The sequence below is a fragment of the Acomys minous genome (genome assembly GCF_964271855.1).
Source record: "Acomys minous genome assembly, chromosome: 5".
In the NCBI taxonomy this organism is placed as follows: domain Eukaryota; kingdom Metazoa; phylum Chordata; class Mammalia; order Rodentia; family Muridae; genus Acomys; species Acomys minous.
Genome location: NC_140494.1, coordinates 106419804 through 106491892, shown reverse-complemented (window position 1 = coordinate 106491892; position 72089 = coordinate 106419804). Strand labels below are relative to the sequence as shown.

At 47.1% G+C, this 72089-nt stretch overlaps 1 long non-coding RNA gene across 2 annotated transcripts; it reads right to left on the bottom strand.

Moving 5' to 3' along the window:
• Positions 1 to 39648: 39648 nt before the first annotated feature.
• On the bottom strand, positions 39649 to 71884 carry LOC311597976. Of its 2 annotated transcripts, none has more exons than XR_014779418.1 (3): positions 71798 to 71884; positions 39811 to 39912; positions 39649 to 39718 (listed from the first exon to the last, which is right to left on the bottom strand). It is a non-coding gene; the product is annotated as an uncharacterized lncRNA (long non-coding RNA). The 2 variants fall into 2 exon arrangements; XR_014779419.1 differs by lacking the exon at positions 71798 to 71884 and adding an exon at positions 40848 to 40902 and having other exon boundaries at positions 39675 to 39718; positions 39829 to 39912.
• Positions 71885 to 72089: the final 205 nt, after the last annotated feature.

Here is a 72089-nt window from a genome sequence, read left to right as displayed (position 1 = left end):
GTGGGTATGCGCAAGACAGAGTGAGGCCTCCGGAAAGGTGTCCAGTTAGGAAGCCACGCTATGCATCCGAGTGGAGAGAGTTATAAACAAGCTAGTCTTGCAGTGCAAATTCTGCAGGAGTGGAGGAGGCCGAGGCTGCAGAAATTGAACGTAGACTCCCTTCTGAGTTCAAGCTGATGCAACAGAGGGGCGCTTTTGTGGCTTTGTCATTGTTTTGCCTTGAAGGGGAGGGGATAAGAGTAGAGACCACTTTGGAGACAGTGGCAGAGGCCCGGGGACAGAGAAGGACACTAATCTCCCTTCTTTCATCTAGCTCTAGCAAGAGGAGCAACTCCTCCGCTCCCTTGTTCCAGGGTCCCGCCCTCACCCTCCGTGTGCCGGGTACAGCTATGGAGCCTCTGTGATGGGCCCTAGTCTAAGACTCCCGTTCTGACTTGGTCAGCTTGTACCGCAGTCCAGTCTCTGTGTTAGGTAAATCCTTAAGCATTGTCTTCCTGGGGCCCTTCTTACCCACGATGTAGCTCATCGTGTTGAAAACAGCAACTGGACAGTGGTATGGCCAGCAGGGAGCTTGCAGACCAGTACAGCAGGCCAATCAGGCGCAAGAACACCACAATTCAAGGTCAGGTGTGACTCACAATCTTTTTAGAGTTCTCTGACTAAAAGCTACAGCTGTCGCAGTAAAAAGTGGCCGGAGAACCCTTCATAGCTTTCCATTTCTTCAGCCGATACTGCCATCTCCGTCGCGTCACCTATCGGAAGGGTCAGCGCATGGGGACAGTCAGCGTAGCTCCCCGACCTGTCTATAGAACCTCTGCATGCTTCACGTCTCTGCATGCCGCAGATACTTAGGCTGGCTCTGCCTGACTGACGTCATAGCCTTCATCCCACCCATCCATCTAGGCGTACTTTTCTCCTGCTATGATTTGCAAGCCACAGTAGAATCAGGGGGATGGGAAGCCTCTATTAATAAAACTAAATAAAAATACTATACACCATTAAAAGAAACCTGTTTGCCAAGCGTTTGTCTCTGATTGCAGCCTGAGTGTTTAACAAAATATTGACTTGGGCAGGCCTAGCCTGCCTGGGCCTCCAGGCCATAGTCTCTCGTGTCATTCCAAGTTTTCCTTCTGTAAATACTTAAGAGACGCTGGGATTTCTCTGCACAAAGGTTAGGCCTGGCCCTGCTTCCAGATACGTGGGATCCTCACAGTACATTCTGAACCTGTCCTGCATCTGAATGTGGGTCCTCAGCTACACTCAGTGGACTACACTCACTCCTCTGACAGCTCTCATGCTGCTGGGTGGGACAGCATGCCTGGAGTCATGATCTCCGCCTAAGTCCCACCCCAGACTTCCCTGTGCCAACTCCATTCAAGTTGGTTCCAGTCTGGAATCCAAATCTCCTCACAACCTCCTGACACTAGGATGTAACATCCGCTACTTGAGAACCATACAACTGAGTTTCAAAAACAGGAGGGAAAAAAAATCACACGATGTTTTAAGTATGTTTATGATTTTGCATTGGGCCCCATTCATAGCTATCCTGGGATACATATAGCCTGCAAGCTGTGACATGTCTGGTTTTGATATTAAATGCATCACACACACACACACACACACACACACACACACACACACACACGGTCTTGTGTCTAAACCTTGGTACTTTAATTGGTGGTGCTACTGAAAACTGGCAGAACATTCGGATTTGGAGCGTAATGGAAGACAGTTAGGGCATGAAGGTATTCCCTTGAAGAAGATGTTGAGGCAGCTCTCACTCCTCTCACCTCCTACCCACCAGGAGGTAAACAGGCTCCCTCCATCACATACTTCATCATAATGAACTATGACCCGCCACGGCCCAAAGTAACAGCCCCTTGAAGCCCTCCCACGCCATAAGCCAAAGTAATTCTCTTCCTCTGGGTTGACTTTCTCCGGCATTTTGTCATAGAAGTGGAAAGCTGATTGACACGAAGATCCTCTTGATGGAACATAGACATTCTCTCACTTACCCTTTCATTCCGTACGCTTCGTTTGCTGAGCGGCCTAGATGTATTCTCTTCCTGGGAAAGCTCGGCTTCTGGACCCCTTGTTCTTCCGCACCTCAGCTTCCTGGGGGCCTTGAGTATGACAAGTGGCTCAATCATTTTACTGTCTTCCAAGTATCAGAAACACGCAGCTCGTCTCTTTCTGCTCAGAAACGCCACTTCGCTTCTCAGTCCCAGCCTCCAGCCCCCGTGGGCAGGCAGTAGAAGAGCCTCGTGTAAAGCAGCAAGTTGACAGTGGCAATGGGCACCATCACTATCTGCTCAGTCTCAAGCCTTTCCCCTCCCTGGTCCAGATTTCATAACTCAGTGTGAGAAAGAGACCCTGTACGATGCCTTACTACTCACCTGCTTTCCCAGCCTCATCTCCTGCACACCCCAAGCATATATCTGCTCTCTAAACAGTTGAGCTGGAGTTTCCCAAATGGACTCCGCCTCTCCCCTCCCCTGCCCCACCAATGTAAAGAAGGCCTAGTCAACCTCCAGGTGTAACATGGCCTCCACCAGAAAACCCTTGGGTAGACTCCTAAGACAATGGCAGCTCGTGACTCGCTGTGGGTCCCACAGCACCGCACTCGAACATGTACGGCCAGACAATGCTACTTCTATGACACATGTTGTCTTCCAAGGTCTTCAACTGTGGCCAAGAGCTCAACACAGAGGCTGACAGGGCAAGAATCAAAATCCAGCTCCCTCACTTGTCTGCCGGGAGCCCTTTGGCAAGAACAGACCTCAGACTCCGCCTCTTTCGGTGTGAAGTGATAATGATAATGAGACCCAGCCCTACAGCTGCTACAAGGATTAAACAAGTTAGCACGTATAAATCGCACTGCCTGGCTATACGGTAAGCAGCCATAGGCTGTTGGCTCGCTCTGTTTTTCCACTCTGGGACCCTAAGTTCTTACCACATAGGAATAACAACTACATTTAGTTGCTTGTATCAGTTCCTTTAATGTTCTTAACTATGTGAAGTGCTGTTGCATTATGTCCGTTGTGCAGATTGAAAAAAAAAATAGCCTAACCAGCTTGTTTAAATTCATACAGCAAGTGAGGAGCAGATCCAAAACCAGCGAGTCTGACTCCGGAGACTTCTAATGACTACACCCCAGTTGGCTCCTTACACATGCAATCAATCCGTTCAACCTCGTAGCCTTAGCAAAGCGTTGGGAGATGCTTTGCATGGACTCAACGGAATGAGTTCTCATAAGCGGGAGTTGCCTAATGAAGAGCAAAAGACTCCAAGTGCCAAGAATCAGCCCGTCTCCATTATCAGTTCTCCCCACTTCTCCTTGTGCTCTGATGAGTCCTGACTCTCGAGCCCCAAGGAGGATGGACGTCCATCACCCTAAGTTTTCAGTCCTATGATAAATGAGTACAGTAAATAAAGCCAGTTTCCCACTTGCTGAGGAAGGAGAAGAAAGCCCCTCATCAGCCCACATGGTCCCAGTCTCTGCTCTTCCCCACACAACCCCTGATATTTGCAATAGTTCGAGCAGAGGGAAGACAGAAAGAGAGGGAACTTTGGCCAAGGGAAGAGAGAAATAGAGAGAGAGAGAGACAGAGAGAGAGACAGAGAGAGAGAGAGAGAGAGAGAGAGAGAGAGAGAGAGAGAGAACATTTGACTCATTAGCTGCATATTAAATCCTGACGTTTGAACCTGACGGGATCTGAGTGGGGCTGGAGTAATGAATTAATCCCAGGGAGGAAGACAGGTCTGCAGCGACTCAGCTATTAGCAGCCAGCTGAGAAGGAAACCCTGCAGAGCTGACATGTGCCACAGAGTTTGTTCCCCGCCACCTGGCTCCTCTAGGAAGCGCCCACACAACCTCCAGCAAGACCAGACCGACAGCACGGTCAATACATGTTTGCCCGTGAAGACTCAGAAGAGCGGGGAACTTCCCCTGCAGTTCTTGAAGTAGGACCAAGCCTCCTATGACATGTGCCCCAGCTGACAGGCCCCACATCTAAGAGGGGACATTTAGTCCACACCTCTGCCTGCGGCTACTCTGGAATCTCAGATCAGAGTATTTTCTGATAATGGATCATAAAAGGAAATCAAGCATCTGTCTCCCTGATGTTACCCTCACTCACTCACTCACTCACTCACATGCATACATAAACACACATACCCCCCAAATCCTTCAGACTTTCTGACTCCCCACATTTTAATGACACTGGATCCCAGGATAGTCACAGCATAGGTTGGCATGCATCTCCTTACAAAAATAAAGGCAAGAGAGACGGTCTCCCCAGAGCAGCATCCTGCACCGCCTGCTCTCTCCTCTGGGCTGGGCCGTTGCTAACCCCCATGCCACGGAATTCATCGCTCACTCTGATTCAGTGGGACAGTTATTTTATATTATTAAAATAAGAGATTATCACCACCACCAATCTCCATCTCCTTTCCAATCTCATCTGAAAAGCAAGCATCGCCTCCTGCTCCCAGACCCCCTAATTCTCTCTGCCTCGGCTGTTAAATCATTTAACCTGGCAAAGTGTCGGGAGATGCATTTTACATGAGAGACACAAGGCAGGATAAATCTGGACTGACTGCAGTGTCTAAAAAGAAATGTCTGAGGTGTGGCCAGGGTCAAAGGAAGCTTGGATGGGATGCAAAGTTGGGAAGAGGAAAAGTCTCCCTTCTCTCTATCTCTCTCTCCCTCCTGAGGATGCTAGAGAGCTAAAGCCTGGTCCCTACGTACCAAAAAAACCCCTGAATCCTAAGGCTGACTTGCAGCCTAGGAGACAATGAACAAACACCATATAGTCAGACCTTCCCCAGGACTTCTGAGCTCACTGTGCCACGTGCCATGTGCCATGTGGTCCCAAAGTCCATGGGACTCTGCATGTCCCAAGAGACATCATTCAACTAGACCGACTGAAATCTGGCTATAGAGACTGGCACCGACAGGGTGCTGCAGCATGTCTTGGCTGTAGGTGCTGAAACATGATCTTCTGAACTTAGTGATGAGGAAATTGGAAGGAGAGGGACTTAGTCAAAGACATTGTGATCTTAACTAAAGCCGGAACTTGCGTCTAGGTTTGAGCCCAACGATGGGGGGGGGGGGGGAGGGCCCTGGTTCAAGACTGGTTTTGCTTCTGGCCAATTCACTTCACCTTTTGAAGTTTCTAAGTGACAACTCCGGATATTTGGGGTACTGGGTGAGAATACAGGAAAGGTTTGCTTGCTCATAAACTTGAAAAAAATTCCAGATGTGTGTGTGTGCGCGCGCGCGCGTGTGTGTGTGTGTGTGTGTGTGTGTGTGTGTGTGTGTGTGTGTTTGTGTGTTTGTGAGGTAAATGAATCAGGTGCTGTTGAGACCACAAAAGGGCATCAGACACCCTGGAGTTGGGGTTACAGCTGCTGTGAGACTCCTCAACAAGGGAGCTGAGAAAGAAACCTAGTCCTCTGCAGGGTCAGTATGTGCCTTTCAACCACTGAGTGAGCATTTCAGCCCTAATAAACTCATTTTTAAAAACTTCTGTTCAGGGTCGGCCGTGCGCTAGCCTTGGCTGGGTTCTGAGGGTGAAATCGTAGCCTAAACACAGCCACGCTCTCGTGGTTAGCAATTAGACACCCACATCAGGGTAAATGGAGGTGCTTCCCAACACAACTCTGAGTTCCAGGCAAAGCACCCATCTGATACAAACAACGTCAGCCACATTCTCAGGATCACCGGCCAAGAATGTAGGGGTGTTAGTTAGTTAGTTAGTTAGTTAGTTAGTTAGTTAGTTAGTTAGTTTAAATTTTTATTTATTTGTTATTATATATACAGTGCTCTGTCTGCATGCCCACCTGCAGGCCAGAAGAGGGCATCAGGTCACATTATAGATGGTTGTGAGCCACCATGTGGTTGCTGGGAATTGAACTCAGGACCCTGGAAGAGCAGTCAGTGCTCTTAACCACTGAGCCATCTCTCCAGCCCTGTTTTGTTGTTGTTGGTGGTGGTGGTGGTTTTTAGTGGAACTAATCAATCAAAAAAATTTTTTCACTCAACAGCATGGGGATTCCATGAATGTTCACATGCCCTAGAGATCAGGTTGGTTCAACATTGGCAGTACCAGGACAGATGCAAAAGGTGACTCGGGTTTCCTCTGGACAGCTGGCCGGAAGCAAATTGGCTAGAGTCAAAACCAATCTTTTTTTTTTTTTTTAAGATTTTACTTATTTACTTTATGTATATGAGTGCTCTATTTGCATGTACACCTGCATACTGGTAAAGGGTATTAGGTCACATTATAGATGGTCGTGAGCCACCGTGTGATTTCTGGGAATTGAACTCAGGACCTCTAGAAGAGAAGACAGTGGTCTTAACCTCTGAGCCATCTCTCTAGCCTCTGTCAAAACCAATCTTAACCCTACTGGACCAAGAGCCAAGGTTCCTAGGCTCAAACCTAGGTGCAAGTTCTGGTTTTTGCTGGCATCTCACATCCTTGGCTAAGGACCTAGGAGTCTTGCCCAAGCTATGATATCATGCTCCTGAATTCTGCCTTCTATACTAAGAGTGGCCCAGACACTTCAGCCAGGGTCACCAGACTGAAAAACTAACAATACAGAGCGCCCAGTTAAATTTAAATTTCACAGAAACAACCAATAAAGTGATTTTGTAATATCAGTCTGTCCCAGATAGTGTGCCAGACACAGGCTGATGGAAAATTATTGTTTGTCTCAAATTCAAAATCAAGTGAGCAACCTGTGTTTTGTTTGAGAATGGGTGGGGGGGGGAGAGAAAGAACTGCTTAGAAACTGGGCAGACAAGACTAGAATGAGAGAACAGGGGCTTAGGAGCCAGAGAAAGTGCCAGAAGCCCAGTGGGTGTCCCTCAGATCCCAGGGGAGCCTGGCTCTCCCTCCAGCACAACCTCTTCCAACCCAACAGCAACTGAGCAGTGTCTTGCAGCTGTGCTAACTAGAATGCTTTTCCACAAACAACAGATTAATTGATTTAAAACTTTTAATGCCAGATGCTTGGTGGAAGCATTTTAATAATCCTCGAGTCAGAATTAATCACGTCTCCTGATCTTTAAGGAGGGCAGTTATTAAATCCTGCAGAGGCAGGGGACGGGGTGGACAGGGGGGGGCAGGTGGAGGAGGACGCTGGGCAAGGGGAGGAGGGTGCCCGTTTTGCCTGAGTCCTAGTCACAGCCCTGTTATAATTAAGAGCCTGGGGGAGGGGGGCGGTACTACCTAGGGATGTGGGTAGAGAGCCTGGGCAAGGACATCTATGGGTATGGTATGTCTAGGGTGGCCCCTGAGACAGGAGGTTGCTTAATCTAGCCTCAATTCATCAAAGCTCAAGGCCAAGGCTCATCCAAGAGTTACCCCACAGGCCAGGCCAGAGGCCCAGCTGACACATGGACTACAGACCCAGGACTCATTCCCTCATTCCCAGGTCAGGACTCCACTGGGAATGAGATGCCGACTGGTGAATTCCTCTCATCCGCTTCCTTTGCACTGCCTTGGACCTTGAGACAAATTTTTGCATAAGGAAAGCAGAGAAAGGTCTCCTCTCATAAAACCAGGAAGCTCTTCTTTACATTCCCATGCTGTCACTGTCTGGCCTCTCTACTTCCCCCTCCTCTGCCTCTGCAGGAGTGGGTCAGCTCAGTCCCAGGGACCTTCCTGCTCTTCAGTTCCCACTGAAGCAGTGCACGGCCCTCCCTAGGAGCTGGGCCGATGCCAAAGCTGTGTTCTTGGACTACCTAACCTCCAAGTAAAACAGCTCACACTTCTTTCCGGTTTTTTTGTGGTATGTGTATGTATTGTGTATATGTGGACCATGTACGTGCAGCTCCTGTGGCTATGTACACATGTGCATGCAGGCCAACATTCACATGTGTGCTCATGCATCTAGAGGTCAGAGGTCAACATGGAGTGTCTTCCATGCCTTCGCTGGTCAGTGAGATGCAGAGAGCTGTCTGTCTCTCTCCCACTCTGGCCCATGCAGCACTGGGGTTACAGTCACATCTGGCTAATTATCAACAATACTGGGATCTGAACTTTGCTCCTCATCTTATACAATAGGCATTTTATTGACTTAACTATCCCATCCTGGGCCCCTAAACAACTTTCTTCTTCCTCTTCTTCCTCTTCTTCTTCTCCTCCTCCTCCTCCTCCTCCTTCTCCCTCTCCTCCTCCTCCTTTCCTTCTCATTCTTATTCTTTAGTAAATTGCCCAGTCTCAAGGATTCTGTCATAGCAACATAAAACAAAAAACCATGTCCCCTCTAGTCTCCAGTCTCTTCCTTTTCTTTATCATAAGCTACCTACATTCTTTCTCTGTCTCTAAACCCCACCCCACTTGTCAATTCTGTCTCTGCTGCTTTCCAAGGAACCTCCTGCTTTGTAATGTGCCTGGCTCTCTACCAGCATGAGCTCTGACCCTTTCGGGCCCCCTACTCAGCTTGGTTTTACAGAGGGTTAAGTGGAGGCTCAGTTATGCTCCATGACCGCATTGTACCAGCTCCAAGCACCACATCCTAGCTTCCTAGTTCCCACCAGTTCCTTCTGGTTTCCTTGCTTCAGAATGATCCAAAAGAGCATGTTTTGCATGTGATAATAACAAGTGCTTTGCTCTATTTAAAGCTCCTGGAGCTGACAAGATGATAAGGGAGCCTGCCGCCAAGCCTGATACCTGAGTTAAATACCCAGGACCCACCTAGTAGAGGGGGAGAACTGACATCTACAAGTTGACCTCTAACCTTCACATGCTGGTTGTATACATACACACAGACACACAGACACACAGACACACACACACACACACACACACACACACACTAAACAAATGTCAAAATCCAAGCACTCCTAAAGGTCATGTCCTCTCTAGCTCCTCCCTCTACTGTTTAACTCCAGGAAGTGTATCAGACCACCTGGAAATAGCTCATTGACAACAGGAAGGTCATGGCTACGATGAACCTTCCTGATAATGGAGCTTATGAGCCCCACTTCCTTTGAAGGTCACTCTTACTGCTGTGGTGAGGACAACACCCTTCTGGTGACAGATACCTCACATGTCCCTCCGCTCTGTCACACCAGCCCCAAGTAGGCAGGGGCCTGCTGATGATTCCCACCACCCATGAAGCCCAACTCAAAAGCAATTGACAGTCCAGAACTGCCTAAGGGGCACACTGTGGCCCCCATTAATTCTGAATACCCAGGGCTCCCCTGGTCCCCAGATGTCCCACTGTCAAGCTAAATCGATACTCTCTTTTTTCTCCGCAAGACCGTCTCAGTAATCCTAATTGGTCACTATGGCAACCTCAGCTGCAGCTTCTCGTGGCCTCAATGAAGAGACCAAAGGATGAGAGGGGGTGAGATGGAGGTTAAGCCTACTTATTGTATAATGCTCTGCCTTTGATATCACCTAGATCCACATGCTAAGTACCTGGAAAGAAACAAAATCCCGTGTAAATTAGAATGATACCATCCAATCCCCTGCTTATACCCTCACTAGCAGCAGCCGATAAGGCCATTGTCTGCAGACGCAGGGCCTGACCTCTTCTGTCTTGGCAGCTGATGAGGTTTCACTGGTAGGTCACATTCATCAGGGAGGCTGGGCTGAGAATCCTGAAGGGCCAGCTGGCTGTGCAGGGCCACTGTCTGCAATCCTCTCCACCCCCCCATAAGGAGTGCATCTCAGGGAAGGGGGCAGGTAAGAAAGACCACAGCTTCTTCCTTAGCAGAATGAGGGAGCTGACACCCCCATGCCCTCAGCGGGTGTGCCCCTTCCCACTTAGCTGAGATGCTGTCTTGCTCTCTTTTCTGTGGCTGGAACAGAGTGACACATACTAGGTAATTTGCAAATGATACAAGTTTTGGCTCACAGCTCTGGAGGCTGAAAGGCTAAGGTGAAGAGACTGCACCTGCCGGTGACCTTTGATGATGCGACATCACAAAGAGCAAAGTGAGGTGCAGCTCATCTCTGTTATTGGTTGCCCACTCCAGCAATAACTAATTTGCTTCCCTCCACCTTGACATGAGCTCTGGAGACTCGACTCAGGTTTTCGGCTTTGTATGGCACTGAGCTCTCTCATCAGCTCTTATAGAGACTAATTTTATGTCACCCTGGCTGGGCTAAGGCATGCCCCTGATAGCGGGAAAGCATTATTCTGAATATCCCTGGGAGGATAGCATTGGAGCCAGTAGACTAAGCAGAAGTCACCTTGCCCAGTGTGGGTGGGCATCATCCAATGCCGTGGGGGCCTGGAGAAGGAGAATGAGGAGGAAGGGCAACACAGCATCAACCACCCAACTCTCTGACCTTCAGGAATGGGATCTCAGGCTTGGCTATGCTTATAGCCTGCCAGCTGCAAGGAGGTCCTCCTGCCTTTGATCCTGTTCCCTCTCACTGAGGACCAATCTCTTGTCTCTTGCCAGGCTACAGCCGTGTACATTCTTGCTTCTTTCCCAGCTTACACCGGAGTGGGTGACTATGGATAGAGAACACAGAGGTAGGGTCCTTCCTGTCACTTCTAGTTTAAGTCAGGAAACACCCTAGACCACGTTATCATAGCACTTGTCCACCTTCCAACGCTGTGACCTTTAATATAGTTCCTCATGTTGTTGTGACCCCCCCCTCACCACCACCACAGAATTATTTTCCTTGATATTTCATAACTGTAATTTTGCTACTGTTATGAATCGTAATGTAAATATCTGTGTTTCCCAATGGTCTTAGGTGACCCCCCCCACAAAGGGGTTGTGACCCACAGGTTGAGAATCTTCTCTGTTATTATATAATCTGGTGGCCACATCTTCCTCTCTGTAACCTGAGCACACCTGGCTAAGAACATGAGGCTGCCTCTCCTCTTTAGGTAGGTTTGTTTGTTTGTTTGTTTGTTTGTCTGTATTCAATAAGAACTATAATTTCAGGCATATTTCAGATTCATTCCTTGAGCCCCCCCCCTCCCAAACAACTGAGATGCAAATAAGGCATCATGCCAGTGGGGAAACTGAGGGAAGGAAATGGTTGCCTTTTCCAAAGCCAGGGAGCTAGTGAGTTACAGATCTGTGTCCTTGAGTTCCAAAGTACAGCATCTGGGCTCTCTACCATGGTGCTACAGCTGCCCGTCTCCTGGAAGCTACTCCCTGGGCCCCACTCATCTGCTGTTCTGGCAGGGTAAACACTTGAAGAATGCCCTGTGCTCAGAGGCCATGTTGAGTGGAATATCAGGTCAGGGTTCATCTGCATTTCTGGCGACAGGAGGCCGAGGAGATAATAGGAGCCCCTTTGTGCTCTGTGGGGCTGGATGGAAGCAAACGGGTGTCTGAAGGAGATTACAAGCAGTTATGGGTATTGCTTGTCATGCCACCATCAGCAGACGCCTTTTTCAATTGACTAGTTGCTTGTATTTCCAGAATAGGGAATGCCAGATGTATTTACTGCAGTGAAAGAGAGTGTTGAAGGCCCTTGGAAAGACATCCAGCTGTCTAAGTATCTAAGCATCCATGAAGGCCAGGGTAGTTTAACTCTTTGTGGCCTGGTAATCAGCACTCATAGGAGCCAAGGACAAACAGACAAGGTGGCACACACCTGACAAATGACTCAAGATTTGACATCCCTTTCTAAGTTGCTCTCTGACATTCAGAACTGACTTCCCCATGTGAACAAAGCAACCAGAACTGACATATGTTGAGTCCTTGCTGTGTGCTAGACAGAATCAAGACACTGCACCATCTTTATTAGTATTATTATTACAATCTCATAACAAACTTACATATGGATGCGTCAAGTAATGGCTGCTTGTTCAGCCAGCAGTAACCCTTTCCTCTTAGGTACCTAGTCAATGACCAATCTTTCTTCCCTATATTGGTGTGAGCATGTGACAATGGTGGATGTAGGTGGAACTCATTTACACTAGTTCCTAAACTGAGCCAATCCTCCAAGCTCTCTTTCCCCATCAGCTGCATGCTGCACACAGAGGATGCAGTGCAAAGTCCCTGAACGCTGTAGAAACACCCCACTAGGAAGGACCCAGGGAGCCCGGACAACTGTATAGATCCCTTCACTGGTCCATACTGAGTCATTGCACTAGCCACTGAGGTTTGAAGGGTTTTAACACTGAAGTGCCACATACCCTAATTAGTTCACTAAATATCAGCGCATATCAACCACTCCCATTATATGAGTGAGGAAACAGAGCCTCAAAGAGGTTGTCACCCTGATGAGCCCATGCTATATAGCAAGCAAGCAATAGAGCCAAATCTAAAGTCCATGTCAGGTTCCAAAGTCCACTGGCTTCCTAGACTCCCTGTAACAAATTGTGTCCAGCCACAAATTCCATTGTACCGATGAATTCTTCAAGGAGCTCTTCAATTACTCTTAGCCACTGCTCATGGGAGTTTCTAGAGAACAGTGATTGAGTTTCCAAGCCTAACTCCAAACAGAGAACAGAACACACCCTGTCTGTCACTCCTATCTCACACTCAGCAGTTTGATTCACATGTCTAGATCTAAGTAAAAGATGTTTCTGGAGATGTAAAGGATTCATGGTCAGCTTTTCCCTAAAGACTGACTAGAGATTAAAATAGCTACCCCTGTGGAAGTGAGTCCAAAGTTGGACCTTCTCTGGGCTCTCATTGCTAGGGTAGATTACTGGTAGGTTGGGATTTTGCATGACAAAGAAAGTTGGCTCTGTGTTTTAGCATGTGCCCTAGTTGGTGTTAATTATCAACTGAGCACAGTCTAGAGTTATCTGAAAGGAAAATCTTCATCTAGAAATTGCCTAGATCAGATTAGCCTGTAGGTATGTATGCGAAACGGTTGTTGGTTGTTAGTGATGTAAGAGGGCCCATCTCACTCCTGGCAAGTAGTCCTAGGCTGTATAAGAAAGGCAGATAATCAAGACCTCTGCACAGACCAGCAAGCAATGGGTCTCTATGGCATCTTCTTCAGGTTGCTGCTTGAGTTCTTGCCCTGACTCCCCTCCGTGATGGACTGTGACCTATAAGTGGAAATAAACCCTCTCATCCCTCAAGCTGCCTTTGGTCAGGATGTCCTATCTCAGCCACAGAAACGAAGCTCAAGCAGGGTATTCCTGTATTGATCCTGAAGGCATGGTGACCATTTCTGTAAGCCTGAGACTCCAACGCATGGTCTAACTAGTTGAGGTACATGTGCAGTGACAAGGGGAAAGAATAGCTGAAATTGCCAGTGACCTGGAAACTCTGGAATCTCTGATTGCTGCAGGCAGAGGAAAGCTCATGGTTCTTTCCTGAATGGGACTCAACCAGAGGAAACAAATCAACATGACATGAGAGAGAAGCGAATGTGAGGACGTCTGTGTCCCAGGTTTGTGACCGACGTGCCAGACCATAGGAGGGAAAGGGAAAGGAGGGTCCGTGCCTGCCCTCCAGGGTGATAAGGTGATTAGGGAAACCAAGCATAAATGCTGGAGCTCAAATTCTAGACGATCTCCACTAGCACACCCCGCAACAATTCTCTCTGGCAGTTACTGCTGATTTATGCATGATCGCATGTAATGCACAGAGCTCAGTGACTGAAGAAAAAAAAATCCAGCACCACATAGTGCTGTGGGCTTTGTTGAACAACTGATGGGGAAAAGGAAGATGGTTTTTCTCCTTTCTCTCTCTCTCTCTCTCTCTCTCTCTCTCTCTCTCTCTCTGTGTGTGTGTGTGTGTGTGTGTGTGTGTGTGTGTGTGTGTGTGTGTCCTTTCTCCTTTCCTGTCTCTCTCCCTCCTTTCTTCTCTTCCTCTTCCCTTTCTTTCTCTTCTTTCTTCCTCGCTTTCCAGGGACTTTTTTTTCCCTCAGAAAGCTCACATATTCCCTGCAGATTTCTTTCATTCTTAGCCAACGTAACTGCCAGATCTTCCATCACTGTTTTATTATGCATAAGATCAGCTTTCTTTCCCAGATTCCATCTTCAAACTTTCACATTCTAGGCTGTTCCCCAATCTCACCCAGCACATACTACCAAGTGCTTAAAAAAAAAAAAAAAAAAGGAAACGGTCCCTTGTTATCAAGACCCATTCCAGATGATGGAGTGTATTGTAAATAACACACTGAAAAAACATTTATACTATTCTGCCAATGGGAATTGACCCTGCTGAAGCCTAGCCTACACTGTCAGGGTGGGTGAGCTGCTGTCCGTGGTGCTGAACTAGTCATCTTTGGCTGTTTGTTCTTTTTCTACTTTCTATTCAGCCAGAGAACTGAATCACCTTCTGAGTTTCATCCACTGTTTCTAAAATGGAATTGATGAGGCTGTGGAGATTGCTGAGTGGATAAAACCCTTGCCATACAAACATGAAGACATAAGTTCAAACCCACAGGATCCATACAAAACTAAACACAATATTGCTTGTCTGTAATCTCACTTCTGCTACAGTGAGCATCCCCGGAAGCTCACATGCCAGCTGCTTGCCATATACGGTGCAGCAGTAAACAACAAAGAGACCCTACCTCAATGAAGTGGAAGGCAAGGACACTTGAAGGTGTTTTCTGACGTGCACGTGCGTGCATGTGCTTGGGCGTGCACACACACACACATACACACCATACACATGATAAATAAATATTAAAATGAAATAAAATAGTATTAACAATAGTTCTTGTATCATGCAAAGCAATTAGCACAAAGAGATCAGCAAATGTAGCATTTATTGTCATTATCAGTACTATTCACTGTGCTGTCTTTCTACAGGTCCCAGGACTGTCCAGTGTTTCTTCTTTGTTCACTATCACATCCCATACAAATTTTATCCTGAGTCTATTACTCAATACTGTGTCTATAAATAATGTTGTCATCCTCCTCCTCCTCCTGCTCCCTCACATGGCACTTTAAAGTTAAAATAAATATTCTGAATTTTTGGCTACCAGGGACAAAGAAATGAAAGTTAACAAGTAGTAGAGGGATGGTAACAAACTACAAAGAATCCTAACTGTATGCCATGACTGATCACACTGGTTATGTATGACAAGAGCTAGCTCCAAATTCTTCTTAGCTTAGTGTTTTTCCTCTGGAGGCTACATGGTGACTTCACCCTGCCCTATTCTTGGAAGCCACTATTCCCAGCATCCTCTGCACTTGCTTTTCTAACATCATATCTTATTCTCTGCTGAAATCAGCTGTCAATGAATATTATTACTTCTTTTTAATCCATAACAACTTAGACAAGGCCAGTCACATTGTTTGGATCATAGTAAAAAAAATAAAATAACAAACAAACAAACAAACAAGAACCAAACACAACAGGGCAGTTGTATTTCTTTGTCTCTATCTTTTGCTTTTCCCTAACCCCACAAACTATTTTTTTCATTTTTCTCTCAATTATTCCTTCTCTTTGGCTTTGAATTTACACATGTAGGTGTCTTTGGCCTCTTGCTTCAAAATGAAAAATAAAATTGTGTAGCTCTTCCATGGTCCCAAGAGAAGAACCAGAGCCATTTGGAGCATTGCTACCAAATCTGAGCAACCTAAGGTACAGCCATAGTCTTAGTCACTGTTCTATGCTGGGAAGAGACAGTGAGTGGTGTAACTTTTATAAAAGAAACAATTTAATTGGCTTGCTTGAAAATTCAGGGGTTTAGTCCATGACATGGAACATGGCAGAATACATGGTGCTGGAGCAAAGCTGTATACTAATCCATAGGCAAACAGAGAGAGACACTGGGCTTGGCATGAGCTTTTGAAACCTCGAAGCCCCACCTCACCCCCATGACACACTTCCTCCAACAACGGCACACCTTCCAATCCATGTAATCCTCTCAAGTAGTGCCACTCCCTGGTGGCAAAGCATCTGAATATATGAGCCATGCTTGCTATCCACATTTGATGAGCAATGTGAAACCAGGACTTGAACTCCACTCTAAGCAAGCCTCTTCTCAGCTGGCCTGCAGAGCGATGAGCAACAACAAATGATTTAACAACAAACTGGTTTAAGCCACTGAGTCCAAAGTGGATTTGTTATGTGGAATTTTGATACTAGCTAACCAACACATATATAAATATGCACAGGGAATTTTATTTTTAATCAGAAGATTATGTTTTATGGATCCCAGGGTCTCACTCCATCTGAGAGTTAATTCATTCTCTAGAAAGTCTGGGTGACAATCTAGAGGACGGGTCATGCCTAGTCATGAATGAGATTTAGGGTGTGAGACTACCACAGTGACTTAACTAACAACACAAAGATGAGGCACCATTAATTAACAGGGGATGTCATTCATAGTCTCTCCAACACCTATATGCACTCAAACTAGCCCTGTATCCTTCATCAATTGGAATGAGCTGGAGGTAGGTATTTGGATCCACAGACATACTAATGGAACCCACTTGCTAACAGGAGAGGATGCGAAACAACCCTTTTTCATATTTGACCAGGATGTTTCACTGAGTTCCTAGACGTTTTTTTTTTTAATAGAAACCTCATACTCTAGCGTCTAATCAAAGGAAACTCCACTAATACAACCGATGCCAAAACCGGACAGCTTTGCCTCTGAGAAAGTACTTCCTTTTCTTCCCCAACCGCCAAACTGGATCAATTTCCCTAGCTACCAGCTACCAGCATCTTTTTTTTTTTTTTTACTTTTCCTTCAAAGCCCTGCTATAGATTATAATTTTAAAGCTATTTGTGGAGCTGAGGGAGTATCTTAGCTGGTAGAGTGCTTGCCTAGCATGCACAAAGCCCTGTGTTCAGTCCCCAGACCTGCAGAAACTGGGTGTGGTGGTACAGGGCTGTAATCCCAGCACTTGGGAGCTAGATGCAAGAGGATTAGACGTTCATTTCATTCTTATAGTAACTCAAGGCCAGGAGGTTGTTCAATGCCAGTGCCCTACACCATCTGTCAAAGCCAGAGGTGTACAGAGATCGTGTCCTTTTTCATCACTGCTGCCGCCTCGGCACCTAGTATTCAGATAAGCCAAAGGCAGCCAGTTCCAGGGAAGCACTGAATTAAAAGGGAGAAATAGTTCTCATCTGTATAAATAAACAAATTATTTTCGTGTTGTTTAACAATCTGACATAGTATTTACTTAACCAAGATTAATTCCCTCAAGAGTGAATGAATGAATTAGCTAATGATAAATGAATGACAGTGTTTGTCTTTCTGAAGTTTTTACCTCTCGATCGACTGGTGCTAATTCTGTCTCCTGGGAAAACTGCAGAGCCAGCTTCCATCTTGTACCATTCATGAGTGTTCTAAAAAGCTAACTCTTGGGGGATTTCTCATTAGGGGAGATAAAAGATGGAGAGTGGAGAATTGGAAATTCACATAGCCATTATTTATTGAGCATATACCATGTGTCAGACACATTTCCGAGTATTGAGGTTAGAGCCCTAAGTACAAGAGACACCCCAGGGGCCTTCCCCTGTGGAGTTTGTGCTCTGATGGGAGGAGAGGGGAGTGAAACCCTGTGTGACTGTGTCTGTGTCTGATGGTGCTAAGTGCAAGGGAGAAAACCAAAGCAGAGTAAGGGACCTGATGGGAAGGTTGCTACTTTAAATAGGGCTGGGGTAGTCAGGACGGAGTTTTTGAGATAACATTTCATAGAGGTCTGAAGAAGTGGAGGGAGTAAGCCATGCAGATATCCAAGGGAAGAGTTGTCCAGGCAGGAGGAAAACCAAGACCTCAAGAATGCCAAGGTACATCAGAACAGCAAACGGAAAGGCCATGGGTGGCGAGCATGCCTGGAAGGATGTGTGAATGGTGCAGAACCTAGGATGAGCTTGGGTGGGCTGAAGGGAGCCTTGAAGGCACTGTAAGCATCTCTGCTTACTGCAGTGACATTTAACTCTCACACCCACACCATGCACACGCATGCAGGCGTACACAAGCACCCATATGTGAACACACAGTTGAATCTTCTGAAAACGACATTGAGAAAGAGTCCATCACACTGGCTGATACAGTCCACACAGGAAGGAAAAAGGCCAGAGGAGGTTAGCAGGTACTGATGAGCTGAGAAGCATTAGGATGGTGGCTAGTTCTCCTCTCTATCCCCAGGTCCTCTGAACTTCTGATCCTCCTGCCTCCACCTAACAAGATGCTGGGACAAGACACATGAACCGCTAAACCCAATTTATATGGTGCTGGGGATTGAACCAAGGCTGCAAGGAACTCACCCTAGAGAGATCAGTAGATCGATGTTGAACGCATGAATGTTTTGAAAGACAGGTGACAGAAATGCTGTCTGAACGACTGAATTTGGTTCAGAATTCCACTACTGAATTGGGCGGGTAGCACATGTCCTATAATCCCAGCATTTGGGAAGCAGAGACAGGGAGATCTCTGTGAGTTCAAGGCCAGCCTACTACTGTATTAGTCAGGGTTGTGGGATAGAACAGACAGAATGACTTCATATGTGGGATTTATTAAAATGGCTTCCAGGCTACAGTCTGACTACCCCAACAATGGCTATCTCCCAACAGAAGTCTAAGAATTCAATAGTTGCTCAGTCAGTCCTCCAGGCTGGATATCTCAACTAGTCTTCGGTATACAACTGAAACTTGAAGACAAGAGCTCTAATGCCAGTGAAGAAGTGAACTTGCCAGCAAGAGCAAGGACAAGCAGGTAAAAAACAGGAACTTCGTCCTTCCATGACCTTTATATAGGCTGGCACTGGAAGCTGTGGCCCGGATTTAAGGTGAGTCTTCCCACATCGAATGTTCCAAGAAAGAAATATCCTTGAGAGATGTACTAGTCAGGTTGGGTCTTAGTTAATTCTGGAAGTAGGAAGTTGTCAACCAAGACATCTTGGCCATCACACAGCTGGTTCCAGATCAGCCAGTGCTACATCATGAGATCCTGTCTCGAAACAGAAACAAACAACAGAAGAAGCCCAAAACGCTACTGTTAAGTCTTGTGCATATTTTTCTCTAGAATTTTCTCTTCAGAAGAGAGAATCAAAGTTATTAAAGCATGTAGAAGAACAGCCAGCCCAGCCAGGCACAAGAGAGCACATCCTGTATAATCCCATTTATATGAAATGTCCAGAAGAGGCACCATAGAGACCAGAATAGATTAGTGTTTGCCAGGGCTGGGGGAGTAGGGGGTGAGCAATGGATGCTGTGAAGGCAGGGTTTCTTCTTGAGGTGATGAGAAAGTCAGAATGGCTGCATAGCCACAAATATTCTTTTTTTTTTTTTTAAATCCGTGTATTTGGTGTTTCAGATGGGTTTGTAGTTCATGGAACTTTCTCAATTTAAAAACTCAGGAAACATGACATGAAATGGCATGTGTGCTATCCCAGATGGAATCCCAAGCAGAAAACATACAATAGGTAAAGCCGAGGAAATATGAATGAAGCTTTGACTTCAGTTAATAATTATATGAAAGTGCAGGTCTGCTTCCTGTAGCTGATCCTGATAATTCAGAAGGTGACTGTAGAGGAAGCTGGTGGGAAGCAGCTGGGAACCCTATTCCAGCATCACAATATTTGTGGGGTGTTTTTGCTTTCGTTTTGCTTGTTTTTCAACTAAGTTTGTTTAAAAACAAAAAACAAAAAACAAAATTGTTAGAGGTTAGTCTGATGTATTTTGATGATAATTACTGCTTGTTGTCTTTGTGTCCCAAGATTGCTATGCAAGCTTGCTTAAAAACTTATTCCTATTTGACCAATAAAAAGCCAACACACCAGGGAAGGCAAATGGGATAGGTGTGGCTAAGGTTCCAGGGCTTTGGAAGACAGGGAGAATCTTGGGAAAGAAGGGAGGACAAGGAGGAGACTTGTCATGGGATAGGAATAGAGCCATGAGGCCCGGAGAAGGGACTCTGAAGTTCTTCTCGGAAAGAGAGAGCCAAAATGAACAACAGCAGCAAGTATTTTGGAATTATGGGTGGGAAGTAGCACAGATAGAAATTACTAGAAACAGATGGAATGGGATGGAGACTGGGAGTTATTGGAGGATAGCTTAGAACATAATATCTACCTTGCCCAAGTAAAGGATCATTTTAAAATACATCGAGTGTCTGTGTTCTCATTGGTTGCTAGCGGGTTAGAAAAATACCACCATAATAATAATTATAGGACTAATAAACATTTGTTAGGCCTTATTTTTAAATTAACCACAACACAAAATGATGAATATATCATCACCACCATCATCATTTTATTGACACGATCTCATGTAGCACAGGCTGGCCTTGAACTTGCTCAGTAGCCAAATATGACTTTGAACACCTCAGCTCCTGACTCCACCCCCTGGGTGCTGGGATTATTCACATGGACCACCGCAGCTGATTTACACAACGCTGGGGACTGAATAAAGGACCTCAAGGAACTCAAGGGCCTCGTACATGCCAGGCAAATACTCTACCAAGTGGGCTAGATCCCTCGCCCCAAAATTCTTCTTTACAAACAGTGCCCATCAAGGCCTGGGAAATGAAAGAAAGATGCTCACTATTATCCACCAGGCCGCGCAGCATGGAGTGTTTCCTCTGCCTGCAGAGTGGAGCCCCTCCCACACCCCCTCCCACACCCCCTCCCACACCCCCTCCCACACCCCCTCCCATACCTTCACACCTCCAAATTCAAGCTGCCTAGACATTCTTCCATAATGCAACCTCAGATCTGTTCTTTCCGTGTGTGCCCTGGGCAGTAAACTGATTGTTTAAAATAATCATAATATCCATATATATATATATATATATATATATATATATATATATATATTTCTAAATGACTTTAACTAATGTCCTCTGGGCTTCTGAGTGGGTACTGTGCACCCTGTCTGTGTACAGGCAAATGTGATTACAGCAAACTCTGTATTGGCCAGTCTCTGCACACCCAGCTCCCCAGGCCACTGCCTGCCCTAACCACATTAAATAGAAAAGAAGCCATCCATCAGGCTAATTGGGGACTAGGTCTGGTCCTGCTGCATGCCCCTGGACCCTCCCAACAGAGCATCTGCTCCGATTTCTCATGGTGACAAGATCAGGCATGTGGCTGCAGACCTGATCTGTCTCGGCTTGTTTCCCTCCTGGCAGCTGCAGCCACCCTCACAACATCCTCAGAGCTTCTTGGCTGGCTATGGAGGGACTCTGGCTCCTGTGGACAGACCAAATCTGGCTGGGGTGAAAGGCCATGTTTTTGGTCTCCATCTGCCTCCTGCCCCCGGGTTCAACAGGTGCCAGGTCTTCTGCCCCCACCATCAACTCTCCCAGTCTCCTGGGCCCAAGCCTGTCAAAATTAGAGCTCACTGGCAGCAGGAGTAGGAGAGTGGAAGGGGCAGGGGGTCTTGTTTACCTAACTCACTGCTAGTTGCTACAAAGGTCAGGGCCCATCTGCCAGGCAGCAGGCGCCAGGAAGCCAGCTGCTTTCATGGCCCAAGTACCAAATATTACTGAGGGGCAGGTAGGCAGACCTAGAATCTGCCCGCAAGCACATGGGTTTAGTCTAGGCTCTGAAATGACCTGATAGGCAGTATGTGACTGGCTCGTTTGCCACTGTGACCCATGCAAACGTTAAGTTCCATGTTGACTTCTCCTTGTCATTTCCCACGCCACAGGCCACCATTCCTACTTCCTGCACAACCCACGGTAACTTATTTCACTTTTAAACAAAGTTCAAGTTATAAGACTCCTAATTATCTGTCATGGGGAAAGTTACCCAACGACGCTGTGACTCATTTTCATCTGAACAAAAACGATTTGGTTTTGGGGGCTCATCTCATATGAGTGACTGAGGCATCTTCTAGATACATCTGTGCCATTTCCCAGTTCTGCTCTTTTCACTCAAATTCTTTTGGGATACTGACACTGGGCAAGAATGGAGCCACAGGGTGAGACCTAAAACCCCCTGAAGGCAGGTACAAGCTCCATCCCAGGAGAGCAGTCTCCCAGCCTCTGGAAGAAATGACAAAGGTCTCCCAGATTAACCTGAATAAAGACACCAATTTTCTGCAACTTAGGAATGACCCCCTTGGCTTTTACCAGTAGAGTCAGGACAGCCAGGAAGAAAAATAGCATCCCCACAGAGCTCGCCTCCTTCTTTGGAGTATTTTCCACAGGCAGGAAGGCAGAGCTGGAAACAAACTGAGAAAGTGACTCCTCTGCCGATAACAAGGCCAGGCTCCTCCTGGCAGAACACAGGCCTGGGGTTCCATGAAGGCAGAGAGCTAGAAGAAGACTCTGGGTGTCCGAGGGGCTCCCCACGTTGGAGCCTAAAGAAGGCCTGTACCAACTTTCTGACCCCAGCAAACAGCCTTCCTTCTCTGAGACTGTTGTAAGACCTTAGGCTGTCTGCTTAGATCTCTCTCTCTCTCTCTCTCTCTCTCTCTCTCTCTCTCTCTCTCTCTCTCTCTCTCAACCTCCATGGTGCACGAAAATCACTTAGAAAGATTTTTAAAGTTCTATGAGCCGGCGCAGGTATCCCTAGGTTAAGTGGTAAGAGCTGGGATGACTGGCATCTCTTAAGGCTTTCTAAGTGACTCTCAAGTTTGCCTAGGCCTGAAAAACCCTAGCTCTGGGGGATTCACAGGCACAAAGCTTCCATCAAAACCACCCAGAGGGCTTGTGAAAACAGACTACAGGCCCTGCCCTTAATAGTTCAGACTCAGTAGGTCAGGTCTGTTTTTAGCACGTGCCCCGATGCTGCCGATGGTGTCTGGAGGACGACATTTTGAGAAGCATCATCCTAGTCCAATGCTATTCCCAATCTGCTCTCCCTAACAGCATCCATGGCAGCACCAGGAAAGTCGTTGGCAGTGCAGCACTACAAATGTCTTTACAGGATTTAGGAGGGAGGTTAGTGGTGATGGGGAAAGGTAGAGGAAGGGCAGTGAGTCCAGAGAGAGAAGAGGCATGCTAACTTGAGTCTCACCACATTGGTGTTTGACAGAGGAGGACGAGAAAAGAGACCAGAGTCAAGTACGATTGTCCCTGTAAGTGATCTGTTCTCTTGCCTTTTCCCACTGTTATGAAAAGTTTAGGAAGTGGAGAGATAGCTCAGTGGTTAGGAGCATGGACTGTGTTTACAGAGTGCTGAAATTCAGTTCTCAGCACCCACCTAAGGAGCTCACAACTAGCACAACCTCAGCTCCAGAGTATGACGCCCTCTTCTGGCCTCTGCAGGCAATGCACTAATATGCACACATCTACATACAAGTAATTAAAAATGAATCTTCTTAAAGTATAAAAATGTATGCATCGTGAAACTATTACATTAAGGAAAGTGACTCGAAAAGCCAGTATTTTTAAAGCCAGTTATTTTTAGGCTAAGTATCAGAAATACAAATACACATACTTTGATGAGTATATCCTAGCTTTCAATGTACATATATCAGAAATACAAATACACATACTTTGATGAGTATATCCTAGCTTTCAATGTACATATACATATGTGAATATGTACATGCTGTATATGAATACAAATATGCATATATGTGGATGTGAATGTAAGTATAGGCTATGAAATTCAAAAGAGGACTATGAAAAGAAGTATTGGGAAGACAGTGGGGCAACAGAAAACACGTCCATGAAAGCTGAAAGGAGGCTTCAGGTAAGGAACGTGTACACAGGAGGCAGGAGAACAGGAGAGAAGGGTGTATGGGTTAAAACAGATTATGTTTGAGAATGCTATATTAAAGGATAATATTTTATATATTCTAACAAAAAAAACACACACACACACACACAAAAAGAAAACTCATAAAAGTGTCCTCAGCCCCAGTTTTTGCATAAATTAGTGGCTCGGGCATCTCCTTCCCACCACCATCCCCACCCTCACTTTTACATAAGCAGTCACCACCAAGTCCATCATCTCACTTAATTACAAATGGAAAACCACCTGCCTAGAGTCTGTGGGGCAAGGGGCTTATCGGTCTTTGGGCCTGGTCTGTGCTCCCCACTGGAGCCATAGATGTGCCCAAACAGGAAGACAGACCGCACACTGAGCATACTCTAAGTCCAGAATGCCAGCCCCCTTCCTTGATGAGCGGACTGATTTCTACCCAAGCACCTCCTTACTCCCTGAGCCGCAAAAATGTTTGACAATATGGTAAAAAAAAAAAAAAAAAGAAAGAGAGAGAGGAGGTAGCCCAAGATCCAGGGAGGTAAGCGAGCGCCTTTACTTAATCCTGGGCCCAAGTCCAACTTATTGGGTCCCTGGCACAGCTGCTTGCTCTCTCTAGGGTTTACCTACTCTCTGCACAACATGGCAAGGACCCTTGGCTGGTCCCCTCTGACAGGATGCCAGCTCTGATGTGTACATTAGATTGCACTTTATGTCAAGTTTCTCTCTGGCGTTACTAGTAAGGAGGGGACATCACTGAAGCCTGTCTCCAAGGGGCCCCGGAGTTCAATTCCCAGCAGTTTTACTCTGTGGAACAAGGCTTGGCCAAATGACTAATTGTGCCACAACGTCTCTTCAAATTGAGGCTGAGGGCTTATTCCACGTGGTTGCAATACCCACCCCCTTACTCTGTTCCCATTCGAGAAGCTGCTGGAAGCACCTGTTACGCGACTTTAAATAGCCTTGTTGGTGGCAGATCTTCAACCGGGGAGGGTGGATTTGATGGTTGGAAGCAGCCCAAAGCTATCCAGAGCCAAGAGTGGTGAGCAGAGCGAGCGATTAAGGCTGGGAAACACCATCTTTAGTCGGAAACAAGGTGTAACTGTAATTAAATCGATCTGGGGGGCTGTCTGGATGGTCGCTAATGTCTCCTCTAGCTCCAGCATGCTATGATTTTCTTGTATAAATAGAAAATGGATTTTGACGGCAAAAGAAACATTCCACAGGTTAGAAACGAAGCCACTTTAAAGGAATCTGTATGAAATTACGCCTTCTGAGGGCCTACTTTAAAGGGTAATTCTTTAGAGGCAAACCTTATTCCATGGAGTCAGGGACATACTCTTTTTCACATTTCATCTTTGAAATAAGGAACGAGGGCATAGATAACAATGGCCAGAGAGAGGGCTGTGATTTAGCAGGCATCATTTTTACCATCTTAGTGTATATTTTTAAAGTGCTGCATTTTCAACCAGTGGCAGCTTAGATTAGACAAAGTGCAATAAATCCAGTTTGACTTAACCTCTCACCAAAAACTTCTTTGGGATTATGCATCTTACACTTCCCAGGTGGCCTTTGTGGCTGTTGGTGGTGGCTGGTTGCACTTTTTTTTTAAAAAAATAATTTATCTACTTTTATTTTATGTGCATTATTATGAAGGTTTCAGATCCCTTGGTACTGGAGTTACAGACAGTTGTGAACTGCCATGTGGGCACTGGGAATTGAACCCAGGTCCTTTGGAAGAACAGACAGTGCTCTTAACCACTGAGCCATCTCTCTAGGGCCCCCCTCCTTTTTTTTTTTTTTTTTTTTTTTTTGTCTACTTTCGCTTTTCTGCCACTAGGCAAGCTCTCTACCATTCTGTCACATCCTTAGGCTTCTCTTTTTATTTTTATTTTAAGATAAGGTCTTTGGGTTTCTAAGCTTGGCCTTGAGCTCCCTGTATCCAGGAAGAACCTACTCTGAGAATCCTCCTGCCCCAGCCTCAAGTAGCTAAGACTGCAGGGCTGTACCACAAGCCCAGACTCGGGTTTAGTCTTGATTTTCAGTTCTCCCTGCGTCTCCAGGCTGTCTAGCAGTAAGATCCGGTCATCTGCAGATTCTAAAGCTCTCCGGGAGCAGGCTTAAAACATTTAAGCTGCTTCCGGGTTTGGTGGTTTCGGCACATACAGAAAGGAAGTGGCATCAGCCTCGGTGCTGTGTACGGTGAACTGTGCTGGGAAAGTCACATGTGAGCATTGAGAGTGCCACCATCTTGGACCAGGAGAACACTAGTCTTTATTTTAGGATAGCAATACCACCAATTACACTATGATTTTCCCACCTCAAGACTTGCACATACTATGGATTCACCGAGGTTGCCGCATGCCACAAGTTGTTAGAGAAAGCTCAAATGTCAGATGGCACAGGCTACTCTCTCAAGCTCTCACTGAAGCTTCCAAGTGTCTCCACCAGGAGACAACTTGGGAACAAAATACGGATTTGCAAAGAGAAGCCCTTTTTAGCTGATAGTTTGCAATATATACCACCCATGGGGCCTGCCGATTAATAATTAGGCTTGCAGAATGGGCAAAGCCACCTTCTCTTCTTTAAGCTCAATTTCCTGCAAGTGAAGGCAGGAAGTAAAGAACTTGGTGGAAGACACATGGGTACCCAGGAGATGCCTATTCCCCCAGATATTTCCCCCCAGGTACTCCTGTTAAGTGAACACAAAGGTGTCTCACTCCACTGATTAAAATATAGCTGCAAGCAAGAAGATTTGGAGATGCAGCCTCACCCTCATCTGAGGCTTTTTGTTGCCCCGGAGTAGAGCCAACAGAGGACTAGGGAGGAGGCACTGTGCTGAGTGAGGCCAAGGCTGGCTGCTTGGAAACAGAAGCAGCCAGTCTAGGAGCCCCAAAGAGAAATATACCTGCTTTGTTCAACGAACAGTCCTTGGCCTGGAACAAAGAGACTCATAGGCTAAAGGATCTGCTAGGATTAAGTATGGCTTCCTGACCACAGCTGCTTCTCAACAAAACGTGTTGACCTTCCCGATCATTCCCAGAATTCGAGGTGAGGTGCTAATAGGCATTGAGGAAACAGCTGGCATGTGACGAGCAGAGGAGTGGATGGGTCCAGCCCTCAAGAACTGCTAATGGCACTCAGAGCACTGAGATGGAGGTACGCAGTTTGTGTTGGAAAAGAGGGGCCTCGGATAACTTCTGGGCCTTATCCACGTTCACCTGAGCCCCTCTTCCTCGTCTCTCGGATGAAGGCCCACCTTCCCTGGCAACAAGCCCGCTGCTGAGGATACTCTAGGTCCTTCTTAGAAGGCTTACACTAAAAGGGATTGACTCCTGCTTCCTGGAAACGTGGAATGGGCTAGTTGACGGTCAACATGAATAAACACAAAATTGTTCTCTGTGGGTGGTTGACAAAGGGAGCAGAAACGCACAGAACCCAGAGTAGCCGTGGGAATAGAGTTGCTGGGCCCGCACATCATACTCTCTCTCTCTCTCTCTCTCTCTCTCTCTCTCTCTCTCTCTCTCTCTCTCTCTCTCTCTCTCTCTGCATATATTATGTGTTCCACACCTAACATTTTAGCACGGTGCCAAGCTGTTTCCCAAAGTGGCTGCACGAATTTGATCACCACCTCAACTCTATGCACTCCCCAGTCTCTTCCCATCAAACTGGGATGGGATTTGCACAGGTCAGTGAGGAAGCACTTGTCTCACCATGAGCGAGGCCTTGTGCTCAAGCCCAAACACAGGAGGGGAGTACATGACATGGGCTGGGAATGCTGTTGAGGATGTGTGAAAATGGAAGAGCTCATATATTGGGTGGGGGGGTGGAGCGGTAAGGGGGAGGAGCAGAAAAATCAAAACAGTGCAGGCACTTTCCACTTTGGAAAGTAGCTTCATACTTTGTTTTAAAATGTTAAGTATAGAGTATACAATAAATGTAAATACAGAACATATGAACATATGACCCAATAAATCCATCCCTCATGTATTTACCCATGAGAAAGTAAAGTGAATGTCCATACAAGATCTGTACATGAATATTCATGGAAGTGTTTTGCATGATGATTAAGAAGTGCAAAGAGACTGCCACTCAATAGTACTGTGCTCTTGCATTGAGCCAGGCTTGACATTTTTCTAGACAATATATCTTTGTTATCACTTAAAATGCTTCAGAGTTTTCTGGAACTTACAGTACATACTGAAAGAATGTGGCCTGAGCACCGAGACTGAGCCCCATGAGTGGACAAATAAAATGATAATGAATAACAATATAGAACACATATTAATACATAGTATAGCATGGGTGAGCCTCCAAAACATGCTAAGTGAAAGATGCCAGGTACAATGGACCATCTAAATTAAACTGGCCAGAATTTTAAAAATCTAAACTGGTAGAAAGTGGACACATGGCCACTCGGAGCTGGGAATGGTAGCTTAGAGCATAGGAAACGAGGCCACTCATATCATATCAAATCAAGTTTTTTTCATAATCCTTTTGTCTCATTTGATGAGCTTACAGGTGTGCATCACTGCAGCCAATTTAACTATTGTTCCCTTTTCCTTTTTTTTTTCTTTTTTTTTTTCTTTTTTCTTTTAAGTACTGGGAACGGAAACTAGGGTCTGAGACCTGGCAAGCAAGCACTCTACCACTGATCGCCAGCCCCCCTCCAGCCCTCCCTCACCCCACCCCTCCCTCAACCCTCACCACCACCTTTTTTTTTTTTTTTTTTTTTTTAATTCTGAGGTAAGGACTCACTAACTTGCCCACACTGGTTGCAAGCTCACTTTTTATCCCAAGCTAGCCTTTGGCTTACACTCCTTCTGCCTCAGCCTCTCAAATGCCAGGGATTAGAGGCCTGTCCTCCATACTCCAGGCTAGCTGGCCCTTGAGCTTCCAAGCAATTCTCCCATGTCCTCTCCTGTCACTCGCTCTGGGGATGGAAATTGGGTCATTAGACATGTGCAGTGAGCATGTCTGCCTGCTGAGTCATCTCACGTGTCCAGGAACTATATGTGTTCTGGGTAGCCCTGGCCATGTTCAGTGAGAGCTTCCCAGACAGAGCACAGAGTCTCCTTTGGGAAGAGCTCCTCTAGGTTGATGAGTCTGGGGAGTGAATTTGCAAGAGAGAGAAAAAAAATATGGTGATCAGTTCTACAATTCCAGTCAGGAAATAGAGTATTTGCAAACATACTCCAGGGACTGGGGATGTGACTTTGATGGTAGAGTGTGCTGCACAAAGCTCCCATTCAGGCCATAGCACTGTTCATAAACTGTGGTGGCACATGCCTATAAGCTCAGTATCCAGGAAGAGAGATCAGAAGTTCAAGGTCATCTGCACTACAGAGTTCAAGGCTGGCCTGGGATTCATGAGAATCTTTGTTTGTTTTGTCTTAGAGTTTTAGGGGTTTTTTTTTCTTTGTATATAGATGCTAGCATGATCTTTTAGTCTTGAACAATCCATTTAAGAAAGGCCACTTAACCCAACTTAATGAAGCCTGTGTCGTTTGAGTACTGTCAGACCCTGCCCACACATGTTCAGCCCCTATTTCTAGACCAAGCCCTAGCCTGTTGAGCAGACATGGCAAGAGAGAAGCCTGGTCAAACTCGCAAGGGTTGGCTCCAGTACAGCTGGTAGTGACCCATCCTGCCTTCAGACTGCCAAGAAGGAAAAGGTAAGGAGCCATGTTTAAAGGGAAGGAGGAAGAGGAGGATGACAAGGAGAAGACGTGTCAAAGGGCACTAGAATAAGCCATATGAAATCAGGGCAAGGCAGGTATGGTCCTATAAAGCTGCGCCTTGCAGTCTTCCCTATAGGTTCAAAGAGAATCCAGGTAGCCCTCGTTCTAAAAGGGCAGGGCGTCATTTGCAATACTTCATAAGGCCTGGTACCGGATGAGCAGGCAGGAAAGTCATTCATGAAGGAGTAGCCTGTCCTCGAAAGCAAGGACCTGAGATGCTTACGTCCTGAGTACCTGAAACTCGTCCTCATCCATCTACCCCCACACCTGAGAGGGAAGGTGCTGTAACAAGCATCTTGATATATACTCGTCTACAATCTGGTTATGAGGTTATCAGGCAAGAGAGACACCCCGGGGGAATGCGTATGCTTCTTTCATAGAGGAAGCTGTGAGTAAATAGCTGAAATTTATCTTGAGGGAGATAATAGAAACACTTTTTTTAAAATGTGGGGAAAAACAATATTTTCCCCTAGAGCATTAAAGTCTTTCCAGGCTTAGATCATGTTTCTCATTAATGGGCCTCCTGGCCAGATCCATCTAGGGTCCAGTAGACAAGGAGAGTAGTGGATTTGCCTCGTCAGTGGTTTTAATACAAACCAGGCGGTGTGTGGGGGTAGGGAGGAGCACCTGCCACAGTAAACTGGCCCTCCATTGCTACCCAGATCTTCTTGGAGGGTGACTCAAGGATACCCGTAGTTTAATCACAAGCGGTTCTGGAAGTTTCTGGAAGAACCTACTGCTTCTACATCTACAATCTATGCCATTCCTGTCTTAGAGATTTCGCCTCTTTGCCTACGTAAGGTAAATAGTGAATATGTTCACTTCACTGACCTGTTTGTGAAGGAGCCAGCTTTGCTGCTGAGACGGCTGCTCGGCGTCATAATACCCGTGAGCAGGGTAGCACTGGAAGGCAAAGAGACAGCACAAGTGTTTATCAAAAACATGACTTTCAATTCTAGAGATCAAACCCAGAGCCCCATGCACACTAGACAAAGGCTAGATTAATGGATCAGGTCCCTAGACCTCTCCTCATCCTGACACAGGTATCCTCACTCGGCTGCTCAGGCTAGTCTTGAAGTCATTCTGTAGACCAGACAGGTCTTGAACTTGTGATCCTCCTGCCTCAGCTTGCCAAGTAACTGGGATTGTAGGCCAGCCTACACCACAGGGCTTGACTTCATTGCGTTTTTAAAAACACATTCTTCATCTCAATGCTCCCAAATGCCCTCATCTCTGGAGAGGGCAGGGAATATCCTGCCCCTGATCCAACTGCCTACTCCTTTTATGGTTACATTCTATCAGAAGCAGCATGGAACCTCTCTGGGTCTTGATTTCCAAGTTTAAAATTAGACCAGAGAGGTGCTTTTCAACTGTATTTCACCATAACTCACAGTAAGAACTGTATTTTTTTATAATCCATTTTATATGTAAATATGTTTTTTTTTTCCTGTAAAACAAAGGTTATTCTTACTCTATGGGATGCACCCCTACGATTTTTTCTATTTTATTCTGTTTCCTCTGTTTGTTAGTTTCAACGCTGGTCACAGCTCATTAATCGATTTCACTACCCCAGTGGGTCATGACCTGCAATTTGAAAACCCCTTCTAGAATGCTCTCTAATGACCACTCCAGCTGTGCCACTTGATGGCTCTTTATCTAGGCTTCTCCAGCTCCCGGCCCAGGGAGCTGATGAGCTCGCTGAGGCTGCCCCACTCTGCTCCCTCCCTCTCCTCTGGCCACCTGCTTTACAGTGAGCACTCTTACACTTAACCCTCAGGAACTCCCTGAGGTTAAATGACTCATTCAAGGTCACACGCTTGCCTATGCACCCTGGTGGCAAGGCCTGAGACAGTGTCAGTGGTCAGAAAGTGGCCAGGCCTCCTGAAAGAGGTCTTTCCCTCATGCCTGTAAACTTTCAGACATCACCACCACCACCACCACAAGAAGCAGCTCTGGCTTCTCACCCTCCGCACCCAGCACCCGTCACCTTCCCTGACTTCTGGGACAACCTCTCAAGTATGTCTGTCATGTGAGTTTGAGCACACCTGAGACAGGCATGTGTACAGGACTGAGGGACAAGTAAGCGAGTCTCTTGATCTGTCTAGTCCTTAGGCAGGTTTCAGACTCTTCCTTTGCAACGAGCAGACATTCTACCTCACGCAGGTTTTAATTGGACAAACCAAATGTGTGTCGTTAAAGCTGTCTTTCTTACAGTCCCGGGAGCAGACTTACGACACTTCCTGTCAAATGTGCCCTCGAATCTGTGATGTGTCAGGCAGAAGTCTGAGGATGCTTGAGCCGGGGGGGGGGGGGGGGGGGGGGTGGAACCCTGAATCGGGCAGAGAGGGCCTGTGGCCTCCTTACACACAATGGGTAGGGACTCCCACAGACACTCAAAACTCAGGTGTCAGAGAGGAGCCTCTGATCCCGGAGGGACGTCTGTAAGCAAAAAATCTTTGGCTCGGGATTTATAATGGCTATTAATTACTGTGCTGAACTTGGGTAGAGAGAAAAGATGAAGAGTGATAGCTGGGCGGCAGCTGATGGATGCTGACTAATAGGTAGCAGCGGTGAGATGGTAGGTAGCTGTAGATAGCGGAGAATAAAAAGTTGCTCGTAGATGGTAGCCCGGTGCGGATAATAGGTAGTAGCTGATAGTAGATCACAGATAACAAATGGAACGTACTGGATAATGGTGGAAGATAATAGAAGCTGATAGTAGATAATAGTAGACGGTTGATAAGAGCAGCTAATAATAGATAATAGGGGCTGGATGATAATGGTACCTAATGGTGCCTAATAGTTGGTAAGTGATAATAGCCGCTAATAGAGGGCAGCGCTAATAGCCCCTAACAGTGGCTGGCTGCAGATCAGAGCAGCTAGCTCCCAGCTAGTGGCCTGAAAGACTAAGACTGAGGCACACCAAGCACCTCCTACTTCCCGTTTGTTGCTCTGAATGACTTTAGGGCGCCCTTCCATGAGCCTGTCCTGAAGTTTCTAGAGCCTAAGATGGATGGATGAAACAGGGGCAGTTCCACACACTTAGCACGCAGCTTTGTTTGCACTGTGTGTATACATGTAGGTGCTCGTGTTTGTACGGGTATATGTATGTACATGTTGTTTTTGAGATGGGGGTCTTTCATTGGCCTAGAACTTGCCATGTAGGCTGGCTGCCTGACCTGTAAGCTCCCCCAACACACACACCCCAATCTTCCTGTCTCGGACACCCCAGTACTAGAGGAGCCATATATTCCCATATGACTTAGGACCTGTTTGTACGGGAAGTACTTTAAACCCCCACTGCATCCATTATTTGCATTTTAGATTCCTTTCTTAAGTAGCTACCGGACTGTAGGCACATCATGTAACCCTGGAATTCCTCACCTCCAGGGGAGGGGAGGGGTCATAATCCGACAGCAGGAAGCAAAATGCCAATCCATGATAGACTTTGATATTTCATAGTGTGCTACAAGAATCAGACAGTCCAGAAAGCAAAGGAAGGCCTCTCTGCAGGAGGCAGACTGTGGGCTGGTTATGGGCGGAGAAGATAACTGTGTCTTCCTTCCTGGATGCCAGCAGGAGGCTCACCAGAGCTGTGTGCATGGCTGGTCTCTTCTGATCCTCCAGGCTGCCTCTAAGAAACCTTCCCCACCTTTCCTTCTAAGTTACCCTGAAGCATTTAATGTCACCTTAAACTATGTCCCCGTGTATTTCACTGGTTCCACGGCTCTCTACCCGACTCAGAAGTGAATTCTAAGAAGTCCCTAGCCCCTAGAACAGTTCCTAGCACACACAACATCCCAGTGACTATTTGTCAAGTTGATAAACGGACAAAGCGTGGTCACCTTGGCTTTAAGATGGCAATTATGGGGCCAACCAGACTGGGGTCCACAGACTGCTCCACATCAAACTGGCCAGGGGAGGGATCAGTAAATCACTTCGCTTTTCCTATTGCCTTTACTTTGCCCAACTGCAAACATCAGGGTCAGCTCGGCAACGTTGATTTTGATCTGAGCCTTTGTTGTGGAAGGTTGAGAAATCCCCTCACCCTTTAGTGTTCTTTAAATAGCTAATCTCAAAGAACCATCCTTCTCTTCCAGACACACAGAAAAGACAGCCTCCAACCTTCCCGCTCCTCCCGCTCCTCCCACTTCAAGGGGTGTTCCCTTGTTTGCCTTCCTCTATGAAACTCTGGGCCTCTTCTTTTTCTTTGACACATCCTTCCTTCCTTCCCCCGCCCCACACACACTGCAGAGAGTATACATTAAAAACACCTCATTAACTGGCACATTCTGTCTTCCACAATATTGTTCCCCTTGCAGAGTCAACGTGAGGATCAAATGAAATGTATATGCATCAATACTGGACCACACAACACCTCCAGAGTCTTTTTCCTCTGTGGGGTTCTCCAGAGAATAGAGAAATTAAGCACAGATGTTACCATGGTCACTCAGGATTCCCAGCCCCTTGCCTCTACTTCAACAAAAATGGAAGAAGGAATGCTTGCTTTAATTTTCTCTAATACCTATACATCCATGCACATATGTGTTTTCATATAGACCCACACAAGTCATATATCCATGTATGCCCACATTTCTATGCATATCTATCTATCCCTGTGTATTTATGCATATGTATTTGTACAGATGTTTTTGTACACACTATGTGCATTAATATGTAAGTTCTGTTCACGGTACATACAGTTATGAGTTTAAAAGCATCATGGATCTCCTGTGTATCACATGAGAAGCACTGGCAATTATTATTAGTCTCACATTCAGGTGAAGAAATAGTATGAGGGAAACGGAAGTAACTTGTTGGTTCAAGGTCACACATTAGTGTCCAAGCTGGAGTGAGAACCCAGAGCTAGCTGACTCTAAAAGTTCTCCTTCACATTTGTGTCTTGCTAACCACTGTTCACTTAACAAATCCTTCACACGCCTGCTGTAGACTTGTCATGCGCAGGATACAAAAGGTTGTTTATATAGCTGCACCTATTGGAATGCCCCCAGTCTGTTTTCTAAGGCAAGACCAAGATCCTTGGACTAACAAAGAGACCACACAAGACAGAACTAGCAAATAAGACCCCAAGGTGGGAATCAGAGAAAAGTGAGATCAGAACATACCAAGGATGCTGGCTATGTGCTACCCGATGTGTGCTAGAGATGGATGGGGTGGCCACGTGGTTTAAGTGATGCTTTAGGGATAAATGAAGGGCTTTTAAATAGCATCTAGCCCTCTGGATAAGGATGCTTTTGTGGACTCCTTCCCATGTGGCCACCTGCAGCTACTCACCATGAGCTGGATTTGCCTTCCTGGGTCCAAAGACCCTCTCAGCTAAGAACTCCAATCCTTTTGCAGGCAGCACTGTTCCTTCCAAGTCCCCATGTGTTCCTTAGGAGCCTCCCAAGGAGATGAAGGTTTCTAAGCTATGGAAATTAAAGAGCAGGCATATTCTTAGTTCCCACATGGTACAATGGCCATTAACCAATTAATGGCTGGGCAGATGCCAACCAGTACCAGGGTAATTATTAGATGATAATTGCCATATCATTAGAAGGTAAATATAGGGTCGAACTGTCATCCACCCTGTAGAGGGCAACTGGGGATTCATTTTATTCCTATTAAGCATAATTATCCCCCCCTGTCTCTAGGAACCTGTGATTTCCAATATAATTATATAGTGTTTGCCAACTCCATCCACAAGGGAATGAGTTCAAAAGCAGACACTGAAGGGCACCGGAGGAAAGTTTCTTAAAGCTCATAGCAGCAGCAGGGTTAGGAGCTAAGTCAGTTGGATATATATCCAGAGACAAAGGACTAAGGAAGAGAACAGGAGAAAGGGAAACCTTATTAGTTCCTATTGTGGGTGGGGTGGCAACCGTCCCCATAGGCTCACACGTTGAGCACCCGACCCACAGCTGGTGGTGTTTGGTTGTAGAACCTTGGAGGGGCAGAGCCTCACAAGAAGAAGTCAGTCTAAGCCAATGAGCCTTACAATTCACACCCCATCCCCTTCCCTCACCTCTGCTTCCTGTCTCTGACATTATGCCTTCCCTGCCTACTGCCACAGCTTCCCCCATCAAGACAAAATGTACACCCCCACCCCAACCCCCAGAAGCGTAAGTCAAAATAAAATAAACCTTTTTCTCCTTTGAATTGCTTTCATCAGGATTATTCTCACTGTGGTAACCACCACACCTGACAAGAGGTAGCGTAAAGTCCATCATGGGGTTGGGGGTAGGGCGGGGTGGCACAGCTAGGTGGAGTTCACAGTGGGAAGGAGTGTGTAGCTAAAAACCCTCAGCTCCTCACATCTGAGTGGAAGAGAAAGGCAGAGAGGGGCTGGGAAGCTGAGCCAGGCTATGACCATGAGGGCTTACCCTCTCCACCCATCCAAAGTTGTTGCGAAGGCAGCATCAAGTGTGACATGTTACACAACTGCTCCAGGCAGAAAACAATGATAATAAAATACACAAACAGCAAAAACAATAAGGTATCTCTTTTTAAGACCAAATACAGGTAAGGATCACTACTGTAGTCCTCTTTTAGAGTAAGTAAACTAGCAGGGCTGGTGGTGCACACCTTTATATCCCAGCACTCAGGAGGCAGAAGCAGGTAGATCTCTGTGAGTTCGAGACCAGCCTGGTCTACAGAATGAGGTCCAGGACAGCCAGGATTGTTACACAGAGAAAGTCTGTCTTGAAAAACAAAACAAACAACAACAACAACAAAAAAAAAGGAAAAAAAAGAAAAAGATAGGGAACTGAAGTTCCCAGTTAGAGAGCAATGCTTAACTGGTTCCTAAATAAATAAATAAATGTAGCAATTTAAAAAAAAAAAAAGGAGAAGGTCATCTATAATACTAAAAGGTACCTTCTCCCTAGCACAGCGGGAGTCATGCAGGTGTGACAACTGGGACATAAACTTGATAAAGAACCATAAAGTCTGTGGGGTGAAAACAATGGCAAGCAATGTTCCCAGCCATGGAAGACACACAGCTCTGACCCGATGCAATCAGCGAGATCCAGAGACGCCATTTCTCATGCTAATCCGCATTAACGCCATATATCACCTCTAAAGAGAACCCGACCCTAATAAACATTTACACCAAAAACTATTTCCTATAAATCACGGAACAAATCCACAACCTGGCTAAGGCTCACTCTGTATCCGCGAGTCTCGCTATTAAATCAAGTATCATAATTTGCTTCAAAAATGTTTTGCCAAAAGGTTAAAATATCCATACTTGTAGCTCGTCAATCTCCCGGGCTAGTGGGAAGCCCTTTTCTTTTGCTTCTCCTTATTATTCAGGTCTTCTATCTGTTTTTATAACTGGCGACCCAGCAGCTCTCTCAGGCTGTAGGACCTGAATCCCGGGGGGCGGGGTGGGTCTAGTTGGAAGAGGGCGGGGTTAACAAGATCAGAAGCTTTGAAATACCTCCCCGTGGTTTAAACGAAAACAACTACAACAACAGAAGTAACAATACCAATTGCTACGTTACTAAACCTACTACACATTTGACTCTGAAACAGCAGTCGGGGTGGCATGTGGAGTAAGGATGGACAGGAGCCCCACCCTCTTGGAACGTACAGTACAGCGGTTCACAGGGGCTTTCACCACCACCACCCCCGTCCCCCTTACACCTTGAGATAATAGATAATGTTAAACAAAACACACAGCCCTTCATACCCAGAGAAGGACAGAGGAAGGATTTTAAAGCAGATCTGTCTGGTTTGAGACCCAGGTGTTTCTACTGCCCCACTGTGTTTCTCCATATACAGAGATTGTGCTGAAAACACTAAACAATTGTCTACCTCAACTCCCAGGTGACCCCACAAGTGTGACGTGCTGTCTGCTGTCTACCCGGCCTGCCAATAACCACTCTCCAATTATGTGTTTATTATCTCTGTGGCACAGGGTTACTGTAGCAGTAAAAGTTTACCCTCAACAATACAGTACCTACCATGACTTCCAGCTACTAATGGGATTGCTATTTTTGTTTGTTTTAAAGCTGTAGCAATAAAATAGGCTCCCAACAATATCCTGGCAGTTTTTTATGTCTTTAAAATTTACTGGAACTGATAACTGCAAGAACAGGATAGGATGCCTGTAAGATGCAAATGGTCTTCCTGGAAAAAGGAACTTTGGCGTCAATCATGGTGGGGCTCATAGAATCACAGATTGATGCGAATTTACAAAGTAAAGGCTGACATCCATAGTAACCTTGGAAGCTCAGAGGGGTCTGAGTCACATGAATCTGATTATCCTATCCATGCTTGGTAATCTGAGGCAGAAAGGCCTATCCCTCTCCCCACTTGCTAAGGAGAAAAGTTGGGACAGCTGGGTATACCAGGAACTCTGGCTGCTGGGGAAAAAAGGATCAACAGTCCATGCCAGGCCCTGTGGTTCCTGTATGCTGTCTCCTGGTTCCAGGTCCCAGGTTCAAGGGCAAATTGAGGGCAAAGGCAACTAAAGAAAAAGCAGTAACCCTGCTGAGGTAAAGACCAACTAAGGGCTAGAGGTCTTGTTCAGTGAACTATCCCTTACTCAACATGAGGGAGGCTCTGGGTTCAAGCCCCAGCACTTAGAAAAGGGGGCTTAAAGCAGACACCAGAAATATGAGCAATTTCAGGGTATATACACCCCAAAAATCTCAGTCTATGGTATGGCCTTGAACTTGTCCACTTCACTGGGTTAAGCTGTGACTCCAGAGAGGCCACGCCAAACCATTTCCATTGGCATAACATATCTGTTCTAGCCGGGTTCAGCCTGTCAATCAAACCCTTTCAAAAGCAGCATCCAGACAAGAAAAAAAAAATGTGATGGGAAAGAGTTCAAGAGTGAAGAGAGAGACAGACCTGCCTAGACCACGGAATGAGGAAAGTCTGGGCAAAAGCCACCAGGAGAGAAGAAAGGCTAACAAGTATAAGACAGCGGAAGGAGAGGAAAGAGTGGAGGCATCTCTCACTAGCTAGGGACAAAGACTAGGTGCAGGAGTGAAAGGAGAGCCAGGGCCCTTGGCATGTACCCAGGTGTGGGGCCACAACGCTCCTCAAGGCTGGACTAGAAAGTTCTGAATGCAAATCAGGGGAATGCAAAGAACAAAGCTTCAGGCAGATACTCAGACAAGACTGAGAAGAAGAAAGAGCTTTCAAAGAAATACACCCAGCATCCCGGGTGTGCGAGGACAGACTAGCAAAAATTCCGAGAAGTCAGTGAGCCAGCCGGACTAATGTACGCGAGGAAGTCAGGCTGAATTAAGTGACTACGAAACCTGCCGATCACCGCTGCTCCTCGTTGACAATCTCCTTACACACAGCTGATGGCTGATTCTAGGTCCACGGTCTCTGCGAGGAGGTGAGACAAAATATTCAAGTAAGGGTCCAGAGTCACCCCATGGGGATCCTGAGCCCGTTCCCAGACTTGCACAGCATAAAAGCGGGACACAAAAGCTAAAGACTCCCCAACCTCAGTCTTGTCCAACACATACCCTGAAAGGCTCACATGCAATGCCTGAGGCCCACTCCCAAACACACACAGCCTACCTACAATGTCTTCAACCTCATTTCTTGGGGTGTATATACCCTGAAATTTCTCATACCTGGATACTTTTCCCACAATAGTCAACCCCCCGCCCCCATTGGCTTCAGATAGCTGGGAGATAGCCAGACCCAAAGCTTCATCTGGAAGCCCTCCAGGAGGCCTGCTTAGCTGTGACGTGCCTCCTCTTTGGTCCCCAACTTTGGAAGGTATCGGGTTTGATGAAGGCGAGCCGGAGTGTGCTAGTCAAGAGGGACAGGCTAGTAGCCAGCAGACAGACCACTGGAAGAAGCCGGTGCAGCAGGAACCGAGCGGCACAGAGAAACAAGTTAGCGTCCACTCTGCTGCAGGCTCCCAAAGACAAGAAGGTGGCCATTGCAGGAAGCGAATGCCCTACAGGTGCATGTTTGGACAAACGCGCATGTATCTGTTGCTGCTGAATTGTTGGTGTAAGCAATAGCCTCCTCTGTACAACAACATGTGAAAAAGAATCAGTGGACAGCTTTCAACAGCCTGTTCACCCCCCCCAAAATATTCCCAGTACTCTCTGAACATAGTCCAAAAGAGTCCCTCCCTACTAAGGACTCTCACTGCAGCTCTCCTTCTGTGACAACTACTCAAGCCCCTCCCCCTTGAAGGACTCACACTGCTCTCCGAGCATTTTCCTCACAGTCTTCCGAGGTAAAGCAGATTGCTTTTTCTGTGTCCTCCTCCTCAAGGTCGAAGAAGACACTGTCATTCACTCATCGCTCTAGCGCCCCCTGCAGACTCCCGCAGGTAAACGGTTGTGATGATGAACCTGGGGCGGCTCTCTGAGCAGTATTTTGGAGTGTGCCTGTTAGGCTTCACAGGAGATTATCATTTGAATCACCCTCACCCACATAGGAGAGCTCCATCCGACCCTTGAGACCTTGAATAGAACAGAGCAGGGCAGGAATTCACTTCTCCAGCTGACAGCAGCCATCTCCCGCCCTCCAACACCGGCACTCCTGACCCTCTCACCTTCAGCCTCAGACTGACCTTCCCGTTCACCTTCCTGCTCCTCCAGCTTCCAGAAGGCAGGTCATGAAACTTCCTGGTGTTCTGAATCACGTGACTGAATTCCTATTTCAACACATACACATCGGCTATTTATTCTGTCCTCTTGACTAATCCAGGGCTCACTAAAGCACTCATGTTCCGGCCTAAGCGTGCACACACACACACACACACACACACACACACACACACACACACACACATGCACACACCACCCCTCGTGAATCAGTAAGAACAGCAATACACAATGTCTTCCATGACAATGGTAGGGAGAGATTACACAATTAATCTCCTTTCTCTAATACTGATTACATGATGCTTAGAACCCAAAGAAACACTGTATGTTAAGAGGTCCACACAGCAATGGACAAACGACAGGTACCCACGCATTGCTCCAGTGCCTAGTTCATGAAACTCTTTCTTACTTATCTTCTTAAATCACCCAACAGCAACCCCTTAAGGTAATAAGCATTTTCTAATTGTATGTCCCATTCTGCATGTAGATATAATTACAGTCTGAGCAGTTTGTGATGCTGCAATTCAAGCAGGGAATCCCAGAATCAGCCTTCTAACAGCACCTGACTTCAGAACCCAGGCTGCCCAGCGGGTCCACAGCATCAAGGCAGTGCCTAGATATTGTGCCTGTTAGGCCAATGGGTAACAACATGTGACTACAGAGAAGGTAATGGAGGGTCAAGGATTTTGGGGGGGGGGGGCGCTAGCTGGTCCTCATTTGGAGCCATCCCTGCAATAGCAAGATACAGGGTGAACAAGACTGAGATGTGCCCACTGCACTGCATAATAAAGGACAACTTGTTTTGCCTTAGTCAGGACGCTGAGGAATTCAGTCTACAGGAAGTCTCCACAGTGATCATGATGGCATTGGAGGACAAAGCCTTCCTGGTCCAGTCCTTCTACTAGGAACAGAGAAACGAGCCCTCTCAGAGTTTTTCTGATCCCTCATCTCAACTCACTGACTCTGTTCTAGACCTGAAACCCACCTTAAGGTGCCGTAACAGGACAGATGGAGGAGGAGCAAAGTGACAATGTTCAGGAACGCCAGGAAAGCCTCCGTTGTCCCAGTTGTCTCCCCTAGCATTCAGAGTGCCTCCTTCAGATATCCTTCCTACGGTTGTAAGGTCTGGGTGGGTGGGAGGCATGGAAGGAGACTTGTTGATGGGCACCAGCTCTGACAAGCATTACGCTGCATTCACATGCCCACGATGCCCTCTGATCCCCATAGCATCCTTACCCCAAGCTCCTTACTCAGCACTAAGAATTAAACAGATCACTGCGATTTTGAAAAGGCAACACATCCTCATTTTATTATCTTACCCTTTGGGAAGTGGGGCTGGAACTGACGCATGAGGGGCTGACAGAGTGGGGTACATGCTGTAGCAGCACCAGGTCACATAGGGACTGTTAATGGAAGCAGAGGTCAGAGTTCAGTTAAAAGGGTGGCAACTTAGCCTGTCCTCACCCCCTACTCTCCCCGTCTTAAGAAGGCAAGATGGAGGCTGAAGGTGAGTGATAGATATGTTTGACAACACCTAACTAGACAGGGCAGGTGGGCGGGAATAGGTTTGCTCCCCCTTCTCCTTAGATCCTTGTCCCCCTCCCCTTCCAGAGAAAGATAATTTCTCCACCCTCCTGCAGACTTGCATTTTAAAAAAATCAAGGAACTAATTGTAGGATGGAGAGGATTTATTAAATTGGATAAGCCTTGGCTACAACCTTCCTTTTAGGCTTTGAGTGGTTTGGTTTTTTTTTTTTTTTTCATTATGGCTGCATAATAAAATAATAACATAATTAGTGAGGAATTTGTTACCTTTCAAGGAAGAGACTTTAATTCCCCTGAAGACCATCTCCCCCCACCCCCAGGCTGTCTCTATGATAGTGTGAGGAAGACCATGGGGGAAGCGAAGGAGGGCTACCCACCCTTCCACGGCTGCTCAGGTGGGAGGTCAGGATCCCACACTACCTCTGACTTGGTGACTCTTCTAGCAAAACTAACAGAATGCTGGCTGCTGAGGCTCACCAGAACACCCACGACTCATTCTTCCTGTGAGGTTGCCACAATGACGTCTAGCATATCCCACGTTGCCTTATCGGAATCCAGATTAAGACGCACATCCCTGGGCGTCATCTCTATGCAATCTAAGGAAGGGGAGGCATCTACACGTAGCACCATCCAGCTGCTAGTGTTTGTCCTACTTTATTTTGTGATGCTCATGTAATACAGGCTAGCTTCAGACTTACTATGTACCTGAGGATAACCTTGAACTCCTGATCTTCTTGCCTCTATTTTCTGTATGCTGGGGTCACAGAAAGTGTCACCTTACCCCATTTACACAGTGCTGGGTATTAAATGCACAGCTTCTTCCTGCCAGACACTCTAGCTACTATGTATACCCCCAACTCCTCCCAAACCCCTGAATTCATAGTAAATCTTTGTTGGCATTGGTACACCTGGGGACCTGAGTAAAATGGGGTGTCAAGGAAAGAAGGATTTGGTGCTTGCAGGACATGAGCAGAGTGACAGGCCCCTCTACATCCTCCATGATGAGAGTGGTATAGGAGATCCTTTTCTGATATGAGGAGCACCCCTACTACTCAGCCCTCACTTGCCCATGTGTAGAATGGGTACTTGTATAGGATATTCCTTTTTCCCTTCTAGCTCTGCAGTTCTTTGGCTCAACATCTCTATCAACAGATTCTTTCTCATCTCCCTCTTCCGTGATGCATTATCCATCCTGGTTCAAGAGGTGAGCCTATGACATCATCAAGGGAAATAAAGAGAAGTGGGAAGAGTTAGTCACAGCACAGATTCTCTCTTACAGAATTTATAGATCCGAGCTCTGGTTCCTAATGGGACCCAAACATCCCGGGAAAGGGATGCAGCTACAATGTAAGTTGTCACCAGTTTCTCTGTCCTTGACAGCTGGTTTTACCTGGGGTGAAGGATTGAGAGGAGGGTATTCCCTGTTCGGCTGTGGAAGAAGTAAGAGAAAGAAAAAAAAAACTGTAAGTGGCCAAGGACCCAGAGTCCTGGACTTCTGCCCTGCTCCTGTTGTCTACAACTGCCTGGTTACAGTCAGGTTTTCTTACTGTAACAAAATACCAGACCCAGGCTCCTCTGAAGGAAACAAGGTTTATGTGGCTCATATATCAAATGTTAAAACTCCAAACAGCAAGGTGCTGGCTCTGGTTGGGCCTTGTAATAAATGGCAGAGCATACGCAAGGGGAAGAAATCCCATCACTGGCAGGAAAGCAAACTGTGGCTCAGGTCAAAATAAGGCTTCTGTAATACACTCTGTCTGGCAAAGACTACCCCAGGACACCAGTATCCCTTCTGAGGTCCCAGTGACTAAAGAATTCCCATAAGGCCTCACCTCTTAAAGGTCCCATCACCGTGATATGTGAGCCATCAGAAGGAAACTTTAAGACTCTATGCAACCCATAGACTGACTACATGGTGGGTGGGGCTGACTCTTGCCTACCTTGTAATGCTAGGGAGTGGTGAAGGCTAAGACACACAGCCATCCTCTGTGTCTTGGGAAACAGTGCCTACGTGTGCATATGTGTGGACACGTGCATGAGGACATGGCTCTGCATGGGCACATGTGGAAGCCAGAAGATAACCTAGGATAGCCTTCCTCAGACATAGCTCGCCTTCCTTTTTTCTTTTTTTTTAAGACATGGCTCTCTTCAGCCTGAAACTTGTCTAGTGGGCTAGGGTACCTGGTCATCAAGCCCCAGGGATCCGCCTGCCTCTGCCTCCCCATTGCTGGGATTACAAGCACATGCCATCCCAGTGTTTTGATACACAAAGTCTCCTGTTGCAAAGCAAGCACTTTAACAGTCTTCCAGGTTTGTTTCTCATTTGACAATGATGGCTGGGAAGTCAGTTTGCCATAGTTTCCTCACCTGTAGAAGAAGAAGAAGAAGAAGAAGAAGAAGAAGAAGAAGAAGAAGAAGAAGAAGAAGAAGAAGGAGAAGGAGAAGGAGAAGGAGAAGGAGAAGGAGAAGGAGAAGAAGAAGAAGAAGAAGAAGAACAACAACAACAACAACAACAACAACAACAACGACAACGACAACAACAAAAGTGTCACAAAAGCCATAAAAGCAAACATAGCAGCACTTCCAAGAGCCATATGAAAATACATAGCTCTGGAGATGTCTTGCATCCTTGGCCTCAGTTCCCCTCTAAGAATAGACTCTGGTGCTCCTGCCTGCTCTACCATTCTCTGCTCCCTGCCCTCCGATCATCCAGGCTCCCGCCCAAACTCAGAGTTCAGTTCAGCTCCACAGTTTCCATGCAGAAATCTACCACTCCCTTCCCCAGGCTCATCCATCCCTCATTCATCACTGTCACATCCCACAGAGGACTTTTATTTAACAACCAATTTATTTCCAATTTAACTAATCTGGGGATGGGCCATCTCTCTCTCTCACGAAAACCACCGATGCCTGGGTTGTAAATAGACTCACAAACGAGGGTGGTGGGTAATATAAGCTCTCATTAGAGCAGCATCAGGAGAGAGGGCTGCTGGAGAGTGGGGGGTCACGGGAGTGCAGACCAATGCAATATACAACTCCCCCAACACAAATAACCCGACAGCCCTCACTCCTGGCCCCTTGCACTCGGCACTGCTTAGAATTATTTATATATATTGCCTGTTGATTCCCTGGCTCACCTTGAGCCCAGGACAAATGTTTCATCAACAATGTAAGAGATTCTAACTAACTCCAGGCTCAGTTAATGAGCAGCTGCCTGGGTAGGTAGCCGTCATCCAGCTCCCGGCCAGCCCCTCTCTTCATTTTTCCTGGGTGGAAGTCTCATCTCAAAACCCACTTGTGTGTACTGTGCTGGCATGGAACAATGGCCTGGTAACCAGCAAGCTCCAGGAACACACATTGGTCTGCCAGAAACATCAAAGAAGGGCTGACTGTGCTTACAAGCTGACATGTAGGATGGGTTCAAGGCAGCAGCAGACTGGGTGGCCTGAAGTCTGTCCCCAGATGGGCCTGGAGGCTGAGTGTCCCTGTTCCCAACTGCCCCCTTCTTCCAAGTTCCAAAGTTGTGCCCAGGCTCCCATACTGGAGTGAGGGATATAGATCTGAAAAGAAATAAAGGGTCAGGAAACCATGTGGCACGCGCACACATTGGGGGTGGGGGGGAGTACGCACATCTTGTTTTTTGAGGTAGGGTCTCTTATTGGCCTGAAGCCTGTCTGTCAATTAGGCTAGGCTGGCTAGCCAGTGAGGCCCCAGAGCGGGGTTACACGTGTGTACTGCCACCCCCAGATTTTTATAGGGTTCTAGTTATTAAATCAGGCCCTAGTACAAAGCTGGGACTGTGCTCAGTTGTCCTCTCAGCCTGGGAAACCACGCCCCTTCTTCAGAAGGAGCAGAGCCACTCCCTTTGTCTCCTGCTCGGTTCCCTTCCCTGCAACGGGGCCCTGACTTCAGGCCCCCCAAGACCCCCTCTAACTCTAACCTCTTGCAGGTGGTGCCCCAGAAAGACTGACCTGGCTGCTAGAGATTTATCTGCCTCCTGGTTGGCGCACTGAGGCCCTGCCAGTGTGTCTTTAAATCATGCCTCCTAAAACTCTGCTGCACTCGGCACTTTCTCAGGCCACCTTAGAGGGCAGAGGGAGTTTATGTTAAACAAACACCTCTTGGTTATTAGAAACATATTTATAGTGGCTATGGGGCTCCAGAGGTAGAGACAGATTCATTCCCAGGCTGAGTCTCCAGGGAGGACGGCGGCTGCAGAATAGCTTTTCTCCAGCCCCAGGGACTAGCACGGAGGGTCACCCCAGCCCACATCAATCCCACCCTTGTTTCTTCTCCCTGTGACAATAATTGCAGGTCTGCTTCCGTGCTCCTGTGTCGGCAGGGGGCGGGGAGCTTGCGGCAGGGACAGGCTTTTAGGGCCGCTGATTCCATTTAAGAAGGATGATGGATGGGAGGCCTTTTTGAAGTTGGAGACTCAACTCAATCCTAAGCCAATTAGAAGAGGATGTGTTTATTGAGAGCCTGCAGCATCTCTTTTAGGGCTGGCTTGCACTAGAGCTATGGCCTGTATCTCTAGAGCAGCTGAAGGGGGCCTGGGAACATGGAAAATGGAGGGAAGAATCCTCCCCAGCCACACTGTAACTCTCTGAGGAGGAAGGACAAAGAGTCAGGGAGCCCTCACGCCCCTCCTCCCCTGCATCGCAGTGTTCCGTGGCTGCTGCATTCCTCTAGTGGCCAGAAATATTTAATCGAATACTTTTGTTTGGATCTCACATCCCTGGTAACCTGAAGATGTTACCATGGCAATCCCCAAGTAATACATCTCGATTATTTATGGCCTTGCAAATAGGGTGGGGAGGCACTGCAGGCCCCACAGAAACAGCGGGAAGGTGGAAGCTTCATTTCCCCGACTCTCACTACCTCCTCAGCAGCACTGGGAGAAAGGCACAAAGAAGATGCACACGTGAACAGCCGGCCCGGCTTGAGTTCAAAGCCTTTTAACACGGAGGGCCTCACCTCTGCGTTCCCCTGTGACGTCCCTTAGAATGCTTCTGTTTCCTGTGTCTTCCATTCTGGGGTTCTCTCAACTCTTCCCCTGTTGCTATTTACCATGACATGGAAGATATGGAAGAAGTCAGGGGCGTGGTGGGTATGACTTTTGCTCTCGGGTCTAGTGTGATCCCAGCCAGAGTCCCGTTCACACCACCTACTGCATCTATGACTTGATATCCTAAAGGCTTTGCCTCTCCAGGTGTTCAAATGAGAATAAGAGATGACAGCTCCTGAGATTCACTATGAGAATAAAGAATGTCGGCTTCTTTGTAGTCTGCCTCACATGTAACGAGTGCTCATTGGATCCCAGTTGTTTAGTAATCACTACACTGTCCATCGTCTCGGCCTCGCCTTGTCTGTGGATAGAAGTCCATGTTGTCAAGGGGGCAGAGGTTTGGGGCGGAAAAGTCTAGGGCATAGATGTCCAAATCTCTCTCTGATCCGGTCTCCTTGCGTCCTGCGCCCACCCTGACCAGTGTCCTGAGGTGTGGCCCTGACCGAGCAGTACCTCAGCGTGCTCCTCAAGCAGGCCTCCGCACTCAGACAAGGAGGGACTGTTCCAGCTACAATGCTAGGACAAGCCCCAGCCTTGACTCCTCCCACCTGTGACCCTGTGTCTTGCAAACTCCACTTCCTCCACTCTCACACCGGACTAACTCCTTCTCATCCTGAAGCTCTCAGCTCTCCAGGAGGTCTTCACTAAGAGGTGCCTAGGCTGTGAGTGCTCCAGCCTACATCCCCCCCAACCCCAGCCCCGCTGCATAGCCACCTCTCCGTATTTAGTTCACTTAGTGATCATTGCGTACCCTGGCTCCCCTCAGGCTGTAAAGCACCACGAGAGCAGAGGCTTTATATGCCTTTGTCTACAAGAAATCCTGAGTCCTTCACAGTGCCTGCCATATACAGCCATCAAACACATTTTCAATGAATGAATAATGCAGTGAGGCTTATTGCATTTGGGTTTGAGGGACAGAATTCGGACTGCATATGTACAGGTGTAAAGAACAAGCCTCCTCACTTACCTAAGAGCACATCATTCTGTATCTATGGCAATGTGGGATTAGAAACTTTTGCTCTAGATACAAACTAAGCTATACCCATTAGGTGAGAGACTGATGTTCAAGGACTATAGTTCATATATGTTTGCATCCATGCACATATGGTGTGGGTTTGGATGCATGCACTTGTGCATATATGGGAATAGAGAGGATGTCACGCTGCCCACTCTGGCCCTAACAGTGGCAGTTCAGGCCAGGGCTGCTTGCAGTCCCTCTCTGTGGCAGAAAGGAACAAAGGCAGGTCACAGGGTTGACACCCGAGCGGAACAGATAATGAGGATCTGGAAGACCTGGAGGCCACAGCCTGGATCATCAGTCCTCAGAACCCCCTACAGGTGTCCCCAGGGAGTAATGGGGACTTATGAGCTGTATGCCTAGCAGAAATGACACATTTACCAGAGATAAAGCCTCACAGGCTGCTAACTGAGACATCATTTCTCTGCTTTTGCCTGGAATTACATCAACTCAGTGTGATAACACGGCTAATCTCATGCTGATCGGAACCCCCGATTGTCAGTCATACATGGCTTTGATTAATAAGAAATGGGGAAACAAATTATTACTTGATAAGTGCAGTTTGTTTGGTAGACAAAAATCTTTGAAAATGCAGGAAGCATGGTACAGAGGGAAGGAGAAACCACATGACCGTTAAAAACCACAGGCCCAGGAGCCACTGGCTCGTTCCAGTCCTTGCAATAAATCACACTAGTGTCTTAACCCGACAAGCCCCAGTTTCTTCATCTGAACAATGGGAATCATAGTAGTATCCACCTCAAGGATGATGGCTTGAGATGAAGTAGAAGCTATTAGCTCTTTGCTGGGAGCCACCAGACAGATCATTATTGGGATTCAAGATCTCTTGTCATCACTGGTGCTGGGGGGAGGTAAGAACAAGAGATAAAGGACCCTCGGTCACAGATGGGAACTCACTGAGTGTATACAGAGTTTCTAAGGACCTACAAAGCTGCTGCTCCACAAGGCTAACCCATCGCTCGCCAGTGAGGAAGCAGATGTGACCTGCCAGGTGAGGTAGAAACCAAATCGAATGGACCCCAGGCCTTTTGTGGATTTACTTTATAGAACCTCAGAGCTGGTGGCTTAAACCACGCCCACTTATTATTGGCCAGTCCAATGGGCCCTTATCTGAGGTTCTGGGGACGAACTGACATTTGAGGTCATTTAGTTTTGTCAGACTTGAGTTGTTCTGGCTGCAGGACTGAGGACCCAATGTCTTTGCTAACTGCCAGTCATGCACAGCCCATGGTGCCACAGTGTACCCTATACAGACTGTCCACACTCCCATTGTCTTAGTCACTGTTCTATTGATGTGAAGAGACACGATGACAAAGACAACTTATAAAAGAATGTATTTAATTGGGTGGGTTGCTTAAAGCTTCAGAGGGTTAGTCTATTATCTTCATGGCAGGAAATATGATTGAAGGTAGGCAGGCATGCTGCTGGAGCACTAGCTGAGAGTTACATATCAGCAGGCTGAAGGCAGAGAGAGATCAAGACTAAAAATGGCTGTAGGCTTTTGAAGCCTCAAACTCCCTCCCCCCCCCCCCCGCATGACACACCTTCTCCAACAAGGCCACACCTCCTAATCCTTCCAAAACAGTCCACCAACTGGAAACCAAACATTCAAAGACATGAGCCTATGTGTGTAGGCATAAGGTTATTGTGTAATTCAAATGCTGATTTCTGTACCCCCTCATATCTGGTTGCAATCCTTGCTCTGAGAATCTCCTGTTTCAATGTTGTATAAATGCTACTCTTCAATCCTCCCCTGGTATGCCAATAATGCAGCTTACAGACAACCAATGAGCAAGGGGAGAGAATAGGGCTAGATTTCCTGCTAGCCAGGGGAAGAGGAGTTAGAAAAGGAAGTAGGGAATTCAGCCACACAAGTGGTCCAAGAAGACATCAGAAAGAGGAGCTGGAGCAAGAAGGCTACAGAGTACAAGTATCTCAGTATCTTTGGGATGTAAACTGGGAGGAAACCAAATTAGTTTAGAGAGTCAAGAATAGTGTAACAACTGCTCAGTTCTTGTGCTGTGAAGCTTATTCTTAAACAAATATAAAAGTCTCAATTATCGGTGTGGTAGCTGGGTTAAGAGAGAAACTGAGAAACAAACTCAGTTTTATAAAAATAACCTTAACATATGGGGGCCAATCTCACTCAACCCACCACACACAGTAAGCAGTGTCTCCATCTTCAAGTCAGCCACAGCTTAGCAAATCCTTTCAGGATTTATTCTTGACTGTGGCCTGAAAGTGACCTATGAGAATGGCCCACTTGACCCAGAAGATTCCAAAAAAATCATGCAAATCGAGAGCTTGAAATTTTTGTGTTCACTTTAAAAACACGTGTGATGCTACCAATACCATTAAGAGCAAGCAGATCCAAAAGAGCCACCACATATCTGAAAGCTGTCACTTTACAGAAGTAGTATGTGCCACCCTCTGGTTACAATGGTTGAGCCAATTGGTGTGTCAGTACCAGACACTAGGGTCACACATAAAGTTAGTGGCCCAAAAAGAGTGCTGATTTTTTTTTTCTGTGCATACTTAAAAGCACAGAATGACTGAGCTTGCCACTCAGTTGGGAGAGCATGTGAATGGCACAGACAAGGCTCTAGGTTCAGGAGCCAACAACACCCCAAGTGCAAACAGTGGAGCAGCACTAACCTTATTTAAAGAATAAGATGAAGATTCTCAGCTGAGTGGGTGGTACATGCCTATAATCACAGCATTTAGGAAGCAAAGCAGGGGGGGATGAAGAACTCAAGGTCATCCTGGACTACCTAGCAAAACCTGTCCCTCCTCACCCCCAAAATGTCCTTGTTTGTTTGTTTTTCTAGAGACAGTGTTTATCCATATAGCCCTCTACTTCCTAAGTACTGGAATTAAGGGCATGAGCCAAAATATCCTTTTTTTGCGTGTTTTGTTTTGTTTTTTGTTTTGAGACAGGGTTTCTCTGTGTGTAGCCTTGGCTGTCCTGGACTCGCTTTGTAGACCAGGCTGGCCTCGAACTCACAGAGATCTACTTGCCTCTTTCTCCCGAGAGCTGGGATTAAAGGCCTATGCCACCACATCTGGCTATGAGCCAAACTATTCTTAGTTTTAAAATATGAGCATAGATTCTCTGATCATCCAGTGTCTCCAGGTGAATAAAACACCAGAAAGATGCTACCAAACTTACAGAGCTTGGGGTGGGACCAACCCATGAGTGAGCTCTCCTGGCCATGTGGAGCTGATCCAACTGAAAGGGAACAGATTTCTCTCAGAGCAAAAGACAAGTGTGTATAGAAGAAAAATCATATCACAGAGGAAACCTAACGGGCCGCATAGAAAAACATTTCACACGAAATAAAAGCAAAGGATTTTAAGCATGTTGCCATGCGTCCTTTTCGTTTCTGCCACCAGCTGGAAGAAGCTCAGCTTCTGAAGCCCTTCTTTAATTAGATTGTGGGCCATCCCAATACCCTTCCTGCTGTAAGGTCTCTGTGCTCACATCCACACCCTGTTCCCAAGTTCTGCCCCCATCAAAGGGAACAGCATCATCCCAGGGCATTGTAGAACCTGATCTCCCACAGGAAGGAAGTGAGAAACAACGAACCAGGATGAGGGATCAGGGCTTTACCATCCCTGTCTGTTCAACTTACGGGGACAGAGAATGTCTCTTCACTTTAGGGGACACGATCATCATACACCAACATTACTAACACAGGGGAGCACCCACCAATTCCTCCTCCAGGGCCCCCAGAGCCCTGCAGGAGCCTTACGGTTAGGTAGAGTATATTGAGGGAGAGCTTTCATCTGCCTCCCTCCTTCGTTCTCCACTCAGCTCCCCTTCTGGTCAGGAGGAGGAAGGCCGGTGTGGTTATGTAGCTGTTCCCTCTTTCCCTCTCCTCTCAGGCTCCTGTTGAAAAATCTCAGTGATTCCTGGTGTCCCTGTTGTCTGTGGTCCCTCTTGTGCCAGGGGAGGATTTCCTGTCTTCTGGGCCTTTATAGAACCAGGTAGATGCACGACATTCAGTAAAGGAGTAGATCCTGTAATGGATCTTCCTCCTCTCACCTGTGTTCTGTGTGCCTGGCTAAGAGTCAGCCTCCATCCCATAACCGGCCAGTCCCCAGAGTCGTTGAGCTTTCTGGACCAAGTGTCTGCCTGCTCATCCACTATCACTTAAGTACCCTTTGTATGCTCAGCCTCTGGCTGCATAGCTCTGTCATTCATCTGCCCAAAACTGTTCTGTGTGTCTTCCTGACATACATCAAATAAGCCACTTGACAATCCATATCTGTAACACGGGCACAGGGACAAGATCAGATCAGCAGCCCCTCATTCAGGCTACTTCAGAATCACCTGTGGGTGGCCAAAATACAGATTTCTGGGCCCTGCTCTGAGAAATAATTTGAAGCCTTGAGGTGGAGCCCATGTGCAGTATATTAGCGAGACCCACCAACAATTCTGTGTCCCACCAGCTCAGGAGCCCTAGCTGGTAGGAAAGTAAATTCTTATCATTTTGAAAATCTCTGCACCTCAGTGAGTCAGCTAGAAGGCCTTTCAGCCAGATGCAGGAAGTTCCTGAGGGGCAAGGAGCCTTCTGTCAAAGCTTCTCTTGGGGTAGAAACCATACCTCGTGTCATACTGATCTCAGCACCGAGATTCTCCAAGTGGTAAGTTGACAGAGTGCTTGCCTGCCATAGCCAAGGCCTTGGGGTTGACTCCCAGAACCTATAGAACTAAGGATGTCACAGACTGGGTTAGGGAGATGGCTCAGCACTTTGGAGTATCTGCTGTTGCTCTCCCAGAGTTTGCTTACTAGCAGGAAAGCCTGGCATCCTACCACTGTCTGTAACTTTAGTTTCAGGAGGTCTGATGCTGTCTTCTACCATCCATAAGCACCTACACATATACAACATATAGTCACGTACACAGATACATAAGTAAAAAAATAAACATTTTTAAAAGTTTCCCTAAAGTGTTACACGTCTTCCTGTTCTCTGGGATAAAGATAACTGTCCTTCCTGCCAGGCAGTCTGGTTGGGGAAGGACAAGGGCCCCCGTCTACTGGGGCTGTTTCCCAGGCCTGTTCCTGAAGCATGCTGGGAATCAGCTTCCAGAAGCCAAGCTTCTCAGAACAGCTGGATTGTCTCAGTTGCCTGGTTGTTAAGGAGCGATGCGTACTCAACAAGCAAACCCCCTTTAGTTCACTGACAAAAGGAAGGGAGCAAGAGAGCGACAAGTGTAACTGTAGAGAGAGAAGAGACATCCATGTTGGTCTGCTCATGTCGGCTCTCATAATGAGCTCTGTGCACAGCTGCCCAGGCACTCCACTCATCCAGATATGGTACTCCCCCCCCCCCACTCACCCTACCCTAAGCCAGATGGGGCTTGCTGGTGTCTGCTGTCTGCTCTTCCAGGACAAGGCTGAGGGCACATCTCTCCCTCCCTCTTGCTTGCCCGCCTGCCTGCCTGCCTTCCCCCAACTAGAAGAGCCACAGGAAAACAAAGCATCCATTGGACAGGAGCCGTATTTCCTGTGAGTAGGAGGCCTCACTTCACATACGGAGAATCAGAGGCACCAAAGGTAGGCAGAAGCTGTAAGATTGGCTCCTGACTCAAGGTCCCTGCCGTGAGTAGAAGTGGGAACTTACTCAGCAGACAGACAGACAGACAGACAGACAGACAGACAGACATCCTCACAACACTTGACTTCCTACAATATCCCAGTACATATACACACATTTTAGGGCATGTACCTTGAGGTGCAGAATGGTCATGGGTGAAACCAATCCAGACCTTGGCAGAGGCTTCAGAGAGGAGAGGAGAGGAGAGGAGAGGAGAGGAGAGAGAATTTGCCTAGTAAGTGGTAGCTCGTGTCAGAGTTCTTTCCAGAGAGTAATAAGGATGGCGTCCACTCTAACCAGAGGAAGGGTCAGCCTGAGTCACCAGTGCCAACTGTCTTACCAGCTCTTGTCCCACTTAGAAGGGGCAAGGTGAGGTGACCAAGTCAGACCAGAATCAGGTCTCTTAAGTTTTTGGAGATCTGCAAGTTTTCCACTTCTGTTCCAGCAGTTGCCACAGTCCTGGTGGATTCCTGGAAGAGAGCTTTCTCTTTTACCCAGCTAAGAATTTCCTTAGCCGGCCACCCCAGGAGCCTGCAGGATACAAACCAAAACACAGCTCCAAGTCTTTAATTGTTTTCTTTTTATTCCCTGGGGCACAGCAAACCTACCCATTGCCCCCTCTGTGTATGCAGCTGCAGGTGGCTAAAGTCCCACTTTTAGGAAAAAATGCTCGAGGCAGGGGAGGAGGACTAGAAGGTAGGGAAGAGGAAAGACCCCCTCCCCCTGCTGTGCTGGCGACTTCCCCAGAACACTGCTATTGGCTCACCATGGGCTTCTCAGCCAGGCTGGACCAATGATGTACATCCAAGCAGGCTAATTTAAACCAGCTGGCCTAGCTACAGATTACCACGCTGAGGAAGAGGGAGAGACAACCTGGGAAAGCAAGAAGCAGGGACTTGGAAGAAATCTCAGTGGTTTCTGAACTTTAACTGAGATGGTATTCAAATGAGATGCAAATGAAATGTAAATGAGCCTCTAGGTTTGGTGATTTTTTTTTTTTGTTTTGGTTTGGTTTTTGTTTTAAACACCAGTAGTTTGGCTAAGGGAACAACAGTTAATCTCTCAGCGGCCAGGGATATCCAAAGTGACCTCTCCCAGAGGAGCATCCATCTGCCTGCCTGAGCCAGGTCCCTAGCCCACAAAGCCACAGTGTACTCCAGTGCCACCTGGTACCATGCATAGATCCCCACAGAGAAGCTGCCAAGGTACTCTGTCTTCCTTAGTTTGGCAAAAGGTTAAGTGATAAAGCACAAAGGACACCCCATATCTGCACTATAGGGTCCAGTGAGGAGGGGTAGGGCAGTGTCACCATGACTTGTGATAAGATGACCTAGGGCTATAGGCAGGTTTGTGCCAGAGCCTGACCTACAGCTAGAGCTCTGTGGCTCCGCTGCCCACTCCAGCTTGCCATCCCAGACCTCACTTGTTCTTCAGTGGGTGCTCAGTGGTAGGCAGGCGGCAGGAAGGATGTCCCCCATCCTTTCCGAGGAGGTGGGTCTTCACAGGTGAGGGTGAGGATGTCCTGATACTTCTTAAATCATCCCAGGCTTCTGAATGCTATGAAGCTATGAACCAACAAAGTGTCCTGATCGGCTTCTCCAGTCCCTTCTAGTCCTGCCTAGACACTTCGGGGAGGGGGCCTCTGTCCCTCAGGGACCTAGAGTGTCCACAGCCAGGGTCTGGAAATGCCAGAAGGAAGACAGGAAGATGGGAAGGGATCAATTGGCAGAGAAGGGACACACTCTGGCAGCTAGCTCTGCCTTGCCTTTCCTGGTCCATCTTTTGCTTGAGGTCCCAGAAGGGCCCTCCAGAGGGCACAGGGGAGCTGCCTGCACTGCCTCAGAGGAGACAGCAGCTAGGAAGGAGAAGCAGGCAGGAGAGGTGGTTGCATTTGAGGAAGAGAAGTTCACAGCTTGTGGCTGCTCCGCTGGAGAGCTCCCACCACAAAGTGCTAGGTGCCCAGAGGACAAGGAAGCTCACCTTCCCCTACCACCACCACCATCACCACTCCTGGCTTTGTTGTTCCCTGCCTTGGCCTCAAGAGCAGAATACAGGGTAGGACCAACCATGAGGGAGATGACACAGGGAACAAATGAGGCAGTAGTCCTGATAGTCCCAGGCTCAGAGTACTTTCTAACAGAGACTTCTTGAGTTCAAAGGCCAGTTGATTAATCAGCTAGGGCTAGAGACTTAGTTGGCAAAACATTTGTGTGTCCATGCATGTATATGTTCATGTGTATGTATGAGGGGGGGGAGTGCACGTGCACATGGAGGCCAGGTATTGACTTTATGCATCCTCTTCAATCACTTTACACCTTATGTTTTGAGACAGGGTTACCCACTAAACATAAAACTCGCCCAATCATTTGGTGGCTGGCAATCAAGGGCTACTGACTCCATTTCTGCTGCCCCTACCCCAGTGCTGGGGTTATATGCCCATTATGTCACACAGGTGTTGGAGATCAAGCTCGGGTTTGCATCTGAACTAAAATTACTCGATATGCGAAATGATCAGTCTGAACCACTGAGCTCCCCTGCCCTTCCTCTTTGGGATTCACCTGAAGACATGATGAACACCGAGTGACACGCTGAACAACACAGGCACTAGGTACTCAACAGATGCTAGTTCCCTTTTCTCTTCTTTCCAGATTGGTTTATGACAATTTGTGCCTTCACTCTGCTCTTCTGGCAGCCGAACCCGCTCTACTTCCCGATGACACTCCTAGTCATCCTGCAAGGCACAGATGGCTGAGTGAAAGGCCATAGAGTGGCTAAGAGCTCACCGTTTCTGGACTCCTCTCCTGCCTCTCCTAATCGCTGTGTGATCTCAGGAAGGTGATTTAACCCTCCTGACATTCAGTTCCCCCAACAAATACACAGGATGAGATGTGTTAAGTGCAGTGTGCTTGATAGCATTTACTTCAGGTGCCCCCATGAGGTGCCATGTGGATTTAAAAGGTAATACAATTGCCTGCTCTGATGTCACCTCCACGCAAGCGTTCATACTCTGAAATGCTTCAGAATTAAGCTGGACACTTGGTGCCACTTGTTCCTGTACACAACCTTGTCCTTGTGAACATACACCCACATTGCTAGGGGTGGCACATGTGCCCTAGAGCAGCAGAGGGGACAAAGGTCAGCAGGTAGGCCCCAGAGCATGGCCTTGAAGGGAGAAAGCGCTTGCCTTGACCTGACTCGCATAATCCTAAATCAAACTCACATAACCCTGAGTCAAACTCCACCCCCTTCTACAATTCGTAACCAGACAGCTTAAGAGACAGGCCCTTGTCTAAAATGGCCTAGCTTCTCCAGCACACAGCAAGCTCAGTAGCTGGCCCCTCCAATCAGCCTGTTTTCCTCTCTAGGCAAGGTCCAACTCTACCTCTAAGAACCCAAATGGTTAGGGCTGATTAGATGACTCAGAGGTTAAGAGCACTGACTACTCTTCCAGAGGTCCGAAGTTCAATCCTCAGTAGCCATGATCTGATCTGATGCCCTTTTCTAGTGTGCAGGTGGACAGGCAGACGGTGTGCTGTACGCATAATAAGTAAAATAAATCCTTTTTTTAAAGTTTTTTTAAAAAAAGAATTCAAAAGGTTTAATTTACTTCTAGGCCCTCCTCCTACTCACCATCAGCCCCGTGCCCCTCAGCCCCCAGGTAGCAGAAGCAGCTGTCAGGAGCTCCTATCTAGCCCTGGCTTGCTATTTCAACAGCCCCAAAACCCAGAGATAAAGGCTGTCGCTGAACAAAGTTCCTCTGTCCTTGCCCTCCCCCTCCCAGGGACTCGCAAGGCATCAAGTGGGCACTGAGAGGGTCTCTGTCTCTTGCTACTGCTGCAATTCCTACTCTGGGGTATTCAAAAACGAGTGAATACCAAGAAGCGGTTTATCACCTATGCTTTTATGATTGCCGAAATCTGGGAGGTGGGGGAGGGGGTGCGGAGATGTCCTTTCAGATAAGCATTTGAAGGAGGGGGAGAAAGATTTTTCAAAGCTTCCTTTGTTCTCCTGGAGAGCCAAGCCATGGCGTTCTGGCAGACAGCCCAGGAGAAAGGAGGATTTTAAAACACAATCCGAGCTTGCTTCTAAACCGCTTCACCATCCCTGTCATCAATTAGGGATGTTACTTAACAAGGGTTTGGGCCGATGTCTCATCCAGTCTGCTCTCCCTAATTGGATGCCGACTGGTGATGAATTCCTGGAAAAAGCACTCCACACTATAGAGGTCTTCTCCGTGGCCCCCTGGCACTCCAGGACCACGTGGGCTGGTCTGGTCTAGGCCTCTGGGGGTGGGGCATATTCCAGGCAAGTAAATGATAGGAGGGCATTTCTAGGGCCACTTGGTGCAGACCAAGAGGACAGACCCAAGACCCCAAGCATGAACGCAGCCAAATAGCAACCAAGGGAAGGAGAGGTGGAGTCTCTGTGGCCTGCAAACCTCAGCCCTATTCCACAGCAACCTAAAATCCTTCCACTGAAGACTAAGACACTGGGTCTGATCCAAAAAGGGGTGAGTTTAAAATTGGGTTGAGTTGCTGTGGATTCAACAAATATTGTGAATCCAAATGATCCACCTAAGTCATGGCCTTGGTAATACTAAAGGGCAATAAATGGCCATCTTTACTAGGTATAGTGGTGCCCACTTGTCTGCACTTTCAATCCTTGGAAGGCTGTGGTGGAAAGTGCCACTCTGAGGCCAGTCTGGCCAGCATAACACCACCTTATCTCAAAGACCCAAACACAAACTATGTAAATAAAATGGCTACCTTCCTCCACCAAGTAACTGACTCCCCATAGTTTGCAGTGGAGACAAGTTTTTGCGCTAAGGCTCAATGACCTTTGCAAATGACTGAGCCTTAAGGTTCGGGACACCCCCAACTTTACCCCGTAGTCCCCAAGGTGGGCATGGCCATTTCCTTTCCTCTGAAGAAAAAAAGCTGAGATTGAGGTAGAATGTTTACTTACAACTTGGTTAAATTCTCCGGTTTCTCAGGAGAAACCCAGGTTACTTTGAACTTAGATGATTGGGTTTTCTCAATCATGGTGAGCCAGAAGCCTTACACGCTGCTTCTCCACCATCACAGCCTCTAGGCTGGTTTTTCTTGCCAGAGCTACTTCATTCCAGACCTTCCTGGACTCTAGAGATGCCGTGTGAGGTAAGTGAGGTAGGGCTTCGCCCCACACTGCTAGAGTTCTGCTTTCTAAGTTGCTTATGCCTCCGCTTGGGCCTCTTGGCTAGGTAATTAAGGGACAAGATGTCCACCAGTATTGTCCTCAAGGTTCTTATGGCCTCACAGCCTACAAACCACAAACATACCAGTGTGCTGTCCCATGGGGGCCATTGGAAATGTGCGTGCACAAAGGCAAAGGCAAAGGCATGTGTCTCTAGTTCAAGTGGGCTCTCAGTGTGCCATCCCATGGAGCCATTGGAAATGCACACGCACAAAAGCAGAGGGATGTCTCTCTAGTTCAAGTGGACCGAGCCCACTTGAAGACTTGGCCTTCAGCCTCAGTTTCTGGCTCATCTTCCCAGTACTCTTTGGCAATTATGCCCTGCCCTGCTTGGCTGGTGCCCTAATGCGTCCGTGCCTGGCTCCTGCCAACTTCCTGCTGAAGTCCAAGAGTCCCAACACTATTCTCTAGAACTTCTGTTTGCTGGCAGAGCCTCTGCACTGGCCAGATGGACCATCTGGATTTAGCAGACAGACAGACACCCACTTCATGCAATGACTACTCTCAGCCTGGCCCTACTTACCCCAAATCACCAGCTCACCCAGGCTAGAGACCTGGTAGCAACTAAGCTAAGGTCAACCTGAGTCTCCTTGGAACTGAGGAAAGGGGACAGACATATTACTGACCCAGACATATGAGGGACTCTTCATTCTCTTGAACTCTCCTCAAGGTGAGTAGTAGTCCACGAATTCCCACAATGTAGGGGTTTCCCAATAGTCCTAGGGGCGAATAGAACTACAGCTACACATGAGGCAAGGCTTAGTCAGGGCCAGAGGAGGTACCTCACTAAGTGCATTGAAGCTTTTCTATGAGTCCTGATACCTCGGAATCACCAGTAAATCCACAAAATCCACCAAATATTCAGATGTGCCCAGATGGTAGAGGGAAACCAGGAAAGAGAGGTTACACATTAGGAATAAGAACGGATTGCTACAAGCCTCCTTAAAAATCAAGAACCTCCTAGAAGGTGAGTTCCAGCTAAGATTTATAAGTCTCAAGCAGTCAGGAGGCCACATCTCCTACTTTTTCTTTTTCTCCCATCATGTAGGGATCGGACTCAAGGCCACTGTCGAAGCCAGGTACGTGCTCTTTGTTTTGTTTGTTTGTTTGCTTGTTTGCTTGTTTGTTTTGAGCAAGAACTTGTCACTTAGATCAGGCCAGCCTTGAACTCCCTATGTAGCCCACCCTGACGTCAAATTTGTATTTTTCCCGCCTCAGCCTTTCAAGTACTGGTATGACAAGCTTATGACATCATACCCCTTGTGACATCATACCCAGCCCTGGATAACATATCTTAAAGCACAAATATAACCATCAACATCCTTTTCTGTGGCCAGTTTTGCAGGCTTTGCTTTGTAGTTATTACCCAAATTCCACGGGATAGGCATTGCGGCCCTCTTGGAGATAAGGAAACTCAAGGTCAGAGCAATAAACGTCCCACTCAAGATCAGATATAACTTATGTATTGCAAAGCTAGGATGGAAACACTGGTGAGCCAGTCTAAAACTCACATTCATTCTAACATGACATACCAGGCTCCAGAACTTTCTTGGTTCCCTTCCCTCCTTATCTCGGTATGTTATCCTTCCTCTTTCATCTGGTGGGCCAGGCACAGGTCTATGCTGAGGCTATATAAGTTAAGCCAACAGTCACTTCACAAACATTTCTCAAAACATTACGGTTTGCTAGACATTATGAAAGAGACTGAGGTCACAGACACAAATCCAACACAAATAATTACTAAATATTGAGTGTCGTGGCAAACAGCAAATTATGGCGCCACTGGGCAGCACAAGGGGTGGCCTACGTTCTGCCTTGGGACAAGGAACAGACAATGCGCCACTAAAAGTACAGATGTTTTTGTTTGCTTGCTTGCTGGTTTGTCTCTTTAGTGGGGAGGTTGCCAGGATGGAGGGTGGATATGGAGGCATGCGGAGATGAGTGGGATTGGAGTGCACGATGTGAAATTCACCAAGAATCAATTTTTAAAAAAACAAAAATTTTAAAATGAGTGCTGACAGCCTCTTTGCACTAAACCCACTGCATATAGTCTTCCCTATGGCAAGCCAGTAGGGCCTGGAAACCCCCAGAAATACAAATAGCTTTAGCTCCGCCCCTTCTCCATTTTTACCCCTTTGCCAATTAGGTAAAAACAGAAAATGTAAAGAGTACAGACTCCCTAACATAGTCAACCCTACACAAGGGGAAGGAAAGCCAAAACAGTACTTTTGAGTGTCACCTACATGCCAGATCCCCCTACAAATCTTTCCCTGCTAAAGGAGTAACTGGCGCGGTGGGGGGGCCTCTTACATAACTTCACCTAGGTCATTGGCTGCAAGTGCAGAGCTGGCATGGAAGCCTCACTCCACCTATTCAGAGTGCACCCTGGAGTGCCTGAACATTTGCTAGTCCCGCCTCGCCATCCAGGCCAGCAGCTGCTGGACGTGGCCCCGCTATGACTGGCTGATTGAGCTGCGAGCACAGCAGGTAACAAGTTCTGCACTAGACTGTGCCAGCCCTGCTGGGAGCCACTGGGGCACTCCAAGTGAAAGGACAGGAAATAGCAGAAGCTATGAGAGCTTGTCCATACTTGTTCACTCCCCTTTGCACCTGAAGACCTTCCCCCTGGGCCAACCTCAGTCCTTTGTATCCCTACCTTTCCTTCTCAGCCAAGAAGTCTGAATACCAGCCTCAGGAAAATGTCAGCCAGACCTGGCCAAGCATATGCTTGCATCAGTGTCACCCGCAGGGAGTGCCAACAGTCAGGAGGGGGAAGAACCCAGGGCCAGGGGCGGGGCATGTGGTATCCCATCAACCCTGTCACTGCTCTGAGAACCCTCAAAACCTACTCTTGGCTTTCTCCCTGAAACAAGAGCTGTGTCTATGAGCCTTCATCATCCATGCCCGTGGCAACTCACCCAGCTCGCAACTGGATGCCAAGCCATGAGCTGGCAGAGCCACCAGCAAGGCACAGTTCCCTCTGCCACCTGCCTGTTGTCACTCTTCATTGAGTATCATTGCCCCTCGACGGGGCTGTGCTCCCAGGCTCCAGGCTTCCAATCTGCTCTCTGGGAGGCTGACAGAGGACAGGGGGGCTGGGGCGTGGGGAGGGGAGGGAGGCTGCCCTGCCTTACTCCTACCAGCTCCTTGCCCAGGGCATGAATGTTGGAACAAGTGCTAGGAACCCAGATGGTAATTGCTGCCATCTAATTATGCGTGCATATGATATTAGCCAAAAGCGTTTGACTATCTCCTGCAGTCTTAAGCAGATCAAATGGAGAGGCCGCACAGGTTCGAGGATTACTCCAGAAAGATAATGACTGACAAGACTGCCTGCTGCCACTCAAGCAGCCACTGGCAGGCTGCTGTTGCTCACTAGAGACCTCACTAACCACCCAAGGGAAGAGAAAGGGCTGGGCCGATCCCTCTTGGACTAGCAGGATGTAGAGTCCTCCAAGGTCTAGAACTCCTCGTATTTCCATTATCCCATCCTCCTGGTCCCAACATTGATGAGCAAGATAAAAAGCAAAGAGCTTATGGTCTCCAATAAAAATAAAATAACAGGCTGGTTTTGTTCGTGTCTCAATAATCAGAAGCAATCGCCTGTCCTTCCAAAAGCGTGATACCTGCCTCACCTGGTATGGTCCTTTTCACAGCAGTGGAGAGCCAACTCGGACACCAGATGCTTCTCCTTCGTCTAGTACACTCAGATGGTTCCCATCTGCAGTTAATTGGGAAGAAGTTCGAACCTTTGGCTGGTCCCATTTGCTGAAGAACAGATATGCCGTTTGGCTTTATTGTCTTTCTGGGACCTAAGATACTTAACACAAAGCCTTGCACACACGGGGGTTTTCAAGGCATGTTTCCTGAGCTCAGTTTCGCCATCCTAGTCAGCAATTTTCTCTATCTACTGTACCTGAAGACATGTCAGACAGTGGAAACCCAGGCATGAACAACCCGCAGTTTCTGCCCTCGAGACTCGGCCCCTCTCACTCAGGAACATTAAATCCTCAGTTACATTTTGGACTATTGGAGTTTGGTAGGAAAGAAGAATGCCAAACCAAGAAAAAGTTGGGTAGAAACTAAAGGCAGAGTGAGCCCTTCTAAAAAAAAAAAAAAAAAAAAAGCTGATGTGCTCGGCAAGGCCTTTCCAGGAGGTCAATTCCATACCATGTGCAGTATTTCTTGGACCAAGTATCTAGGAGGTAAGTAACTCACAGGTATGTGAGAGAATGTTCTATCATGTGGTCTAAGACTCAAGAGAGTGCTGTGGGGCCCCTGGGATAGTCAGAAGTCCCCACACACATCTCAGGATTCTGCAGAGCATTGGATGTTGATGTTCCTGAGAGCCTGATGAAGAAGACAGGCTGGGGTTGGAGCTGATCCTCTCTGCCCTTGACCTAGGCTAGATGCTGCTGAGACAGCACTGTGGAGGGCAGGGCTAACAAGCAGCCAGCTCCAGTGGGCTACAGGCATCTATAGCCAAGCTAGAGCTCCAACAAGATCTTGGGGAAAGGAACGCTCCTGGAAGGCTTAGCCTAAGGACTTGAATACAGTCCAAGGGTGGGGTTGGCTGGGGAAAGAAGCAAGGCTTACAGCCCACTGCTCGAGCAGAAATTGAGGCGCAACACCAAGGTCATCTGCAGCAGCAAACGACAGCCAAGGAAAGGCCATGGAGAGGATGAGGCAGCTCTCTCGTGGGTCCTTTGAGGGGAGCTCACCTCACTGTGGCTGAGCCCTGAAGGGGCTCTTTCTAGGGTAGGTGGAAGGCACCTTGGACAGCAACACGGAGTGAGGGCCGAAAGGCTTGACTGTCCACAGGACCCTTTATCACACACATTTGGCGATATGGGTGGCTATCTTGTAAGGGAAACTGAGGGTCCGACTTGGGAACTTTGGAATCCTGGAGGGATTCTAAAACCAACAAAAGAATCGGGATAAAATGGAAGTGGGGGAATGGGCACAGCAAAAGTGGCCTCTTGGGACTGTCATGTCTTCTAAAAACCCCACAGAATCAATAGCAAACCCTATCCCCATGTATTAATGCTGACTGGGTCTGGTGTTGAGATAAAACAGAAAGAGATTCAGCAGGTGTCAGGTACAGAGTGATGAAGAAACTGTGCAGCACTTAATCCGCCTTTGCGCTGGATCGTTGCCTGCCTGGCTTTCGGTCAGAAGTTCACTCCACGGGTTATACATGGAATCAAGAGAAGACAGTTGCAAAGCTCAGCTCAGCTCCTCCTTTCCCCGCCAACTGCCATCTTCTCTTTCTCCTCCTCCTCTTGTCTCGTCTCCAGAGAGAATGTTCGCCTTGCTTCTGCCTCCAGCCACACTTTCAGCATACAACCACCCCCAAGGCCGTAAGAAGTAGAGGAAGTGGGTATGTCAGACTATAGAGCAATGAAGGTAAAGAGTGGGCACCTCATGGATAAAGAAGAGAGAGAAAAACACACCCTGGGTGTTTATCAAAGACGACGATGGCTGATCAGAGTCCTTATGTATTTTGTCACCTGATCACACAGAACAGCCTGGAGAAGGAGATCCCTGCAGGCCCTTGAGCACAGGAGAGGTGGGGGCTTGCTATGGTCTTAGCTGCCTTTCTGTAGTGCAATGGAGCACAGGAAGGGACAGGATCCCTTTGAAGTTCATCCTGCGACAAGGCGGGCTCTTCCTTTTCTTGCAAGCTGTGAGTGCTTAGGGAACCAGCCTCCAAAGAGCAGCGGGCAGAGGCTCTGGTCAAGGGTGGGCAGTGGTTCCTCACACAGTCCTAATTGGTCTAGGACTCCAGGCTGCAGAGAAGACAATATAGTTATGTGACCTTTGAAAAGCCTGTCTCTGAACTGCAACTTCATTACCTGAAAAACAGGGACCATTCCATACTGTATTAAAAGATATCATTTGACACTTCAAGATTCACCACCCACCTTTTCCTCTTACCAAAAAAAGAAAATAGGAACCACCAATTAAACTATGCTATGTCATCCACCATAGCTGGAATCCTGCTGTCAAAGATGTTAAAAGGAGAGGGGGAAAAAATCAGTTGTGAGCATTCACGAACAATGATGATAATAATAATTTTTACTGCACAAAAAAAGGCTTTGGAGAGGACCTAGCGGGCTAATGAGCATTGACATGCTTGGCAAACCAGGAAGTTTAGTGAAGGCATGGGTTGTGCTTGGTATCAGGGTGTCATGATGGTCAAGATCACCAGCGGCAGCATGAGAATGTAAGCTGCACAAGGCAGCCTGGTTCATCTGGTTCATCTCCTTCAACAACACCATACCCCCCAGTGCCCAGAAAAGCATGGCACATGACAGGCTCTCGATGGACTCATAATTAGATGGATGAGGTCTCACGCCATGATAGAGACATTGGGAATATGTGGCCAAGTTTCTTCTGGTCCTGCTAGCTATGGACAAAGTCAGGCCTCCTAGGGATTAGCAGGTACCACCTTCCACAGTGAGCCTTGCTTTTTTTTTTTCCTCTAATGAAGATGAATGCTAGCCCCATGAACAGAGAAGGATGGTCCCTCATTCCCAACGACATGAACAGCATTTATAGAGCGATGACTATGTGAACAGCCAGAGGCTGAGTCTGCATGGGAAAGATACAAATGATATTTCCCCCTCCCCTGGAGTTGATTGATTTGAGAAGAAAAGACGTAAGAATAGAGAAAAGTTAAAGCAACATGAGGCCTGTGCACAGCATTAGGACCTGCTAGTTGGTTCTGTGGCTGATACGTTTGTTTGCTAGAATTGCCATAAGAAAACACCATAGCCTGGATGGTTCATGCAACAGAAATTTATCAGCTCACAGTTCTAGAAGCTTCAAGTCCCAAGATCAATATGCCACTAGGCTTAATTTCTTCAAAGCCCTCTTGGCTTGGCTTATAAATAGCCATCTCTTCTATCCGTGTCTTCACATGGTCTTTCTTCTGCACGTGTGTGTATGTATTCTATGTCCTCCTCTTTTGATGAGGGTGCCACTCCAAGACTCCAACATGAACTTGCAAGGATAAAATTCAACCCTTCCTGTTTATTTAGATAGCCAACAAGTACTTCACAACCACCTGCCATATGGCAGGTACTGTGCTAAGTGAAAAGAGGAAGTGGATAGATAAGATGGCTCTTAAGAGTATCACAGTTGAAAAACTGTACCTACCAGAATAGTGGGTAAGAGGGGAGGACATCCTATTGAAACTTTAGGTGTGAGAAGCCTGGGAGAAAGAGGAAATAGAAGGATCCAGCAGGTCCTGGAAAACTACAGGCGAGTCTGGGCCCTGGGGTCCTCCGCAAACTGTGGCAACAGCCAAGGAAAAAATAGGCAGTAAAAACCTTGAACCCCTACCCGGACTAGCCGATGGACATTCTCCACTGTTGAGTGGAGAAGGAGATCGAACTTTCACACAAACTCTGGTGCCCCATATTTGAACATGTCCCTTGGACGGAGATGCCTGGTGGCACTCAGAGGAAAGATAATAGGTCACCAAGGAGAGACTTGATACCGTATGAGCATATTCAGGGGGAGGAGGTCCCCCTCAGACACAGACTTAGGGGAGGGGAGGGGAGTAGGGGGGAAGTGGGAGGAAGGGAGGAATGGGAGGATACATGGGATGGGCTAACAACTGAGATGTAATATGTATAAATTAATAAAAATGTATTTTAAAAAAAAAGAGTATCACAGTTACTTTGGGGAAGCGGACAAAGAAACAGGAACCTGTCATCCTTTGTGGAAGGGTAATGGCAAAAACACAGAACTAGCATGGTAGGGGTTCTGAGGAGGGAGGACACTGTCCTAGCCTGGGAGGTGGTCAGGAAAGGCTTCCCGAAGGAGGCGAATCTTAGCTAACCATGAAGGATTAGCCTAAACCACACTCCTGGAGGTAAAAACAAGAGCCAATGTGAAAAAGCCACGCAACAGTCAGGGAACAGGGTGAGGGAAGATGGCAATCTCAGAGGTTAGGTTTATAACTACAGGATGCTGAAGAGTGAGTGCCTCCTGCAGCGTGATGCTTTAGGGACCACACTCATCTCTTTCCAGGCCTAGCTCTATGTCCATGTTTCTGAGGGAACACAGAGAGTTCAGCAATGCTGGGACAGAGGTCAAGCAAGCAAGGACTGTGTACCATACAACAACCAAATGGGAAGAGCTGGATGTAGCGTCTGGAGAGGCTACATCCAGCAGATAGAGGAGATTGGTCTCTGCCCTATGAGTGGTATGAGGTCAAGAGATCCAAAACAGACCTTTCATGAGCCTTCCTTACCCTTCCTAAGTGGGTGGGGCATGCATCCCATCAGGTGATAATGTGGCTTAACCATAACACATATTGCCCAGAGCCTGACTGGAAACTCCACAGGTCACAACTCTCACTATTCCTATTCTGTCCAAGACGTTTGCTTATCTGCAAAGCAGGGATAATACAAGCATCCCATAGTGTCCCTGGGGGAAGGAAGGGGATGACTCGTGCAGTGAGGGCTAAGTGACGCACACTATGTAACAAATCATTATGAAGCACAGCTTCATCGTGCGCAAGCCAGGATGCTTTTACATTTTATTAAACCCAAGACTCCCTTGAAATGACATGTGTCATGTGTTCAGCATTGAACTTAGTAGGTATAAAAGGAGAAAAATGGGAAGCTTCTTCCAGTTCAGGCTTCTGTCTGCTTGCCCAGGCTGGACACCTAGTTACACCTGACTTTTTTTTTCCCCCTCTTCCTCCTCTTCACCCTATTAGCCACCAAATTCTGGACATTCTATTCTAGAATCTGTCCCCGTGTCTTAATCTAGTCTCTTAATCCCTCTCACTGGCATTCTGAAACTGTTGCACAGTGGCACATGTGCTGTTAAGAGGGGGGGTCATATTAGAGCAGAGACCCTAATCCAATGTGGTCTGTGGCCTTGGAAGAAGGAAGAAAGATATTGACACAGACATGCCTAGAGAGAAGAGAGCATGAGGAAGTTCAGACAGGGAGCCAGCCATGGGACGATGGAGACAGAGACTAGAGTGACGCATCCCTAAGATGACTGCTCACCACCACCAGAAGCTTGGAAGAGGCAAGGGTGAGTCTACAGAGTCCCAGGGGGAGCAGGACCCTGCCAACACCCTGATGTTGGACTTCTGGTCTCCAGAGCTGTGAATCAGTTTCTGCTATTTTAAGCCATCTGGTTTGTGCTCCTTCATTATAGCCGCCCTGGGAAACCAATACAAGTACCAACTCCTACAGCTGTTGGAGCCTGTACCAATCTGCAGAAGGACAGAAAGATGGGAGCGGAGAGGGAAAAAGGAAGAAAATGACAGTGCCTTTTCCCGTTGTTTCATCTCTTTCTAGACAGTTACTATGGGGGGTTGTTTTGTTCTGATTTGGTCCCAGGGTGTGAGCAAAGAGAATTTCTTCCAGAAGGTACTGTAAACATGTGCCTCAGACATTCTTCTGAAAGAGGAATTGAGTTGAGCAAAGGAAACGTTTCTTTCAGATAACCAATTGACAAAATGATCATGCGAGCTCCTAAAGCTCCGCCATCCCCGTGGACTCATAAACTTGAGAGAGAATGAAGCACTTTTGTAAAAAGGGTATAAAAGGCAGTATTGTATAATTTCTCTTAAATGTCTGCTGGGCATCAGGGGCCTATAAATAGGCAGTGCATCTGGTGCACAGAATAAGCATGGAGTGATCTCTTAAATGGGATGCAAACTCTGGATCTTTGCAGATCCATCTAGGCTGCAGGGGTGGAGCTGTGGCAAAGAGTGAAGGGTTGCTCTCAGCACCCTGGGAGGAAGGCTGCTGGGCAGAAAAGAGGCAGAGGTGGGAGGCCAGCCTATTGACCTATGAGGAAGCATGGAAGAAGCAGATACAGCATCCCCAGGTGGGTACCCAGGTGGTACCCACACTGGGAGCCATGGGATTAGGGCTTGTCCTTTTCTGTGTTACCTAGGCAAGCTATCGTGAATTTAGTGGCTCACAATGACACAATTTTATTATCTTGTAGTTCCAGAGGTCACAAGTCTCAAATGTGTTTTATTAGAAATCAAGGTTTCAGCCTAACTGTATTTTCTCTAATATTTAGAGGTAGAACCCATTCCCAGGTGTTTTCCAGCTGCTGGGGGCTCCACTACTACTGGTTCCTGTGTCTTCGAAGCCAACAGCACTGGGCCACGTTTTCCCCACACAACCATCTCCCCAGCTGGCCTTCCTGGCCTTTTTCTTCAGCCTTTAAGGACCCTTCTGATGACAGTGGGCCCACTAGACTATGGAAAATATCCCTATTTTAAGATCAGCTGATCAATAGTCTTAATTCTATGGATAGCCTTCAGGGACATATTCACAGATTGCCCCCAAATGTCTGGACCCCCACGAGTAGATAAACTGGGCTATTAGGTCATGAGGACTCTAACAGAATCAACTGATGATTCTATGATGGGTTCACAATTTGGTGACATTATTGGGAAGTGGAGAAAAGTGAGAGGTCTGAAAGAAATAAAACAGTGAAGATGTGTCCAGAGATATATCTTGTCTTAGGCCTCTATCCATCTATCTATATCTATCTATCTATCTATCTATCTATCTATCTATCTATCTATCTATTTATCTATCTATATCTCTATCATCTCTATCGATCATCCACCTATCTGTATCTCTATCTATCTGTCTATCTGTCTGTCTATCTATCTATCTATCTACCTACCTACCTGTCGCCCTCCCTCTTCCCCCTCCCTTCCTTTCTTGTCACCATGAATTAGGCACATCTGTCACACTGCTCCCTATCTACCTTGATGATTTGCCTCACCACAGGCCCCAAACCATAAAGCTAAACTACCATGGGTGGAAACATCTAAAACTGCAAACTAAGACAAATATTTTCTCACTTTAAGTCACTTTTCTCAGGCATTTTGTTATAGTGGCTAAAAGCTAACACACACCACAAGAGTGTAGGAAGCCACCTCGTCGGTGAGAGTGAGTAGGAATGCTGAAACATAAGAAAGGATCAAACGTCATGACGTATTTTTGTACAAGCCTCAGAAACAGAAGAATTTATCTGCTTATGGTGGGGCCACATATTGATCTATTTAGGGACAAGTATTTTTTAGGATTGTGTACAAGTTTGGGGGTATTATAGATCTCTGTGAAATCTAACATGTCCTAAACAACAGAGACAATAATAAGAATTGGAAGGATATTTGGAAAACACTTTGCCTCTATCTTCCTATTTTCCAGAGACCTGGAGAGGGAGACATAGCCAGGCATTAATATATAGATCTAAAACAGAAGCCAGGACTTAGAACATAGGATTCTGATGCACTTGTTGTTAAGTTGTTAAGTTGTCACCTTGGCAACACCATGTGCCAGAGGACCCAGAAATCAATCTGTATATCTAGAGGGTTTGGCGACTCTTTTCCAAAGTTCAGGCGATATACTTTTTGGGAAAGAGACAAGGCAGACAAAGCATGACTTAGAGGTGGCTTTAAGGCATGTGACCAAGATATACTCTGGGTCCAAATGGATTGAAATTTAAGAAAAGTTGTCCATTCTCTTTATCCAAATTAGTTCCCCCGAAGTCCAGCTCTATTCATGAAGCTTTAGTGTTGCTGGGCCAAATATCTGAGGGACACGACATGCAGGGAGATTGGCTTTTGCTCCTTGTTTCAGAAGGTCCAAACCATTGTGACAGATTCACAACATGGAAGCCAGAAAGCAGGGGAAAGGAGCTACAGGAAGAGACCAGAGTGAGATACAGTCCCTAAGACATACGTTTAACTGATATTCTTCCTCTAACTAAGCCCCGCTCCCACATTTCACCACCTCCCAATAATGCCATCAAACAATGAATGCAACAAGGGGTGGACCCATTGTTGATATCAGAGTCCCTATGGTGGAAGTGTCTGGACACACCCTCACAGGGACACACAAAAGTACTCACTCATCACTAACTGTGTAGCTGTGTTAGCCCAATCAAGTTAACCATTAAGATTGGTGATAATATCGATCCAAAGTGAATACCAGAGTTCCCACTGTTCATGCAGAACCATTGGGCCCCTGTGGCTTACTAGATCCAGCAGTCTCATAAAACCAAAGCCCCAGAGCACACTGTTATGGTGGATGTAATTACATCACTGAGCAAGAGTAATTCATGGGACAAATCATAACAGTTTATTATTTGTCTCCCACTGTTTATGATTCATTCAGCAAGTGAAGGCTCTCTTGGTCTGTGATTATACTCTCAGTCCTGGAAATAGTCCATAGCTTGATATCCTTGGCAGGCAGAGTTCTAAGCACCACAATTCTACCTCCTGCTCCACACACCCCCATGGAGTCCTTTAACAGGAGTATGGGCCAGACTAAATATGAGGGGATGGTCATTCCTACAAGAGTTGTTTTTGTTTTTGTTGTTGTTGTTGTTGTTTTGAGACAGAGTCTCTCTGTGTAACCTTGGCTGTCCTGGATTCACTTTGTAGACCAGGCTGGCCTCGAACTCACAGCAATCCGCCTGCCTCTTCCTCCTGAGTGCTGGGATTAAAGGTGTGTTATAATACCTACAAAGGGTATTATAACAGGGCTTTGAGGATAGTCCTTGGCAGGTCCTTGCTCTAAAAGATTGCATCTCTTCCCTACTCTCCATTCTTTTCCTTTTGCTCAGCATTCTAAATTCTAGGGAGAAGAGCCACCTAAATAGTAAAGATGTTAATTTTTTTAATATTTTTCTTCAGAATCACTGGGCACAGAACATCTGATGACCTCTGTAATGCCTTAGCCTTCAATCTAGCCATCAATTGATACAAAGTATGTAAATTACTACCTGACAGAAAAGCAACTTTGCTTGACTGTTCTAAGAAACATGGGGGTGAGAGCTGGAGGATGGTTCAGTCAGTGAAGTGCTTGCCATGCAGATCTGAGGACCTGCGCTCAGGTTCTTCGCCCCACAAAGGTCAGGTTCACAGGTACACAACCATAGGCCAGTACTGAGGAGGTGCAGACAGAATCCCTCAAGTTCCCCTGTCAGCCAGACTAGCTAATCCATGACCTCCAGGCTCAGTGCAAGGCCTTGTCTCAAAAACTAAGATGGAGAATCCATTGAGGAAGACATCCGACTTCAGTCTCTACATGCATGAGCAGACATGTACATACATACCTGTACACAAATACACACAAGCACATATGCATACACACATATACGCAGAAAAGAAAAAAGGAAGAGGAAAGAAGGAAAGGAGGGAAGAAGGGAAGGAGGGAAGAAAGAAAGGAACTCTTCACACAAAGTTGAAACTCCCTGTGATGTTTTGCTCTGAGAGACAAAATAGAGATTCCCTGGATGATAAAGAGTCTTCCCTCAGCACAAGCCTTCCTGCCCATTGTCCCACTGCACCCCAATTTCCACCCTGCAAAAAGTTCTCTGTATTCTGAGTTCCCCAGTATGGAACTTAGGAGCCAGTAGCCCTCCATTTTCTCAAGATACCAACCTTTTCTTGGATGAGTTTGATTCCTTCTTTCCAGTTCCACTCTTCAAAAAACCAATCTCTGAGTGGTGAGCAGCCAGGACCTTAATCAGGAGACATTACATCAGACTCCTTTCTGGTGAGCAGACATTTGGGGTGGCTGCCAACAAGAAAAGGGGGCTGCTGGTCCCACTTCCACAAGAACTGATTCCCACAACAGCTCAGAAGAGAACTCTCTGGGCTCCAACTGCAAGCTCACCTCACAGACTCCTCAGTGTCACCCCTGAACAGAAAACGCAGCCTATCTATGCCTGAC